Here is a 61,974-nt window from a genome sequence, read left to right on the forward strand (position 1 = left end):
CCAATATTGGTCAGGCTGTCTTATCAGCATGACCTCCTTTGTGTTTGAACCAAACAGACACACGCATGGAATAAACAGCAGTCGGCTGTCATGTTTTAGGATTGTACCTACAGCAGGTACACTAAGGCGCTGCCTGGACACAGCAGAAAGAAGGTCATCAACATCACAGACCGTTGCAGAGACGTGACTTACAATGTAATGTAAGCTCCTTTGTTTAATTGTTTGTCCAGCAGCTAAGCGGAGGTCTGAGCAGCTCGGCGGATGCACGACGAGCAGGTGTCCAACGCGGTGCGATTGCCTTGATATCAGCGCTCTCCACACACGGACCCCACATGCAGTTCTCCCAGCGAGGATGTGACAAGGTCCCCAAAGCTACGGCTTGTCGTGTTGTCAAAATGGCAGGTGCGGCTCCTCCCGAACCTTTGGCGAGCTGTAAGAGGAGACACCTCCTTAATGGAAGATAAGCCACTGATGTCAGGATCCTTGTATTTTGTTGCCTGGGCCATTATAGCAAGAGGCGCACGATGTGTGTGTGTGTGTGTGTGTGTGTGTGTGTGTGTGTGTGTGTGTGTGTGTGTGTGTGTGTGTGTGTGTGTGTGTGTGTGTGTGTGTGTGTGTGTGTGTGTGTGTGTGTGTGTGTGTGTGTGTGTGTGTTAAAGCCACCTGGTGACTGTGAGGAGAGCCATGTCTGGTTAGGAAGGAGGTTCTGGGGGGGGGGGGGGGGATGATCAGTGAGGTGAGGGATCAGACGCTCAGGGTCATGTTACGGAGTAGCCATTGCTGAGAGCGGCCGCCGCTGCAGTCTCTCAGGGTGGGGACCATCTTGTCCTCCTCAGACGGCATGTCCAGGCATTGGTTGCTGTTTGCGTGCAGCAGAGTGAGTCGCTGGAGAAAAGAGGAGGAAAACAATTATACAGATGGAGCAATAACGCGTTGACATTTGTCTGTCTCGTCGACTCTACTTCATCCGTCTGGACAGGGGGGGGGGGGGGGGGGGGGGGATCTACATGAAAATATCTGATGAAGCTTCACAGACACACTTTCAACCATCGATTGCCCACATTTTTATAAATTCACCCTTCAGCTCAGATAATAAGCTGGAGCTTGTTAGACTGCAGCCAGAGCAGGAAAAAAAAAGAACAATAGAAACATCAAGACAGCAGGTGTTCCACGCAATAAAAAAGTAAAATGCTGCCCCTGGTACAATAGACCATGCAGGCTGCTGTGAGAATTCAGGCTCTTGTTGATGGAGAGAATGAAACACTTGGTTTATTTCCCCCTGAGGCATAAACTAGGCATCATATATTTTTAAATATTACAGTCCTGGGCTTTCAGGGCTTTTCTGTGAGCAGTTAGTATGTTCTCCCTGTGCGTCTGCGAGGTTTTTTATTCCCCCCCCATTCACTCCGGTTTTACCCCACAGTCCAAAAAACACAGATGACTTTGTATCTCTCAGATGTGAATGTGTGTGATCTCATCATGTTTGCCCGGTGTATCCCACTTTCAACAATAATCAGCCAGGATTGGTTGCAGGGTCATGTGACCCTAAGTTAAAGCAGTATGATGGATGGGATAGTAAAACCATCGTCATTTTAATGTTAACTTTAAGTTGCTACTGACTATGTTAGTAATAATTCTCCCTCGACTCAACTCTAATCAGTTTTGACGTTTCCTAATAGCTTTTATGGTTCTTGCCCAAAATGAAAACAGTCCAGAAACACAGAACAAATGTTACAAGGTCAAACATCCAAGAATGAAATAACAGGTGTTCTGTGGTGAGAATAAAAAGAATCCTGCGAGCATATACAAAGGCCCAGAGAAATTGGCGTTTGAATAAAAAGTACAGGTCATTTTTCCTTCAAGAAATGTAAAGTTAGCAGCCATTATGTCATCCAATTGATATCTATAAAAGTTAAGAAGCTCACAGCATCCAGTCTCATCAGCCCAAGATGAAAAATTGCAGATTTAACAGTAAACACAACAGAGCCGCCAAAAAAAATGACTCCCTACTGCAGCATAAAAGCTACTTAATTTTATATGTTTATATTTTGGAAACTGTTACCCTTGGAAGTTAAAACTTGTCAGAAGTTCCACTTGTACCACCGAGCGACCCTGGTTGCAGATTCGGGTCCTTCACTATCGGAGAGTTTCAAAAAAGACTGTACGCGCACAATACAGCCCTCAATGAAGTCTCAATATTAAAAGCACTTGATCTAAAATGAAGAATATCTTTCACCGTGTTAAAGAGCTCAGTGCCATGTGTGATGATGAACTGCCCCACTTTGAAGACACAGACCAAAAATCCTACAGTGGGTATTTGACAAACTTTGAGTAGAGACTTCCACAAACAGTCAGAACTTCGTCTCACACAGGTTTGGTAAAACTAACGTCTCAAAACATGAGAAAATTGCATCATTGACTTGAGATGGCACTTTCCATGGCCTTAAGATAGCAACAACCATCCGACTACACAACATTTTAAGAAAAAAAAAAAAAGCCCTTGGGGCCAGCAGCTACATTTGCTATTTATAAACGATGTGAGCAGCGGATGGGAAAACGCACACTGCTTAAGTGTGTAACGCACTATATTTTGCACGGCTTCGTGTCGATAGTAAATGCGGGCTCAAAATCACCTTCAGTGACAATCTAGGAAGTCAAGTTGGATGTGAACAGCTGTTTACTCATGCAGCAGTTTCCCTGAGTCATTTGATGTGTTGCACACCTGATGAAAGTCAATTCGATATTCATTGCTGTGCGCTTTAATCATGACATCACAGGGTTATCTTCAAAGTTTTGAAATGTGGTGACCGCAATAATATTTACTGTTGGCTAGGAAGGGCAGACAGTTGAACATCAAGTTGGAAACTAGGAAGCAATAATACTATGAATTATTGGATAGATAAATAAAGGTAACCAGGCCACATCTTTACTGTGTATTGGGATTTTATATACACAAACACATACCATAATATGACCACACACAGACAAATATTATATATATATATATATATATATATATATAGTCTTCTTTAAAGAACAAACTATGGCTGGGCTGAATTCCATATAGCTGCTTCATTTCCAAGACTCTGCTATAGTGACTGTTGTCATACTCACAACACCTTAGTGAGACACTTCAACAGAAAAGGACCATTGTTACTGCAATTATTGCATTTCTCCTCTGCTGCACCCCACAGTCAGTCCTCTCTCCTCTCACTCTCTGTGCTGCTCTGTCACACGGACCTGAAAAGTCAGGAGACAAAACAGCCTGGGCCAAAGTGGAAAAACACACCTGTTGTGAAGAGCTGAGCTCCTCCAGTACCACGTGAGCTTGTACCACAGGAGAGACTCTGTGGCTATCTGCCATGCAGGCTCCAGAGATAACACCCCCCACTAACAAATGGAAGAGAGCCTCTCAATGGCCTTGATTAACCATTTATGTTCATTCCCTCAGAAGTAACACACTTCCGCAATTTTGCTCATCTCTTGAGTTGCTTTTCTTGTCCTAATGATCCCATGCAGAGGGATAGAGGATTTGGGAGCTGGTTTGGAAGGAAAAGTAGAGTCACTGCTGGGGAAAACAATGCTGTGAGAGAAATTGGGAAAATCGCGTTAGGTGCCACTAAAACAGCGTGCAGTGCGGTAATGCGTCAAAATGTACGGCTGTATAAAAGAAAATCTGCATCAAAAATAAAGAGAGCCCAAAGTTTTAATGGTCTGCATCTTAATAAAGGATCATCTTGGGGGTTATTCTGAGACCATGCTTATGCAAATTGAAGTCCACGTGATCCAGTCAAAACCATAGTCTGTGCATGGCATGAAAACAAGCACCTATGAGTTTTATAATCCTGTGGTTGACGTACAATTCTTCATTAAAACAAGACTGTGCACTGACTATTGACAGAGGATATTCAGACTAATGAGCTCACACAGACGCTCAGGCCATGTTTGATCTGGAGCTATAAAACACAAGGGCCTGACATTCTCTGCCTGGATACAAAGGAGTGCACACACACATGTACACGCCGCACACACACCTATTTCTTGAAGTACAGATTGCGGACCGCCCTACGGGGCAGATTTGTTCAAACAAAGCCAGAACAAAGAGAGCAGGTGGCATATGACCTTACACACCTGCCAAAAATCTAAAGAAAAGAACAATAAGGTTTTTCTGTCCACTTCCGATTTTTTTTTTTTAACTTTTCCCGCTTTTCTCGTTGCGTAACTGCATCTCGACGGCAACGTTCTCCCCACATCTAAAGATGAACGTGGAATTAAATATACTCCTTTTTCCTGAATGGAAGTTTTTTTTGTAGCCTGTGCATAAAGTAAACAGCCTAGTCAACAAATCCCTTCCTCTGAAAGCTTTTTCTCAACTATTCATACTCAAGCTTGCTTCTTGAATCTTAAGGTAGATCTAATCTATAAATCATAAGGGAGGCAACACTGAAAACAGACCTTTCTTCTTTCATTCAATGACCCAAACTTGCTCTAACGGCAGGGACGACAGAGGAGAAATATAATGACAGTTAAAAAAAAAAAAAGTTCTGCATTTTATGAAATTACTCGAAAATTGGATGTCCTATCCTTTACTTATAATTATTTTATGACTGCTTGAGGGCAAAAAAACTCATTTTTCAGCTACACACAGCAAAACCAGGCAGTGTCTCCAGAGCAAGTGACTGAGTGTATGCACAGCTGAGACCAGCTAATTAAAAGAGGGAGATTTCTAACCCCGAGCCCCGGTTGCGAAAGAGGATCGTCTTTGTCACCAGGAAGCGCACTGGACTCGCTGAAAGGCGCCGGGGTTTTTTCTTTTTTTGTTTGACGTGACGCCGACTGTGAAGGAGATCTAGAGGGCTGAGTTGCTTTTTGTGGGAAATACAAAAACAGCAGAATCCTTTTATCTCACCACACTCAGCAACAGTCTCATTTGGTTTAATGGTGTCCTGTATGCGCTCTCGTCTTGTGCCGGCTATGCCAGGAGGACCTCGGAGTGTGAACAGCAAATCAGGCCATCTAACAGCGGGTCACTTTACTGCCGCAGCTCTGACACACACCAGCAGTCCTGGGAGCTCCTTCCTCGATTCACCCTGCTTGGACACAAGAACCGTACCACGCAAGAGTGGAATAGGAGACACAGCTGTACACACCTCTGAAGACTCCAGATAACTGAAGAGAAAGGGCCACAGGGAAAATGGCTGACCGTGCAGACTGGAGATGGCCGGAAAATAGCCACAGCGAAACGGAGAGACACGTAGAGCCAAAGAACATTTCTTACAAAAGTATGGAAATAGGCAGGCTGGTTGGTGAAAGGCGCGGATGATTGAGATTCATTGGTTTTACAATGTGTTCGTGGCGAGCAGTGTACACAGCTGCTGTCAGCCAATAAGAGAGTGGCATGAGCGGCCAGGGCCATGAAAGGTAGCTTCACAATGAAGGATCACTTCAAAAGAACTTGTAAACAATGGCAAGCCCATTTCAATCAGCCCTGGACGTCAGCTAAAAATAAACATGTTCTCCTTCACCTCAGGCATCATTCACCGAGTGGAGGCTGTCCAGTGGGATGGCCAGTAAATTCTCACTTCAAAATCAATGTCAGAAAATAAACATCACATGAGATCTAATGGTAAACTGGCAAATGGATTTCACTTATATGGTGCTTTTCCACCGCTTCGGCAGTCCCCAATCGCTTTACGTTTGCTTAAGAGGACTCGCTCTACCAACCGATCCACAGCCGCCCCTAATTGAGCATGAAGATTGGCCGACGGTCTTGGATATCATCCTATACAGAGACGCATCGCTGCACAGTTAAAAAGTCACAGGTGAAAGACAATTAAGGCTTCCTGGCATGATTTGAATTCATAAGACACAATGTTATTGGTTCTGACTAACAAAACTGAAAGTAATCAGCCACAGAGGCGACTTTAACACCCAAACAGCTCAAAGTAATTCACAGCAACTTCTAACAAAGCTAAACTACATTGCTACGGGGCGGTTACAATGACTACCCTCTATTCTAAGCCTAACATACACACCTGCTCACCTCAGGACCCTCATAGCCCCCACACGTGAGCTTAGAGAAAATAATCTGTGGGACTGAAGTAGAGGTGTCTGGCAACCTCCAGACGAGTGTAGTTGTGGAGGATCCACGACTGCACCGGACTGTCGTTACAGTACTCCACGGTGGGGCCGTACGAGCCGTCCTCCAGACGACTGAGGGTCAGACATGACTGGGTGATGATGTGGAGGAAGGTATGTTTCTGCATGCAGTGAACAGGGAAAAGGGACACACAGTTGTGGAGGTAAGTTACAGAATTATGAAGTGATTAATGAAGATGGAAAACGTCTCCTATGTTGCATTGGCATTTATTCAAAGAGGATTCCTTGTTGCATTTATCGTATTCATTCAAAACATGACCTGTAAATATAAATGATTCACCACATACTGACTAGTATAGTTATGTACTGCTATTATAGACTGGTCATTTTGGCAATGGATCTCAGTCATGCGTGAAATGTATGATGTGAAATCATATTGCCTAAAAGAAGCAGTCACGAATGATAAAAACTCCATATGAACACAGCATATAGCTAAAGGAAAGGAAATGGGACACCAAAATACCTCAGGACACCGTTGAGGAGACAACGGTCACGTCAATAACACTTCAAATGTGAGGCATAGCATTGATCAAAATACAATCAGCCACAGAGACACAAGTGACTTGTACCAATGAAACATATATACAATTTAATTGCAGAGGTGGAACCTGAGGTAATAACAGCAGCCATTATTGCTGATCTGACCCTTTATAGCAGCGGCTCCCAGCATTGTGGCCCTGGACCTTATGGGGTGACACAGGAAGTCACAGGAGGACCCGAGAGGCTTCGACCGCTCCGAGTTCTCAAAGACACATAGCGAAATTCAACACAATCGAGAGCTGACTTTGAAAACTGCGAGGGAGCGGCCCGTCCCTGTTTGCCTTCGCTGAAACGTTTCTGCAAATTAGAGTTTGTAGAAAAAAAGTTTGAAAGCACTTGAATAATAAAATGTTATATATTTTGAACACATTTATTTCATTTTTTGAAATGTCTTTGTTTTATTTTGAAGACGTTTTATTAAATATCTAAGAAACATTTACCGTGGTTAAATTTAGTTTCTCATTTATTTAGTTCATTTCTGTCAAATGTTTTCTTAATGTCACAAAGTGCAAAACTAAATAAATAAAAATGAGACTGAGGAAAATTGAATAAAAGCCAATGAAAGAGTATTTATGTTCTTCAAATCCCATTTTGCAACAGCTGTGCATCACGAGATTACTAAAAGCATGTCATTTCACATTATGCATTTGTTGCCTGACTCACTTTCTTAAATGATCTCATTAAGAGCATTTTCCTGAAAACCAATCTCCCAACAGTGATGTATACAATATTCTGATTGTATAAAAATGGAAGAAAACTGACACCAATATAAAACTTCGTATGTGCCGCAAAGCAAAAAGCCGACTCGCAGATGTAAATTCAGAGAGGTATGATTTTAATGGCTGCAGTGTTTCCACTAGTTGTTTTTTTTTCCTTTTTGACGGATTGTGAAGAAAACACTAAACAGCAGAGCAGGTGGAAAAGAAGCAGGGCTGATGGTCACTGCTGTGAATGAACACATGGGGAATATGGAAAAGTCAGGTATTGCTGTGACCGTGAAACTGATGACCAGATGAAATGTTAATGGCAGTGTAGTCACCGAGGATTCAGTCTCTGTCACTCACACCTGAGCTAAAAATAACCTTGATCACTGACAGCGGTGAAACCCCAATGCTGTTTACAACAGAGACCAGACCTCTCCGTTTATGAATTATTCAGCTTTTTCATTCCAAGAATGCGGCCCAGAGAACAAAGTGTAATGAAAGGATTTCTCTTCGGGTTTGTTCTGTGCTTGATGGAAAGGTCTCTGGGCTGCCTCGCCATGTCATATCAACATGTCAGCTATAGGACATCTCAATCTCTCTCAGATAACGCTGCATCCTCTGCTGTCTCCGCTAACCATCTCCTGGTGCCTTAAAAGCATAAATAGTTCATATAAAAATGCTTTTGGGGTTGTATAATCCGTAATGTGTTTTGAATCCTGTGGCAGCGAGGCTCAGGGAGAATATTACAGTACTCCTAGGAGATTCAAATATCTTTGTCATTGTGCTCTCTTTCTATATTTGGCTCATATCTTAATTGTAATTATTGTTTTGTTTTTCTCAAAGTTTAATCACTGCTAGAATAACCAAAAATACTGAGTAAACTGAACCCTCCTCGTAAAGATGCTGGATTTTTCTTCTTTTTTTTCATGTCTTTTTTGTTTTCATTCTTCTGCTGCAGCACCACAGCTGAGTAAACTGTGACAGAGAGTTTGAATATTTTATGAGTTCCGTAGTATCTTTTACAAGTAAATCCCAATTAGATTGCGGCCCAAAAAAACTAGACAACATAAAAATGTCACTGAGTTTTTGTTTTTAGGTGGGGGGGATTCTTCTTAATATAGACAATACTATATATACTACTATATTTTTTGTTCATTCTGTATCATTTGTTTCTTTTATTTTCAAGTTTAGATTTGTTTTTTTTAACTCGTGAAACTGACTCTCATAATAATATCTATTATCTTCTATCGCTTCCCTGTGTTGCACTGGATTCATCTACATGCGTTAGTTTTCTTTGGGTATTTCAGTTTTCTACTGGAGGATAATAACTTGCATATTACGCATAAATTAAACATGTTGTTTACGGACTGTCTGTTTCTCGGTGTTTGACCTGTGATGGCCTGGTGACCTGTCTAGGCTGTACACTACCTTCGTCACTTGTCAGCAGGGCCTTTATCCACCCTAAGTTGGATAAAGTTGCATAGAAGATAGTGTGGTGGATTACTGAAAAGTGTTGATTATTCAGAAACTTTCCATTGTGGATTACAAAATTAAAAGTACTGTCTGAACACACATTTCATATTTCTCTTGGGAAAATGATTCACTCCACACAAAGCTGTATCTACATCTACCTACAACCACAAACTGGACCATATATATACACATTGTACAATACTGGAAACACAAGATGTAGAATTATGGGGCGATATTCATAAGGGGGTAACTTTAAGCAGCTTACCTTAAAATCATATTCCCACTTGCCAACATACTATTCAAAATGAGAGAAGATGAAAGGAAAGACACAGCTGCTGGGTGGGAATAGCAACTCAATATCTGTGCAGCTTCCAAAGGAAAAGAAAAAAAGAAAAGAAAAACAACAACAAAAAAACTACAGTGCCATCTGGTGGCGGGGGAAAAGCACTCCACTGCCTTCATGACTGAAATCTTCAAAGTACACCACTGCCCATGCAATTTCTCCTTGACTGACGGAGATAGTCGCTCAGATTTTCAGTGACTTTTGTGCATCAGCAGACTGGAATGGTCACTTCATGTTGAATAAAGTGATTTGCAGGAGAAAACGTCAATCTTACCTCTGCATCGTACTCAAACATCTGATTGCCCTTCATGTGGTGACACTTGAGCATGATGACAGGTCCATTGAGGCGGGAGACGTCCAGACAGAGGTCATCGGTCCTGATTTCTTTATCCGCAGTGTAGGAGAACACCTGGAGAAGGACATCTCATTCATTCCTCTTATTCAGTTGCACTAGTAACATTATTTTACCACCTCCAATCTAAAACGGCTGAATTTAAAATGTCAATTAAAGCAGGATCCAATGACATTAAAAGCCTACAAATCTAGAATTTATTCACAGTCAAGCATAATAAAAATAGTTAAATGTGTCACTTGCAACACGTTAAGATGTGCCGCTGCTATTAAATTAAAATGGTCCAATAATTTATATAAAATGAAAACATCTGCTATGTTGTCTATGTTCAACTGATGAATAAAATGTGAGTTTATAAGATTTGCAAATGATGAGAGCCTACTTTATTTACAATTTATGAATCACTGTAACTTCTGGAAACAAAGCAGTTGATTTCAATACTACATTTAAACTGTGAAATACATCATTTAATGCATTTCACATAAACAACATTTTTAAAAGTTGTTTTACCATTTCAATAATTTCTGAAAAACTGTCAGAAAAATACAGAATACAGTATCTCAAATTCATATAATAATTCATACTCATTTATAACAAGCACAATAAATTATTTTAAAAAGCAATAAACTTTTAGTTTAAATGTTACTTAAGAAAGGTCTTAAAAATCAATTCAATTCTAGAGATGTATACACTATGGGTGCGTTTGAACATAATTATGAAGACATTTGACTGAATTCAAAAACCACACATCATAAAAAAGAAACACATTCATGTCTGTGGATAAATTTAGGTTTTATAAATCTGTGTTGTCATCATAATGATAAACTCTCAAAAACATTCTTTCTTTTTGTTGGAAAGGCTCAAAGGTTAAGATTCACAATAATTCAATCAACAGAGTATTCAATTCTTGACTAAAACCTTTGTACTAATCGATAGTAATACAACATTCAAAAGGGAGATGGCTTTAATATTTTTGATTAAATAAACTAAGCTTTGGACATCTTAATGTTCCAATATGGCGTGATGATTCTAATTTTCTCCTCACCTGGTTTCCGCCCATGCCATGACAGTTGAAGAAGCCCACCTTCTCATTCTCCTTCCTTCCCATGTTGTCCAGGCACTGGTTCGTCTCAACATTTCTGATCTACAGGCAAACATTTAAAAATTAAAGATAATCTGAAGGACTTAGATTCTGTTATTAGCTATGTAGTCATGAAATGTCTTGTTGAAATTGTACCTCGGATATGATAATTGGGTGCAAACGATTCAAAGTATTCCATGGATAATGTTACATTCAGTCACAATACATTTAAATATATGACAACAACAAAAATAACAGTAAATGTTATTCTAAACCTAAACAAAAGGTACAGCCTCTTTGAGTCTGACTATTATTATAATATTAATGTACTGCAAAGTGATGAGACGTGTGATCAAAAACCCTTCAGTTCTAGAAAGGTTTGAGTGTTTTCACTGTTTTTAGGCAGGTAAATGTAGAGATGAACAATTCAAGGAATGCTTTTCAAAAACGTAAGTGCAAAGAGTTTAAATGTTCTGACAAAATGCAATTTGAACGAGTGGAAAACACCATTCTTTTCTCAATAGTCAGAGTGACTCTAGTGTAATGGTTCGCACTCCCGTTTCATAGGAACCTTGTTTCAGGTCTTCATCTCAATCTACTGGCCAACAGTTGTTCCTCACACCTCTGAGAAGTAACCACACGTCTCCTGTGGATGTAAGCGTCGATCTGTGTGCGTCATCCCACACAGGCTGGAAGCTGCTCAGACAAAGGCTCTGTGGAGGTCAAACCATCACTACCCTGACTCATTCTTGAAATGGCTTTTAATAAGGGGACGCTGTTAATGGTTGCACAAGACATTTTTATCAGGCGCCTTTGTCATGGCGATGCATGGATAGCGTTCTTTTCACTTTCTTTTGCCCATCATTCTTGCACAGCTGTTGACTACGTGACAGAGTTAAAGATGATGTGGCCAGAGAAGTCGAGTGTGATCAGACTGACAGTCACTGTAGCCACTACAGCCAATTTACAGAGCACGGTCTGAATCCAGGAGATTCTCAACTTCAAGGTGCGATTTAACATATGCGTCATAAAGTCAAACTTCTACTAATTATATGCACTTTTAAAAGGTGAAATGAGAAAAACACTTCCCTCCACAGTTTTAAGTAACCCCTGTTATCACGGTTCTGACTGACTATCTTACAGTCCACTCAGCAATTTAATGAACTCATACGTTCCCAAAGATAAAGCTGAGCTGACCACATAGGTTGCCTTGGCTGTTATGCCGATCATGCAGGAACAGAATAGCATTCCTAATTAAGTGATATAACAACCTAATGGTTCCAGCTGTTAAGGAAAGGCTGACTGTGTGTTATGAAGGATGAGAATAAGTCGGAGGAACTGTGGTTTTTGGAGGAAGATGGGAGGGAGAGGTGCTGCAGTGGCTAAACGGAGAGAATCGGCTTTTACTGCAGTGTAGCGGCGCACAGAGAGGAAAAAAAAATCCCCTCATCCTCAGCTGTATGACTGGTTGGAGGATTACAAGCTCATTTCACCACGAGTTCCTCGACTGACATTACTTTTCAATGGCCCCCGCCTATCATTCCGACAGCATACTTGATGTCAGCGCCAGCTTTACCCCCTGCTGCACTGCTGTGGAAATGCTGCCACGTGTTTCAGGAGGCAAATCCGGGTCACTCCAGGAAATAGTTTGACTGAGGGGAAATAAAATTCTGCTTATTTTAAACAATCAACAAATTAAAAATATGCATGTCATTAAGGTATATAATCTATGAACCACTTGTGCAACCATCCTTTGCTTTATACACCATTAATTAATACTATAGGAATGTTACATATTCTATATTTTGTTTTTCAAAAGTGATAAACAAAAAAAAGTTTTAAAGTGTCAATATCTCTTGGAAATCATTTTCCCACATTGCGTTAAACCCAAACTGGACAAAGAGACTGTGTCAAATGCAAGCATGAGCCTTATCTCACCTCCACAGTGTGCATAATATAACCGTGTAAACATGCGAGCAGGATCAATACAGACTATATGAACATCCCTGTATTTGTTTACCATGCACGTTCCCCACAAACAGCTGGGGATGTTTCCTTTTATCTTGTTTTGTCAAGCCTTTGCTGGATGCTGAGATTTTCAGATTTATCTGGCAGTGTACATCAGCCCTCTGAAAACACAGCCCACAAGCCACAAGGACAAACCTGACTGAATGCAGAAGCAGCCAGTGTATCAGCTGCATCATAGAAGATCAGAGTACGAGAGCACTCATACTTCACCAAGTGAGTAGTATCTCCTCGGGATCTGGGAGTCTGGGTAGATGTTCTCTAGATACCAGGAGAACGGTTTGCACTTCAAGGCGTCGCGGAGGGCTCTACGGGAAGAGACATCTCCATAGTCCACCCGCATTACGCCTGCAGAGGAAAACATGAAGACGGCAAATCAGCAATGTGTCCCAGTGACCATGATCAATTAGCGCTTACATCTTTTGCTTTGAAATTTAAAGGATAGTAATGTTGCAATACCATGACTGAACACCAGGGGGAACCATAAAAAACCACTTTCCAGTACTATAGGCAGTGTTTTAACTAAAGTTGAAGTAACTGTGGAGTACTGAGTGTCATGATCTATTTTACTTCAACTAAATGGAAACTGCCTGATGCCTCAACCTTGATAACCTGAAGACAGACTCAACAGCAATAAGGTGCACACATTTACAAACAAATTAAGTATATGGTTTTTCTTTAGAGTATTTCTTGAAGACTTGTATGTGGCGAGATCCAGGGTGGCAATTTAACATCAGAGAGAATTATTGCCATGAGGAAACAGTACAACCACTCAACAACCAGGACCTAAAACAAGGTACGTTATCAATCAAACATGAAGAAAACGACGCGAAGAGGTTCTGCGGTGACACCTATAATGTTTTAGACGTGATTCTATGAAATAGAAATTTCTACTTGGCAGATAAAAGGAATAAGCTAAAGGGCACTTCTTCTCCACTGCCTCAATTTCTCCTTTTCTCGCTCACGATCTGCAGGGCCTGAGCATCACATGTTGCAGATGATGAATAGCCTCTTTGATCTTGAAATCGCCACTGTTGAGGAGAGAGATACACTTTTAAAAAGGATCACTCGATGCCACTCCCAAATTCAGCCTGAGCAACATACTGTGTTCCTCTGTGCCAATAAGTGAGGTCTGGCAGCAGTGCAGCCCAGATCATTCTCTCTAATGTCCTGGAGGAAAAGACAGTCATTGCAGGGCTACAATGCGCAGAAAAACTCATCCATCACAGCCTGGGCTCTGTCTGCACACCTGCCCATGGAGAATCCCGCCTGCCTCAGTGGAAGAAGGTCACAATTTGTGCTGTAAGATTGGTGGATTACAGATGATCCTTTATATGTCGCCTGGCATCTAAAACACTTACCCAAAGATTTCTGGGAAACCGCTCTCTGCTAAATGGTAATGACATTACTAAGGTGACAGATGGCGGGGTACTCGTCTCAATCTGCACAGTTGCATTGTTTTAGCTTTTCCCTATATGTTTGAGTTCTGTCGGTCAAAAAGACCATTTCTGACTTATTTGTCAATTCCAATTCAAAAAGCACAATAAATGTTTCTCAGAGCAGAAATGAATTGATCTTACTTGTGAGTATGAAAAAAAAAAAAAAAGAGTAGACAAGTCTCCCTCTTTACTAAAAAAAATCCACAAGGACATAAGTAGGACACTGATGATGTGCCAATGAGGGGTATTTATATCTGCTTTTGGAGAATGTACACACATAAATAATTAAATTCGTGATTTACCAACGCATTCCTTGAAACTTATAAAACACTCATTATTTTACATCTTGTCTTCATTGTGTCTCGCTACAGTTTAGGTTTCACAAAGGTAATGACTCAGGCAGGCTTGTTGCTTCATGTACCTGGTGATATGATATAGAAGAAGTCTTTGAAATCATCCATCCACACTTCAGCCAGCCGCCTGTTGTTCTTGTTGATGACTTGGCCCGTTCCTCCAGGGAAGCTGTACGGGGTGGCTTTCCGGAAAACATGGCCCACATGTGAGCACGTGACGATTTCCAAAGAGCCACCACATTGCCAGATCTGTAGGCAAACCAATAGAATGGAGAGAGGCATTCTGATTAAAGAAAGCATCATAACTTTAGATCAAACATTAGTGAAGGTGACAGCTGGAGCTCAGCAGCTCTTTCATACACATTTTTTTTTTTACATATATTCTTTACTGTCACTGTATTAAACAATGAATCTCTTTGCAGAGGCACACATAGAGTCTGCAGCAGGTACAGTATATAATTAACCTTGAGAAAATAATCCTTGAAACAGCAATCACAACTTCAGCTCCTCCAGACTCGCCCTATCTATGTGCACACAGTGCTCTAAGCCCTTAGAATAACAAGAAGAAAAAAAAACTGTGTGATAGAGTTAAAACGTGTTTGGTCGATAGCGCAATTGCTTTCTGTTGCCTCAAGGTAGCAATGTGCCACCAATGTGCCTGACCTCACCTCATTTTAAGACAAGCACACCCATGGGTGCACAGATGTGCAGAAGTACACTTGCTACTTAAGCAGCGCAGGCACTCGACGGGAAAACAACTGCATTGGCCTGAAATTAGCGAGCATGTGCGCTGCAGTGCGTGCCGCTTTGAGCCAAGTGTAAGACAGTTCCCCGAGGCTATTAGGCCGAGTGTAGGAAGAAAGAATAGGAAAAAAGAAACGAATGTCCTATCTCACACCTGTTTACTGCAAGTCCGTTTGATTGACTGCGGCAGATTGCTTTGAAACGGCGTCTCGTGTGATTTCTGAATTAACCCAGTTTTAACATCAGAGTTGCAAGACAGAAACAAAACAAAAAACATACCCATTAGTTGTTTCCATTTGTCTATCTTTTTATGATCCTCTCTAATGGCATCTCATATTGAGTAGACTAAGCCCATTTTCTCCCAGATATTCAAGTTTTCCCACTTGTCTTTCAGCAGAATTTCATTCCAGCGGCACAGTTTCTGGGTTAACTTGTATATGCACTAAACTAAGCTCATGATTTTTTACACAGGTTAGAGTGGCTATCCCTCTATTATGTGGCTCAAACAATGCAGATGTTTGTCAGTTCAGTGGGATCCCATTATGAGGATATGGTTGAGCCTATTCGCTGCCGTTTAAACTCAGAAGGACATAACATCACATCGGTAAACATCCACCGAGGTTGACATAATAGTTCAATTAATAGGTGCCTAATCCATCTGTTCCATTGTCATCTCCGTAAATGAGAAGAAATGAGGAAATTGGCTTGTGCTCGCGGCCATCCACCGAGCGTGGTAAAGTGATGTCGAAGCAAAGCGTTACTCACTCTGAAAGACATCTCCAGGTTCTCTCCACCCCAGATATCCATTCCTGGATCGTAGCTTCCAATTTCTTCAAAATATGTTTTGTCGATAGAAAACAAACCTCCTGCCATAGTTGGAGTCCTGCGAGAGACACAACAGATTAAGAGGCAAAAATCACAGAAAGCCTTTTGCAGAACTCCGTCCCCTCACGCAGCTCGCGTTAGTATCTCGCTGGATATAATAAAAGGCCAATTTGTTTGATGATTTGAAACAAAGCCTTGGAGGGGTAATTACTTTTATCTTTGAATCCATGCTATGTTGAAGTCAGCCCTAAATTAGAGACATTGTTTGTGGCTGAAAGTGATTTGCATACAGATGAAAAATTGTTCCTCATTCTGTGACGCCGACAGAAAAAAACGTCACTGTAAGCAGTTTCTATTCAGGTTTTTTTTTTTCTCTTTTTTCAAATATATAAACCCTTATACCATACTACAAAAGAGAAGCATAACATCTCTGCTGATGCTTTTCAGGCATTCGCTTGAATCAGTGGGATGTACATAGGGAAATGAGCTATTTCTAGCTGTGCATAAAAATGGCACTTTTCATGGAAATGATCGAAAAAAAATCGAATCAGTGTTTTTTTTTCTGTGGTGAGCTGCCACCACGTGACAGAAGCAGGATTTACCTCACAAACCAACAGACACAAATAGCCGTAGATATTGCTCTGAAAAATAATGAAAATGTCGTTTAAAACCAGGAGTAAGTACCTGACAGGAAGTGTCCTGTCCCCTTTGCGCCGATCCATCTCCCGCTGGGGAACAGGGTACCAGCGGAAGTTCAGCTTCCAGTTGAATCCACCGTAAGTCATGTCTGAACCGGCCATGTATTCAAATGTCTCATCACTGATAACATCTATGATGGGGCACACCACTGCAGTCCTGAAAGATACGAAGATGCAACGTTCAGATTAAATGTGAATAAAGGTGTGGATTGTACGATCACCACACCACAAAATGCTAAAAGGAAAGTGAAAATATCACACAAACATGAGTTAAATGACAAATTTGACAATATAACAAGTTTTAATAAAGTATATCATGCAAGATTGAGAAAATACACCAAACCAATTACACAAAAATGCATTTTCTCAAAAACTAGTATACATGTATGACATGAGCAGGTTTAAATCAAAAGGACTGAAGGTTTACATTTAAATTTGGAAATGCACCAATTTAAAATGAAATGAACTTTTACTCATCACAAGACCCGAGACGAGGGTTTGGTATCACATAAAGTTAGACAGATGTTAGAATATTACTCATTTTCTAACAGTGTGTATTATATTGCATGTTTTTATTTGACTAACTATTTGAAACAAAAATCAATAAATAAAATAAATGACAATAATACAGCCGTTACTAAATATAGGTGAAGTGAGGAACTAATTAATGAAAACAGCTTAAAATGACCACAACTCACTTCATGCTCGGTTAATCAACTGTACTGGTATTACTATTGTCTTGGTGTAGGAGCCATTTTTAGTCATTTCTTTTTTTGTTTTGTTGTTGCATGATTTGGACACTTGGAGGCAGTAGTTGGGCACAGGTTGCATAATTAAAGGGCATAGGTCACAGGATTGAGGAGGGCACAGGTAGGGCAAGAGCAACCAGTTCAAAACTAGGAAAAATAAACCGCTATGGTCATCATTTCACGAATAAACCATCAAGTCAACCACAAGACGACTGACTGGAAATTCTGTTGTTGGGGTCTGTGTTGGTTCACTCCGTACCACCTGTGCAGTAATGACAATAATTGGACGCTGGAACTTTGGAAAAATGTTGTTACAATTAGTAATAATGGTGCGTAAGGACCGTTTTAGTTGAGAAGTCAGATGAAGACTTTGGACTATAAATTAGGATGGACTAAAATATATTATGTGACGCAACCTGTCTAAAATAAATAAAACCGATGCAATATAGAATTTTTACCCTGATCAATTTCATTATTGAACATGTGCAGTTACAGCCGCACGTTTGTCCACAGGTACACTTAAACTCACTGAGAAGATGAGTATTAAAGTGCAGGCTTAAGTGTTTATGTGTTGTTTATTGAGTACCAGATTTATTACTTTAATCATGGTCATTTCCTTGTGAGGTAAACGCTTTTTTTCCTTTTCAGACACTTTTTATTTTTTGGGGTGTGCAAAGTAATTTTTGCTCCACTTGGTTTGTTGCTTTTGTTTGTTCATAGTGTTTACTCCATTCCTAAAGATGATGACCATTTCTATTTGTCCTTTTTTTGTCTTTCCTTCCATCCTAGTTTGATTTTAACTGTTTTAGTTCTCACTTTAAATCACTCCTGTAAAGGTCAGTGGGCGGTCGCAGCACTGTACTATAACACAAATGAGATTTTAACCATATCCTGAAGCTTCATTTGGAATCCGATTGCTCAAGCCTGTGTCATCAATCATGTGAATGTGCAGTTGACACGCGGTTTCTGTTCTGCGCCAGACTTAAAGACATCGACACATGTGCAATGTGTGATGGCTCCACAATATAATATTCTGAGTCATAATACTAATTGCTTCTCGGGGGGAAAATGAATGAGGCTGATCTCAGATAAGATATGAATCACAGTGGGGTCATTATCAGTCCATTCATCCTTTCATGTCACCCTCACCCCGTTAAAACAGCACAGTGTTTTCTGAAGAGGCCAAGTAAGGAATCAAAAGAATTTTAATATACACATAACAAACTCACCAGTTTCATTTTATTTTCTAAATCAAACTGTCAACACATCCATCTGGAGAGAAAGCGGCAAACAATGAAAATGCTGAAACTATTCAAATCCGACGCTCAGTTTGGAGTCATCGTTTGTGTGTCCTTGACCGTGTTAATCTCTATTCTGCTCCCTCGTACATCCATTGGTGGTTGCAGGGTGAACACAATGACAGTGCAACACAAACTGACGCCTGGTATTCCTCTGAGGCGGCGGCAGAGGCAGAGTGATTATCGCCTCCTATCAGCAGCATCAGGCTCACATCGAGTTTTCATAACAGACAGTTTGCTGTCCCATCAATATTCAGCCAGAGCTTTGGCTCAAGCGCACCGTGATGCAACTTAGGTGAAATGTGATAAGAAGGATATTAATAAAGCATGCTTTAGGAAGCTCCAGGCAGAAGATTATATTGGCTGTCCATTGACAAGTTTCACAGCAGTGCGATGTACAACACAGCTCCTACGATGTAGAATTTGTTCTCTAAGCACTGTCGAGGATTTGGTCTCCTACCTGTCTTCTTTGATGCGAGCCATCAGAGGCTCCAGCCAGCCAACAGTACACTCGCAGTGCGCGTCCAGGAAGGTGATGACCTGACCTGTTGTGGCCGCAGCCCCCCTTAACCTGGCTCTGATCAGGCCTGAACGCTGCTCCATCCTCAGGACCTTCACCGGCACCTCCAGAGTCCTCACGTAGTTCTCCAGTTTCTTTTTCAGGAAGTCTGACACAAGAAAGCAATAGAACCAATCGACATTCAATAAAACATTTGGCAGTAGACAGTTTGATCACTGGTGAAACTATTTTTCTTTATGAAAATAATCTTTTTTTTTGTCCAAACTGAAAGCCTGAATGTTTACATTTGTAACTCAACCAACAGATTCATGGAAGTTTCATGCAAAATAATGTATTAGTTTAAACTAATACATTATTGGTCCAAATATACAACAACCAATACAGTAAAAATCTAAGTGAAATGTGGTCATTCTCTTAATTGGAAGGTTCAATCCCCCATTTGTGCATATGTTGAAGTGTCCTTGAGCAAGACACTAAATCCCCAAACCGCTCCTAGTGAATGGACTGTTGTGAATGTGATTAACCCCTTAGCATTAGTCATTTTAAACTGTGAAAAAACCTGCTATATGAGTGAACTGCATTTACCATAAAGGGAAGAAGGAGCATTGCAACCAAGTCACAAAAGGAACTTACACAAACGGTACTTCGGGTCCCAATTGGTTAGAGAGCAGATGAAAAATAATTACATATAGAAACTAATTTGCAGCAATTAATTAAATCATTAAACAAAATGGGAGAAGATTTCATTTCTGTGACCCACAGACATTCATTATCATTTGGTGGGGATCTTTAAATGAGATAAAAAGCAAAGCAACTTGCAGAAAATGATATCTTTTTTAAATATCTTAAGATTATGTGAGAGTCAAATTTTGTAGTGTGTGTGCTTGGTGTTTTCTCTGTGTCCTCCAGGGACCTCCCACTCATTAGAAATGCGTTTAAGGCTCTAAATTCAGGTGTGTGAGGTTCTCATCTATCCGTCTGTTCGTCCTGTGACGGACGGTTGGACCAGGTATTATCCAATGTCCTCAGAGATCTCGGGTTGGATGAAGCAGGTATAAAGGGTGGATAGAAATAGCCCACTATATTTTATGTGACGCCAGTGTGCACACCAGCTGTCAAAGGCAGAAATGCTTCAGTGGGCTCTGGATGGCTCGTCTACAATTACTCCCAACATGGAGAAAAATGCTTCGCTGTAGAAAACCAGTGACAGATATAACTTAAAAGGTCTCACCTCATTCCAAGAGGTCCATTAGTTTGACTCTTGATTCTCCTACATTCCACTGAGCCTTTGTTTCATCAGGTTTTAGTTGGGATGTCAGAACTTGTACATGACACAATTAATGTTCAAGCTTTGTAAAGGAGATAACTTCCTAAATCGATTAGTTTCATAAAGCCCTCGTTATTTCTAACTGCTCATAAGTTCATGTTTTCAATGAACTTCCTGGTTTTTTTGTGCGTTTTGATATTTGACTAAAATGTTTTATGTATTGACATGCGACTAATGAGGCCTTAGAATTCTGCCATAAGAATCTTTTGTAGGTTATTTCATACGTTTTCCTTCTTATCGTCAGTTTGTGCTGGTTTAGTTTCAGCCAGTTTAATTCTACGGACTCCGCCCCATGTTAATTTGTGCCACTGGAAATTCCTAACAAGACAATGTATTGATCATTTTTCAGCTTTGCGTTGTTTAGGGAATTTTGAACAAATAATAATAATGCATTGGTTTTATATAGCGCTTTACATTGCATTATTCATTCACTCCATGGTGGTAAACTACGTATGTAGCCACAGCTGCCCGGGGGAAGACTGACGGAAGCAAGGCAGCCATTTTGCGCCATCGGCCCTTCAACCACCACCACCCACTCACTCTCACACTGCATACAAACAGGCAGTCAGGGGGGCAGTGTCTTGCCCAAGGACACTTCAGCATGCAGGCAGGCAGAGGGAGGAATTGAACCTGCAACCTTCTGATTGGAAGACGACCGCTCTACCAACTGAGTCGTGCCGCATTAACGTCAAGTCAAACAGCAACACTGCTACAAACCTCTCTAAGGCAGGCAATAAGATCATCAGTGTCCTTTGCACGCTGTAACGTAGACAGTCTATGAGTAATTTGTTTTTCTGGAATTAAATAACCCACAAAGTATCTAAGTCCCTGTCCAATAAAGGTTTACTCCCCCATCAACTAAATGGAAACTTTCACTGTTTTGTTTATTTTCGATAGTTATCCATCTTCTTTGTCAACGTCTCAATTTATAAACAGTTTACTACTATCGTTTGTTTTTATCTGGTCTGAATAGAGAAATATTGCAGCCTGTCAAATATGCCAGAGCCCCTTCTGTTGAAAAATACCAGAAAATGACAAACTGCTTGTCAAGGAAATAAATTACTTTCAATATAACTGATGTGCCTTAAGAATGAGCGAAGATTTATGTTTTATTGAACTTAAGATATTTACTGCAATTTTAAGCTGGTCGGTTATTGAGAGCCTGACAGTGGTATCATTGCAGAAAGCTGTGACTTTTTATTATCACACTCTGCTTTATGATGCTGTAATGACACCAATTTTTATAATGACACCAATCGGAAAACCTTATACTAAGCTTTGTGCACCATGTTTTTCATCATCATCATCATCATCATCATCATCATCATCATCATCATCATCATCATCACGCCACTTTAGCTTAAATCGTACACACTGTATGCTCAATTACAGAGTTAAATCAACGATTGTCAGTTAGTTATCGGATGACTTGTTGGCTAGACAGAGGAGACAACCCACCTCGCTCGCTGGCGTCATCGACGAGCACAACCTCCACTAATAAGTGTCTGGGAGAGCGGGTGATGACACTGTGAACGGTCCGCAGCAGGGTACTCCATGCTTCGTTGTGAAACACAATGACGATGCTGGTGTTGGGCAGGTCGTCTGGGTACACCTTGGTTTTACAGCTGCCAGAACAATAAAAGGAGCAATTATCTGTAGATTCTGAGTTACAGGTCCATGGAGAGCTACGCTCACCCTTCTAAAGCCAAGAGTCGGAGCCTTTTTTCCAGTCCCTTAATTTACAGCTATGTGTATTGACGCATGTGAACAGCTCAACTGGAGAACAACTTTCACATCTAAAACGAGCAAATCTGAATCTGGGGGATGTTTTATGAGATTGAAATCATGAAGGGAAACGGTGCTTAGCATTGTAACCTCACAGCGAAAATGTTCCGAGTTTAACCCCGCTGCCTCCAGCTTCCGCTCACAATCTGAACACGTGCTTTGTGGACCAACTGGTGACTGTAATGTGTGTCTTTCTGTGACCGGAGACGTGTGCAGGGGGCACTCTGCCATTTGCAGTGTTGCCGGGGATACACTTCAACCCTTTATAACACTTGTCTGGATGAAGCAAGAAGCAATGAGAGTCATACCAAATGATTACATGATTTTCTATTTGTAATTTTCTGTATATTAAATGTTCGTTGATGCCAGACTTTCAAATAAATTTCACATCAAAAAAATTGGTGTTGAATAGCTTATAGAATCAATAAAAAGCATCAATGAGTCATGCTGGTTAAAGGCTTTTACTTGGAAAATGGAAGTCGATTTGTGGCATGTTGGATTAAGCATTGATCTTGAATGTGTGGGACCCAGCTTCAAATCCCAGTTGTGAAAACTAAAAAAAATCTGTGGCATAAACTGGGATGGCATACTGTAATGAGCCCTGGAGAAAAGAACAGCTGGACAGGCTAATACAGCATTAAATACTAAAAACATGTGTTTCTATAAAGTCTTTCTAAATTTCAAGTGTGAGTTCTTTTCAAACAAATATCAAATGAAGCAATATAGAAATGCTGGAAATAGACAGTGACATAAACTAGCAACTACTTTTAATGTGATGAAAAATCGGATCACAAGAAGGATTTATATATCCGCAAAAAAAAGATAAATACATTTTGACAGCTATGCTCTTGTCTTAATGTGAAGTCTGTCAAACCCAAAGGGTGGGAAAGAGGTGATCTGGGATTGACACCGTAGCACAAAGTACTGACTATATTGTAGAGGACGAGATAGATGGTGAAAGCAGCCTGTACGACAGGGGGCGTGGAAGCGGGAGGTGACACATTGAAAAAAAAACGCCACCTGAGCAGTCAGCAATAATCGTTCAGTCCGTCGATTCAATGTGACAGCAGTGACTGACACAACTAGGCCAGGAGGCTGCCTCTAAAACTAAATGTTATTGCTTTTTCAGAGGTAACAACTGGCAATTCTGCCACTTCTAGATCATTTTCACTGCACAGCTGGTGAAATTTTGCCGGGCTAAGCTGAGTTCCATCATGCAGCTGCTGTATTATTTATATTGCAAGAATGATGGAGCCATAATGGACAGAAGAAGAAAAGAATTTTTGAAATCAGCTGAATGTGGACTTTTCTACCATAATGGGGGTCGTTTTTGAGCTATGCAGTGAACTGGTGCTCAGATTTGCACATTTTCCTCATTGGAGAAAAACGTGGTTCTTCTTGGTAATGCAAAAAGAAATATTGATTTATCTCAGTTCAAAACGAAATGTGATGGCTCATTTCTCACATGACAGTTCGTCTTTGGTATCCACTTAATTAAAGTGACGAGGAAATGAAATCAGTAGACGAAAACCATGGAAAGCAAACATTTTTACATAGAAGCATTTCAAGTAATGCACTCCTGTTTCATACCAAAAAAATATCCTAAATAACTAATAGTTTAGTTTTACGGTCCAAATGTCAGGCTTAATGTACATAACTGGAGTGATATACAGTTTAACATGTCAGGTAATATATATATATATATATATATATATACAACATGTAATGAACTCAAAAGTTGGAAGTTCTATTTATCTATCAGAATGATTTAAGGTGATTTAACCCCTTGGATCACTGTCTGAAAGTCCACTGAGACTCATTTCCCAGCACTTAATTGAGCCATATAACACTTTGGTCTCAATACTGGATGAACGTCGAGCAAACCCAGCATGAGTCGGCACATATTCCAAAATGCGTCTCAGTCAAAATGTGCAAAAAGAACTAAAAGGAGAAGTGGACCAGCTGAATATATCTGCTGCTTGAAAAATGAGCACAGTGCCCTGAAATGTGTGATTTCTATCAGAGACAGCAGAGTCTGCTGGCAGCACAGGAGCAGAGTGACAAACGTAAAGCTGGCATGTCTTTGTCTGTGTACATGTTGGTATCTGCTGGTGAGAAGAGGTCAGTGCAGCAGTGTGATTCATGACTCTCCTCTGACAGACACCACGGCGTACTCACCCGTCTAACCTCACATCTGGCAGACTCCTGTTGAGCGCAATCATGTCGCTGGCCAGCAGGTTGAACTGGTTAATCTTAAAAAGCTCCTTCATTTTCTCCTGGTCATCCTTGGGGATGTTTACTGCCTTGCCCATCTCGCCAGGACCCTCATGGCTCCGAGATATCACCGCTGTAACATAGTGGACCAAAACAGAGACACTGTCACTTTGTTAAATGCATAATGTATTATACCAGATCATATTTTAGCTTTTATTGGTAAGTCCCAGCTTAGGGAAGTTCTATTTCACCATATTATTTATTGATTCGTTATTTACGAGCGGGAAATGGAGACAAAAAAGTAAATACATATGTGATGAACACAGAATATACTTGTTATGTTTATAGGATCACTTTCTCTAATGGTATAAAGAGAATAAAACAATTATCCACATCATTGTACGTATACCAGACCAGCTTTACTGCTATCAGAAAGTTTGGCAATACTAACATGTAAGCAGAGTGTGCCCATACAGAAATTGTGATGGTTCTCGATTCATTAAGAGGTCACACCATTAAAATCTGGGAGAATATGTTTGCATAAAAACCTTTAACACAGACAGTGCAGGCACTCTGCCTAAGCTCCCTTCTGGTTGCTTTGGCTTATACTGTCTGGATATTAAGTGCTCTACAGCCTGCCAACTATATTTAATTTCATTCAATGTATTAGGAAGGTTCAAAACGCAGCAACTACAGAAAATGTATAAATAGATGAACAGTAATATGAGATCACAATGATTCCTGCAATTGCTGTAGCCTTTTTTTTTTTTGTTCCACGCTCCTGCAGGCAGATGCATGCAAAGCATCAGCATTATCAGGATTGCTGCTGCAGCTGCACAGAGCTAGCTCCTTTCACCAAAGGTTATTTACCTATGGTGGATTTATGACTGTTCCCTCTCACTCTCTCTATTAATCTCTTAGAACAGGAGCAGTGATTTCCATGAAAAGGGGGGACACACAGTTCACATGAGCTGCGCAGCCCCTGGGTTAAGAGGATTCCCTACGATCCTTTGTGGAGACCAGCCGGATTGTTAACCTCAGCTAATCCGGCTCTTTTCTTTGCGGCGCTGCCGACACTCTCCGGTTCCACCGTGGATCGCATCTGATGGACGAGGCTCAAGAGTTGAGCTGGATGATTGAGCCAAGTGTCCATCAAAACCCATTCTCAGCCGGGCTGCAGTCCATCATTGTAGGAGTGGATAAACACAGCTCGACAAACATCTCACACGAAGAGGCCGTCAAAGCAAACCATCAATACCAGTTTGGGCTTCTGCCGGGATTGCAGTGGAACTGTCCAACACTAAGCTGTAATGTTTGATAGATGGAGCGCGAGTAAATTGTATTGATTTGATGGCTTGAAGATGGACTGTACCGGCCTGGGATCAACTGCACTTAACTGCTAACTTAACTTAATCCCGAGGAAATATTCAAGTTAAACGGAATAAAATGAGAAAAATTAAGTATTAAAGATTCAAATAATCTGTAGAGATTTCAGTTGAATTTGAAATGTGTTGTACTTGAAATACCAGGACTATTATTGAGGTATTGAAAATTAAAGTAAACCACCAGCTGTAAGCACTGCTGCACTCAAAAGAATTGAACTTTGTGTGAGGCAGTTTGAAGTACCGGTAGAAAGGACAATATTGTCAGGACAATTTTAGAAAGTTTTTTTGAAGCCAACAGTGAAATCCTCTGATGACTGAATTATTTGATAGGTGTACATGGCCATGGAGAGAATTAGGTGAAGGTGAGCGTGAGTTCACAATGGTTGGGATGGATTAAAGTGAAACTGATGTACCCAGGAAAACATTGTGAGTTTATTCACAAACAGAGAAAGGCAGGAGTTTGCATGCACAACTTAGAGAAACCTGTCACTTAACATTAAATGTTATGTGAAAACCTTCTAAATTTAGTTCCCCATTTAAAAATCTATGACTTCTTTTGTAAGTGCTGTCTGTGTGTCACATCAGTTAAAACTCTGCAATGAACTCCTGACTTGCGGAAGAGAGACCGAGGGACCAATACTACCACATGACTGAAGGTTTAAATTACATTTAACAGGAATACTTTTTGTTGAAAAATAAAACAAATTTGAAGATGAGAAATGTTAAATTTCCATTATCCGGGCGACAGAGATTTGGTAGGCCATCACTCATCAGTGCATCTGAATCAGGAACTTTTAAATGATGTTTGGTGTCTTTGTGAAATAAATGAAACATCACAGCTGATTGATAAATGAAGGTCTGTACAAACTCAACCATAAGAACAGGGGATTGGTTTCTTGCTGCAGGTGACAGCAGTCACTTCTCTAGAGTTCTATGTTTCACAAAGCATTGCAAAATCCCTCACTCACCACTCTATTCTATGTGCTCTGGTTATTATTAGAATTATTAGTTTAATTATTATTACATAATGTTTTCAAATAGCAGAATATTGCACAACCTATCAAGTGTTGGTGATGTTATCCGAAACGTCATTAGGTGCCAATTAAGGGCCGTTTACAGCAAAAACTCCAATCAACAAAAGGCATATGATGTTTGGAATTACACTGAAGCTATCTCAGGTATTGGCTTTACCTCTTAACTTCGCCCGTCCAGTATAAAGAAAAGGGAATTTCAAATCTGGGATGCCTTGAATAACATACATTTAGGGGGATTCATGCTCCATCCTCCTGACATATGATTACTGATTGTTCTGACTTGTAATTTCAGAACCACAATGACCTCAAGGTTTTTGAGTAAAAGTGTCTCAGGGATTTTGTGGCCTTATCTCAGCATATACTTGCCAATTCTTGATTCATATATGTGCAACAGTGGGAAGTACAGAAATGGCCTGATGAAGCATCATTTCAGAGGGTCAGGTGACAGAGCACATGCAGCTCATCCAATCCACCCTGCTGGGTTCCTAATAGCAGGCAATTGAGTAAGCAGAGGGCCATTCTACCATCCCCGTCAATGATTTTCCAGCTACTGTAACCATGACACATTTAATCTCCCTGCTAGAGAGTCAAAGTCTTAGTGCAAGTGGCTTTCAGGATCAGGAAACCGGATCCCCAATAGGGCATAGTCACAGGTCGGATCCGTCACTTGCACAAACAGGGTGGCTCCTCCGGTCCCGATCGTAACAGGTACCTCTTAGTTAAGGTCTGGCAATTGGCACATCGGTCAAGAGGCAACAAGACGAAAAGCTTGGATCTGCTCACATACGAGAGGCACAACTCGTATTCAGAGCTGATTGTTCAGTGAACTAAGGAATGTTGCTGATTAATTTTACACCGGGCTACACCAGGAAGCTAAAATCCTATAAAAGGAAATGCAATCAATGTAAAAGGATCTTAAGATGATGGAATTAATCCAATGTTTTAGCCTGTTGAGTCACTGATATACTGACACAGCTGTCCTAATGACATGAGCATATTGATCAAATAAGCTCAAAAGTATGTTGACGCGAAAACACTTAATGTTTTGCTGACACATACGAAATTAACTGTGTGTGTGTGTGTGTGTGTGTGTGTGTGTGTGTATGTATGGTTGGGGGGGGGGGGATATCTGACTGCATATCCTATTTCTGTGTTTCAGATGCAAGAGACTCAATCTCAGTAATGACAGTTTAGAGGGTAAGAAATTGTAGATCAGAGTGCAGGTCATCCATCTGGCTTCTTGTTTCAATTACAGCAAATGGGTTTTGATTGTACTTTGTCGTTCCTTGTTCAAATAAACTCAATACCATTGGTCCATCACTAGAGATGGGTACCAAACTCGGTACTTTTATAGGTACCGACCCAACATCTGGAAACCGATACCGGGTAGCAGTACCGTATCGGTTCAAATGTGAAAGGTACCCATCCCTATCCGTCACACGACCCAGAACATAACCAGCATCCGCTGTACTAGCGAAATCTTCCAGCAGCTCCATCGCAGCCGTGTGGGAGTTTTGTTTTGTCTTTCTGTCACATAACATTGCAATTTTATCTGAAGGGTTTCTTCTTCTGTCAGACGTTGTCTGGCATTTGCAGACTCCCTCAACTGTTATTTTGTCTTCTCAAATCTGACAGTAGAAATGGCAAACGAGAAGTCAAGTGTTTTAATAGCGTTTCTCCACTTTGTCGGCATCAATTATTTCATTTCAGATCCTTAGCTGGAGAAGTCGGTCTGATGGGTCCCTAATGACAGTTCCCGACCTCATTTACAAGTTCAGATGATGCAATTTAGGTCCAAAAAGAGAAAGAAATTAAACTCCTTCATGCAAAAGTTCAACCTTTCGCAGAAGTCAGTCGTTATCACATATTGATGCATTCATTCGCATTTAAAAAGAAAAGTGTCCAATAATACCAGCATGGAGAGTACCTGAAGAACTCCGCATGTGATTCATTTTTAATTTAAGTGTTAAACACATTAAGTGCTCCATGTTTCACTGACTTTCTTCCTATTTTGTGAAAAATAACACAAAAATTATTAGTCGTGTCATTTTGATATGATATTAACTGGAGAGCTCAGGATGTTGGTCACATTTGCCGCTCACAAGGCATCTTGCACTTTATACTATTGGTTGTAAAAGAGTTCCCTGACTGCCGAAGCTGAATTATTATTAGGTTGAAGATTCGTCTTCTCAAAAATGCGCACGTATCTCCTGGCAGATTTTACATTGTGCTCTTCGTCACATGGCTTCCAACGTCCTCCGGCTATTTTTATTCACATTTTACTTAGAAAAAGCTTGCCGAGAAGTGCTGCACAGCTGGAGGCTCCTGTTCGGGTTCAAACCACTCTCACGCCTCCATACATTACCTCTATTTCTTCCTTCTGCTGCTTTGCCTCCTGCCTGCAACCCGAGCACAGCTGGCATCACATTATAGATCAGAGAGGCTCGTCTTTGAACCGTCAACACGCAGAGTGCTGTGACACTGCTCTGATGTGCACTTTAATGCTCACAGCAACATATTATCATTGTACGCAACATAGCAGTAAGCACCTCTCCTAAATGCAACCGGGATCAAATTCTATGTTTTAATATATCTGAGAAGGTACAAGTTCCCAGGGAGTAATGGCATTTCTCTAGCGAGTATAGAAAAGAAAATATTTATCCCACAAAAGCATTAAGCCAAACAACTTGTGAAGCCATAATTAAGCCGTTCTCACCTCGGTGTCTCGTCATTACAGTGATGCACTGTACATGGTAATAGGTTTCAATCATTGCCATTAAATTACAGCCATCTGCTCAGAAAACAGATGGAGATACAACATGACAGAATGATTACTTCCTAGGTATAATTAGGAAAATGATGGAAGCCATTAATCTTTCTTCTCTCATTGTTATCAATGATTTGTCCTTGTCGATTAAGGTTGAAGAGGAAGGTCTCCAGTAAGTCGTGTGGTTCAGAGAGGGAGGCACTGATGGAAAGACTGGACGCCGACCTGAGGATGAGGAGGTTTTCAGAGGGAGTGAGCAGAGTGGACCGGATTGAGAATGAGAACCTTAGAGGGACAGCTCGGGATGGGCAGTTTAGTGGGAAAGCGAGAGATACGAGGTTGATGTGGCTTTGTCATAAGAGATGATAGCTGTGTTTGGAAAAGGATGCTGAGGGTGAAGCTGCCAGGCAAGAGAAGAGTCAAGCGAGGAGTTTCATGGACGCAGTGAGGGAGGAAGGAGGACACAGAACACAGAAACTGTCTGGTGCAACCCCGGACAAGAATATGGCAAAAAGAAGAATTATTTTAAAGCAAAAGGTTGTGACAGCTGTTGATAACTCAGATCAATTGATACTGTGATGAATCCCAATTTCCTTTTTTTTTTGTTTTTGCAAACAAAGAAAAAACGAGTGTACTTTTTAATGATCTAAAAATATCCCGGGATGATTCCTTTTGATTGTGAACCTCTCTGTGTGGCTGATTGCAAATACAAAAATAATATAATAATGTTGTATTTGGTCTTCTGCGTGAGGCAGAAAGCAGCTTTGAACACATGTTAAAAGCATATTTAGATTTTTTTTGAAAAAGGAGAAATTAAAGGGCAAATGAATATTTGAGCCTTGAACTGCCCAAATTATCAAATGAGAGTTATGTAACGTTTTCGACTATGGAAGAACTGGCTGTGGGGGAAAATCTAAATCTTCTTAACAATTCATCAGTAAATGCATACGAATTCCACAAAAGCCCTCTTACTCAAATAATTACACACTGTTAGATTGGATTAACTTCAGGGATTTAGTTGGTTTATCTAGACATGAATAGCCTTTACAACAAGTGAATTTTAGTATCAAAAACTATTCAGCTGTTCTTTTCACTTCATGAAGAGAGAGAGAAAAAAAAAAAAAAAGGTCCCACTGAATTATTAAATGTGAAAGTCCCATAATGTGGACACGAGCCGAAGTGTAGCCGTCTTTCCACAAACGAGACATCACTGATTTTACAGATATTGTCCACTAATCGAGGAAGATACAATTCAGCCAAACGATGCACCGCAACTTCTGCCCCTCTATAACGACTAAAAGTGATATATTATAATCAGAATGATCTTAGATTGGGATAAATACATGTATAACAAAAAGAGATGCAGCAGGAGTTTTAAACTGAGGCACAGATTAGAACTTAATGGGCTGGGTTATGTTAAAGGGCTCGTAAAGTGACTCAGAGAGCTGAGTGATTTTCAATATCTGTAAAACTGAATTCAGCAGGTTTTTTTTGTACAGTTTAATGAGTGCATTACTTACTACACTGTACAATGTATATAAATGAAGCCGACCAAGAATCGAGCGACTGTTGCAACAGCATTTACGCTCAGGGAAACGCTTTGCTATAAAAGTTGAGCGGAAAATGTTGACGTCATCCAGCCTTTCACGTCCTTGTGAATCTGACAACTATTGTTTTGGCGTTGCGTTGGATTTCAAGCCAAGTTTTTTTTTTCAGCCACATTTGTATTTGTTAGCAGCTGCAGCCGATGCAAGACTACAGATTTAAGCCACAATTGGAGATATTGCCATGAATGCCCAACTTTTATTTTTCCCTGAGATGGTCGAAATCGCAGAGTACAGCCGTTATTAAACTGCATAATGATTTCTTTTGGATGTGCATTTTTTTGAACGTAGGATGAGTGATATTACATTGAACACAGCGAGAGACAAGGAGACGATTTGTTGTGAAAAATATTGAAAATCTATTTTCTTTAATTGTTTGATATGGATTCGGAGATTTTATTCAATTGCATGGGGATGTTTGAGGAGAGTTTGCCCAAACCGCAGAGGAGAGATTCGATAATCAAAGCAAGTGTTATTCTTTTAAAGCATCTCTCTCTGATGAAGCGCAATGAGGCACAGAGAGAAACAAATGCATTAATTCACATTGCAGATATACCCTGTGTCTACGTGACTGAGCACAGCATCCTTTCTTTTAATTCTTTCCAGCATGTCTTCAAACAACCATCAGGTAAGCATACAATCTCGCATTAACATGATGGCCAGGTGCCACTCGCAATAAACTTTATTATTGTGAAAGGAAAATCACTGATTTGAAGCTAATCAGGAATTTAAGGCTGACATTCTTAAAAAGGTTATTATACACCTGGTAACCAGACACTTTGCATCACTCAACCATTATCCCCTGTGGGGAAAACAATCCTCGTTATGTTGCAACAAAACCTCAGTCAGATATTACATAATGAAAGTAATGATATTGTTATTGATGTTTATTCATTTGATTATTAGATGTTAAGTGATTTGGACAAAATGGTAATTCTTCATATTTGATCCTTCGGTTTTAAATGAATAGTAGTTGCACTATTATTTTGTAAGTCAGTGAAAGAAAACTTGGTGAAAGCTTATCAGGATTTGAATAAAGAACCAGAAATGAACTTCCAAATATGTGTCAGATTAAAAATTACATTTTCAGCTGTGGGCTAAATAATGCATGAGATTATACTGAATAAAGATTAAATGTTAAACACGTGCCATTGGGGGGGACTGTCTGAAATCATTCTTACAGATAGTTGATATATTCATAAAATGTGTAATATTTAACATTAATCTCATGAGCAAAGTAACTCCAAAGTCCGAGGAGCTCTCAGCTCTCCCTCATTCGAACCTTAAAAGCAGATTAGTAAGCCTCTTAGAAACCTGGCTCCTGAGGGCATGTAAGGAAATGAACCCGGCTAAAGAGACGGTGTGCTCGGTTGATCTCAGGAACTGGCTTCGAACCACGCAAACACTGCTTTAAACTTACAACACGAAAATAATGGAAACGCCATCAGCCCTGTGTGGCAATCTAATCACAACTGAAGACCAAGGAGCATTAAAAATAGTGTGTCACCTTCAACGTCGTCCGTGCCGCCGTGAGTGGGAGATGTCGGGACTCACCTCGGAGGGCAGGCAGCAGCGAGCGGTCCTTTCTGTCGTCACATTTGTTGCACTCGCTGAAGTACAGCAGCAGAAACACATCCACCAGCACCCACACTAAGGAGGTGGTCAGCACCACCTTGCAGTAGACGAACCGCCGCATCACCTCGCCGGGAGGTCAGCCAAACGGGGATGTTGGCGGCGAGCGCTCGGGAGCCCTCCAGCTGCTAATGAGGTGTGTGAACTCTGGACACGGGGTGAGGAAATGGGGGCAAGACTTTGCAGCTTCGACCAGGTGGTGTCATCCTTCAGGAGGGAGGAAACAAAAAAAAGAATAAGTCAATGAGACATAATAGTACATCTAACAGCAGAGGGAAGATTACTGGAGCTTACGGCTTAGGATTCTGCCTGAAAATGATATCATTCCATTTGTTTTATGACGTCTGTTGTATTGTTTCTGTGTGCATGGTGTGAAATAGCAGCATCTGAAATGTTGCAAGGGCCTTGATGGTACTTGGATCAAAAATGTCTCGCATGTTTTTTGCAGCCAAAGTCGTCCTGTGTGATTTGTGACGTTGGATTTTCACAAGAACATTGTTTTTCCAAGACCAATGTTGACTGATAGGGTCTTTATTTAAAAGGGTTACAATTCAGAAAGACTCCATAAAAAAGTAAATTAATGTATTCAATACGATTAGGTTAATTTGTTACCAGCCCAAAGACAACAACCAGCCCTTGTTTGTACAGAAACTCCATCATTTATTGTTTAATTCAGAGTGAGTGATCACTAGAGGGTTGAGGGGTTTTTGTTTGAGGAATAGAGTGAATTTAAATCATGGTTTTATTATGGATTTTTAATGTTGTTGTTTGGTCAGTTATTTTCAAGCATTTTTCTAGAACTTCATTGTGATAATTTAGAAAAAAGAAACAAAAGGAAAATGCCAAGTATTATATTTTGGGATATGGTATTTTTGTGATTTAATAAAGTTATGAGAAACAATACAACGAAGGCTTGAAATAGTATATTTATTACATTTTAATCACATTTTGATTTATATGAAACATTTTTTTCTCTTTTCTATTGCATGTACCTGTATCTGGACTGTCATCACATTAGTTTTCAAGCTTGTTTTATTTTTTTTCAGTTTCACTTCAAACATTTTTACTTTTGTCTTCATTACAGACATTTCTTTCTAGCTTTACTCCATTTAGTCTCTGGATTCATTTGTAAAAGTATTCTTATTAGGGGAACTGGTAATTCTAGTGAGTGATGTTAAGCATCGCTGTTATCATGTTAGTCATTTTAATAAATATGTATGTCAGTAGTTTAAAAGGGGGATGACAGTGACACCTGTAAAGTAGTACAAATACAGTACATCTCGGCACCTGTTGTAAGAGAGATCAGTCATCCCCTTTCTCAAGGGGTCAGTTTCATCTTATTTAAAAATGCGATTGTAAAAGTACCCGGCGGGACACATTTCTTTTCGACAGTTCCTGCGAAGGCCAACATATTTACTGTACAGCCAGTACAGTAAATAAGATCTACTAATATTACTGCTGAGAGTATCCGACTTTACCGTAAATCATTCAAGGACCGAAATATAAAATCTCCACTTTCTTATCTTCACTGGTTTTATATGTGTGTTTACTGCCTCCCAGCCGCATGCAGACTTTTACGAGAAGGACGGTCCATTGGAGGTCACACCCAACTTCCTGCATTAGACTGACCACAGACCCTTTACATTCTTCCATTTGGAAGGATGAGTGAGTGCTCATTTCCCCCTTTACAGGCTTCTCCCACTTCATCCGTGGTGCAGCTAGAACCATCTGGGAGAACCTTAAGACCAGACTCAAATTGAGGAGTTTGAATTTCTCATCGGCATGGGATGTATGCCTCACAACATTTCAGATGAAAAACAACATAATTTCCTGTCAAACAGGATTTCTACTCCAATGAAATGATTGTTGTTGTTTTTCGTTGCTGTTGAAAGGCTTGTCCAAAGTATGATCAGAATAGAAATAGTAGGAAGGGAAGGAAAAAAAAAAGGCTTTCAGCGAATCAAATGCACAGAATCAAACACATGAATAGCCAGGAGTCTTTAAGCATGCAGAACAGGAATACAGGCTTTGATACACACTTTGCTGTGGAGCACATATATTTTTCATTACACAGTGGAGCAAAACAACAGAGCCTCTCCATATTCCTAAAAACTGAACACACACTGAACATGATTGTCTTTTGAATCATAAATTTACATGGGCATCATTTACATTACTAGTTACTTTTATAAATAGTGGAAAATGCCTCCGGCATCTCCCGCGGGGAATCTGACCGTTTCCCTTATCTTCCACTTGCAGCATGGTAATGACCGTGCGCCCCACACACACACACACACACACACATACAGTCACAGACACACACACACACACACACGCACACATACAGACACACACACACACACACGTACTCTGTCTTAAATGTCCATCACAGAGGCTGACACGGCTGTCCTGGGCTAACTCCTATCTCATTCAAAAACAAGGCAAAGTCTGTCCAGCCGCACCGGGACTGGCATCCCAGTGCAGTGGATGATTTCAGACAGAATTCATGCACCTTTCAGTGCATCTTAACCCCAGCAGACATCTGTACATCAAGATTGCATCTAATAAGTGTAATCAAATAAATGGATAAATCTCTGCTGAAACCCAAGTATGTGTAGGATATCACCTTCACACACGCACACACACACACACACACACACACACACACACACACACACACACACACACACACACACACACACACACACACACACACACACACACACACACACACACACACACACACACACACACACACACACACACACACACACACACAAACAGAGCAACGATGATTCTGCCTAATGTTGTCTGTTTGCATCTCAAACCATCTGCTTTGGTTCATCTATGGCAAACATGTTTGGCTACGACACCACCAAACACACTACCAACAGCTTGATGAAGTCCTGTCCGGAGATATCTGACTCAATCAGTCGAACCATCTGCACAGAGGAATAGTTCCTGTCTGCTATGCACCGCTCTAAAAATACCTCACTTTTTTTTTTTTTTTTTTTTAAATGACACTGTTCCAGTCTTGTCAAGACGAGTTTCACTCATTAGGTATCAACTGCTTTCACAAGTGACAGATAATTGTTTTGTTGGATGCACTCTTTATTGTGAAATGCCTGGTGAAACGCTACAAGTTAAATTAAGCACTGCCTAATTATTCAACGGGATAATGAATTCTCTGATGTGAAATGAAAGGTTATTTAACAACTTGTGTTCCACAGTAATGCAACAAGACACACCTCACATTAGCATGGAGCCGTGACGGAAGCTGGACAAGAAAAATGATCAAGGTGGTTGTGTTTGCACCTTTGTTTCTCTCCACAAACAATAGCCATGACCTTCGTCAATGAGTTGCCATCCTGTCTGTGTGGCGTAACGCATCAACGCTTTCTCTCTGGGGTTAATAAAGTATTTCTACACTGATTAACCAATCGTCAAGTACGTAGCTTATAGGTACTTCAATATTTAGTGGAGAAAAAAAAAAACACTTTAAAGTTCTTACCCCAGTCAAACACAGGCCAAGAAATATAAATCCTCCTTGGATCCAGCCCATGAACTTGTGCACTTCGCTTTCTAGTGGCTCCCAATTCTGGGTGCCGACTCCCATTGGCAAGGTAGTGAATGTTGGGTAATGGGGCCCAGATATCATGAGATTGGCTGTAGGTTTTACCTGCTCTGGGGTTGTTGGAAATAGATCCACGCATGAACTTTGTGAATTTGTTCCAATAGAAACCAGGATATGAATTTAGTTCTGGGGTCATTTACCTCTAAAGATAAGACCCTGAACACAGTGTTAAAAGGGTTCTGTGGCGCTGAACATATCTGACTGGATGACTAGTCATATGTTTTACCAGCCACATTATGAAATATTGTGCACTCTTCCTTCATTCATCACCACTTTGCAAGCATTTCTGGCACTTTTATTTCATGTTGCCACCACGGGTCGTATCATCTCCAGCACTGTCTCAACCAACCCATTTACTATACAATGAAGAATCTAAATACAAAACAAGCTGTACCTCCTCACTGTTTACAGTCATCAAATACACATGCAGATCTTTCCATTGATTTTATGGTGTCATTGCTACATGACTTTCCTCTCATGGCAATCCCCCTGGATTGGAGGTGTTGTGCATTTATGTTAATTGCTGTTTCTTATATCATCAGCCAGGATGAATCTCTGTTCCACATTGGAAATGCAGGCAGTCAAAATGTGGCGTTTCTTTACCGGATATGAGGGAACTGCTGCAAAGAAAAGTTAGAAATCACTGCTGTGATGGACATTTTGTTCATCTATCCTTGGTCCTTGGAGCTACTCTACTTAATGAAGCAGTATTTTCAAAAGGAATCCTGGGCTTTCCTTTAATGTGTTACAGCAGCATGCTGGACCCAAAATGAGATGAAATTCACAAAAAGTATTTGAACTACCCAGTTTGTAAAACAGTGACGTGCACAAGTGCTGAGCATACTGGCCCTGTTGTACCTCACGTTTAAAACGGTCACGCCAAACGCAAAAGGCGAGACAGTACATATCAAACAATGAACACTTAAGTTTGAATCATAGGTAACCCACCGGCATTTGATACCAGTGCCAAAAACTCACCATCTCAAGTGGAGAAAATTGCCCAGCCATCACATGAACAGTAGGTGATTAGAGGGCTCATCTCAGTAAGCTCATTAGGCCAATGACTGTAGCTTATTTTATAGGATAAACAACACAAAACATTAGGGTTTGTAAGGCACTAAACATAGGGTCATGCTGATAATTCAAAATGATATGTGGTGGTGTCATCTATGCAAACATGAGGGATCAGTCCACCTTCATGTCAATGCATATTAGGCCTATATTGCCCCCCCCCCCCCCCCCTTCAAAAGGAAAATCACAATTTATGGAAGGATGGGGCATAAATAAGACGAACAAACACTGTCACAACCAACAGCAATGGAGCAATAGACGCTCCTTTCCCCTGAGGACACACAGATAATATACACGGGGTTTTAAGCTCAGCCGTCACATCAGCAGCATGGTCACCATTTCATGCTGAGATTATTTTTTTTTTTTTTTTGGAGCGATGAGTCCATGGCACTATTTTTGCAGCGTAAGGTGGCACGCGTCAACAGAAAAAGGAGGACACTCGTTGCTTACCTAGATTATAGCTGGAGTGAACTGGTGACCCGCCGCAGCCTCGCGCTCAGGCAACGTGTTGAACGTGGCCAACATGACCGAGCGCGCAGTAACGAACCACCAAATCCAAAGTGTGCAAACTGAGCCTGCAGCACGTCTGGAGAGCGACACCTAAGTTAGAGTCCATCTCTGGAGCGGAGTGCAGTCCACAGTCCGTCCAGCAAAGCCTCTCATGGCTCCTGTCTGGACTACGTCTTCTTGGTTCGTTTCTGGTCGACTCGCAGAAATAGCATGAGCCGATGCGCGTTTTGGTTTGTTGTTGTTGTTTTATTTTTTTTGCCTCCTGCCTCCTGCGCGCTGCGCACGTCTTTCCCCGCACCTGTTCTCCCAGTGAGTATAACGGTAAAGAGGACAGGCGAGATAATTCTCAGCGCAATCTAACCTCAGCTCAGACCGACCTGCGAATGCCCTGCGCCTCCTCTCTGATTGGCTGACAGCCACGTCGCTCACGAGGGGAGCGTCCGGGCCGTCTGGTAAATGTAGGCGCTTCGCACGCCGCGCCAGACGCAACACACCAGAATTTCTGTCAAGCTGCAAGTACAGATTGAGTGACTGACTGAGCATCTCTGCACTCAATGTACAGTATTGATGGGGATTGAAAGAACACCGTGTTACTTTTATACACTTGCCCGGGAAATTTGCTGTGTTTGGACTTGAACTGGCACTCAAATCTTGTGACCTTATTTAAGTTCTTTCCTACCAATGTGCTGCAATATAATATAATATAATATAATATAATATAATATAATATAATATAATATAGTTATATGATATAACATAACATAACATAACATAACATACTATACTATACTGTACTGTACTATACTATAACATAACATAGCATAACATAACATAACATAACATAACATAACATAACATAACATAACATACTATACTATACTATACTATACTATACTATAATATAATATAAAATAATATAATATAATATAGTGTATCTCCAAAGTTAACAGGGGTTGGCTTCGGAATACTATGAATCTGAACTAGTCTTGGGGAGTCTTGTAATATGGTACAGAGAGTAGATGCGGGTTACTTCAGATAATCTGGCTCTTCCCACTGGGCAAAAACATGTATTAGTAGAAATCAATGACTCTCAATTGCCAGTTGATGTGAATGTCTCTCTTCATTTGCCCGGTGATGGACTGCCAGTGTGTTTAGGGTGTACGATTCCTTTACCCAGAGCCAGCTGTGATCACCTGGACAATGTCAAATTAGTGGTGAAAAGGATGAAGAAAATAATAATAATTAATTTATCACACTATGATCAGTCTACAGTAATTGAGACAGAGAGATAGACACTCGAAAGTGAAGAGGGAAGTTTTTTTTTCTTTCTATTTTACATTTCCTATTTTTGGATCTGTTTAATTATCTAAATATTATTTTTCACACACAAATCCTGAAAGGCACCAAGACGATCATTAGAAGCCACATTAGAAATGGCAATATCTGCTCTCTGCTTAAGTGTAATTTAGCACTCATTACTGCATCTGGTTTGACTGATGAGATAATGCAAATAGATGCTCTGAAGCAATATTATGGAAAAGTATGAGAGGATAAGCCCCCACCTCATAGACCATATTATGTCACCCAACTTGTCTAATTCTCATGTAGCACTTGCTTCTTCTCAGGCCAAGTAGTAATCTTTGGTTAAATGGTACGTTTATTCATATTTTCCATGTAGGATATTATTGTCAATGGTTGTTTGGATCTAAATGTATGGTTTCACACTAAGCTACATTACATTATTTCAATTAGAATCTATTTCAAATACAGTTCTAAAATGTGTATTCTAATGAGGAAATTGTATAATAGTTTTACCCTCCAGTGAATCTTTGTGTCACAATTGTTTCTCTATAAATGTAAAGGAAAAACTAAAGAAGCATCTCTCTAACCCCTTCAGTTTTCCTGCTGCTGCAAACCCCTGAAGCTCTCTGGAACCCCATCTTAAACTTTGAAAACCATCCATCCGTCCATATTTCACGTTGATTAACCCTGTTGAGGGTTGTGCGATGCTGGAGCCGATCCCACCTTACAAAGGGTAATCGTATCACAGGGCAAACATGCAAACTCCACACAGACAGGCCCAGCCAGTGTTTGAACCAATGACCTTCTCGCTGTGAGAGGAGAGTCCTAGAAGTATAACACTAATACGAGTGAACTAATGTTGTCTTTTAATCCATATAAGCTACAGAAGTGTCACAGAAACAGTATTCAATTGAAAATTACTACAAACGTTTTCTGTTTATTAAGTTCAAAAATTGTTGCAGATCATAAACATGCAGAGTAAAAATATTGCATTGATGGAAAAATATCTCGTAATTTTCTCTCAATTTGCATTAAATTGCATTCAAGTTACTCTCAAGGAATCTTTAAGTTAATGTTTGCTTTTTCATTATGCACTTGCTCTAAAAACAATAGTAAGACCACTAAAGCAATTGACAGCCAGGAAGGGGTATAAAAACATGGAAATTGTCGGCATAAATTGCATACAACTTGTGTGTGCACAGCTATAATTCATTCTATTTTCACAAAGACAGCGTGTTTTTTTACCCCACAGTGTTTTCAGGGCAGGCTTTTGCTGGGTCGTTCCTGAACAATGCTGCCATCTGCTGCTACAGATCGCAGTGAAACATTATTCTGGGTGATGTGGTAAAATAAATCTGATCTGGGCGTTTAATTTACACCCAAATAACAATGATAAGCCTGTCAATAATGTAAAAAGCGCAGACTCTCAAATGAACACGTGAAACTTGTTCTGCAGTTTGACTGGACTCAAGCAGTCTGCAGTCTGTGCACAGAGATGTTGGTATCTCCTCCATTCATTACTGGATACACATAATCCAAGCGGAGTGCTCGTACCAAATTCAAAATGTCCACCAGATGTCAGTGCCCGCTCAGGTGCTGCTTAAGTAATGGAACAGTAGAAAATGGCTTTGCAATTGCTTATAATAGAAAATGACAAAAAGAAAAATATTTGGTGATTAGGAGACATCTGTATTTTACATGATAAGGATAAATCCATGTCCTATAATTAATGATATAACAAATATGACTTTAAAGTAACAGTTATAAAGTGATACACGTTAGGAAAGGGAACACTTGCATTAGATTCATAAGCCCAACCAAGTTTTCTTGTTTTTTCTTGTATATTATTTCAACTGAAAGGCTTTATCCAGGTGCACCGGTTGGGAGGAACTTATGTTTCAACACACAGGCAAAGCATAACAGCTGATTATTACCTCAAAGTTAAACAGAATTGCCTCATCGTGTTTTCTATATGTATTTACAAATATTAAGTTGGAAAGTACTCATTTGACAGTTTACAGTACTCATACTGTGAATGTTGGTGCACTTAAATGAGACTCATTTATAGTGCACAGGCATATCTAATGACAGTAGTTTCACTTCCTGCCACAGCAAATAAAAATGTTGCTGTGAAAAAAAAAATGATGAAAGGATAAATTGATTATTGATTGAAGCCTGTGGGATTTTACAAACCACCCCCTCAGACAAGAAACTTTGTGACCTAATTTCATAAATGATCTACCATTGCTTTAGCACAACACAAATCCCTTAAAACATTATGATCTCTGCAGAAGAGCTATCATGTCATCAAATACAGCTTTGAACGTGACCAGTGTTGTTGAATGGTCTGGAGCAGGCGATCCAGAGAAATGTTTCTGTGGAGACACATGGGGTAAAGTTAAACTCAGAAAGACACCAAATGTAATAAAGAAATCTATACCTCGATTGGTTCTCTGACATTTTCAAAGAATTGGAAATATTTTAATAGCATTCAGTGAATGACTCCAGCTAGTTTTCTGGTTTCGGCATTAATTATTTCTCTGAGTGAATGACGTTGTCATTATCCACTGTCAACATACTATTTGCAGCATCAAAATGCTGCTTGGATTACATACGTGTCCATATCCATTCATCTTTTGTTCAGCTTGAGGCAGGGTACACCCTGGACATGTCACTCAGGACAAACACTTTATCACATTGACATTTCCACCAACAAGCAGTGTAGAGTCGTCAGTTAACCTCAGATGCAAGTTTTTGTACTTTGGGAGAAAAAATTTAAAAATAACCAACATGTGTATAAAGTAAGAACTTACAAACTTCACACAGAAAGCACACACGTCTTGTCTCAACATAGGAGATTGTCACTATGCAGCAGGAGTACTAGCCACTACACCACTATCACTTACATTTATCTCTCTTCAAATTACTTTCAGGGGCAACGAGTATTTCTTTTTGCTGCGATGGGTAGCGAGTTTACGTAATGATTGACATCAATTAGTGTGGGAGTAAGTGACCTTTCAGATTTCAGGGGGCGGAGCCACCAAGAAAGCTGAGATGAGGTGAATAACTTCTAAATAATGTGTTGTATTGAGTTCAGTTCATCACATCATTAGAAGATTCCAATAGACCCAACATGTACATATCATTAATACATATCAAAAGTAATACAGCAGGACATGCAAAACAATCAAATGTGCACAAAACGCAACAGACTTACAAGTCGCTCGTGTTTAACATAAATGTCTATATCTCAAGAACTCTGGGGGGGGGAAATCAGTTGTTACAGATAAACATGAGTATCGAAGGCAGTTCCACATGATGTAGGGCATCAAAAGAGCAGCTATTTACAGAGGTATGCATATGTATGTGTGCAGAGAACATTAAATAAGAGATAAGCTTCCATATATTTTCAAATACAAAAAAAACAATGGAGGTTTTTGAATCAGTGAGAATTTGAAGCATATGATGCAACAGAATCATGTTTTTTTTTTTTGTCCTCACAAATAAGATATTACTGAGATTTCTATTTCTTTTTTTTTTTCCATATTTTTGTTTGCGATGAGAAAGAGCTTTATGTATTGAGGCAACTAGGCTTACAGTTTTTTTTTATTTCCATTTGTCCTACTTGTGGGTTTTGTGAAAGTATTTGTGTTGCATGCCTGGAAGAAAAATCAGGGTTAAGGTAAGTGATAAAGATGCCAATAATAAACCATAACCATAAACATAACCCATAAACACGTTGGCTTGCCTCTGACATGGGGGCAATTGAAACCGACTAATGGAGTATCTAATGAACCACGAACTCATTTTGCATTAATGCATGCATGTAAACCCACAAACTGACACGCGGCAGGTCACAGACGCACAAACATACATAACAGACGTGGTACAAAATGTCCTACATAACCTACACGCACTTTGGGGCCGAGCGCGCTCGCAGTGTGGCCGCGTGGCGGCGCTCTTGTCGTGTCGTCCCGTTCCTGTCTGAGCCAGGTACAGTCTGGCTATTTAACCGCGGGCTTGGCGGATTCATTCCGCTTTGAAACTGCCAACGCGCCACCACAGCAAACCCTCCCCGGCGACGCGATGCCGACGCGGCGTGTTGAACTCCAGAAGAGCTGCGCGTTATGATCTGACGGAACTTCTCCAACTCGCCTCCTCCTCATCCTCACTTCTCACCGGATCGCCGTTCCCCTCTCTCTGAGGGATTGTTCCGGGGCGCGCCTTTCTTCATCCACCTCTCGCACTCTCTCTCTCATCTCTGGCGCTGAAAGTTTCACAGTGGAGAAAAAAAACTAAGTCCGAATAAAAGTAGAGATGAATAACACCGGGTTTAACCAGACTGAGAGCGGACTATTCAACAAGACCGGGGAGTTTTTCTGCTGCAACTTTTCCTCGGTGGTGACCGATAACGGCTTCGTGGCGGCCGCTCCCGACGAGAGGAGCCTCTTCATCATGAGGGTCGTCCAGATAGCCGTCATGTGCGTCCTGTCCCTCACCGTGGTGTTTGGCATCTTCTTCTTGGGCTGTAACCTTCTCATTAAGTCCGAGGGGATGATTAACTTTTTGGTGGCCGACAGAAGACCGTCAAAAGAAACGGAGGCGGTGATTGTGGGAGCTTACTGACTGACACTCTGATCACATTGGAGACACGAGAGGTGGTCCGACTCTGTGAACGTGGCCCTGTTTTTATATTGGTCATTAAAAAAAGAAAAAGAAAGAAAAACTTCTAAGGAACGGTCACCATATAGAGGAGGTACCTGAACCTTGCAGGTGACTGACGCTCACAGATGGTCACCGTCTCGTGATGCCTTTTTAATGCCAATAAAGACTTGTTCATCTTCGAGAGGTATAGTGCGCTGCAAGCCTCTGTCAAGTATTCAGGCATGCACTGTTGTGATTTCAGTAGATTTGTCCAGCAGCGATCTTTGTCCTGTTGGTGGCAAAGTCTTTGTATTTGCTGCTTAACGATAAACATCTAACATTGCAAACGCAATGGGAAACTTAATGTGCACATGTTGTATATTTTGCATACAATATGCAACAATTATTCTCTGGATCTCCTAGTGATAACTGTATGAGTGTATGTGCGTGGGCGGTGGAGAAAGCCCTGCATCCCGTGTATGTTGTTCATTTGAATAAATTGATCCTGTAATTAAAGCTTTTCTTTATAATTAAGGTTTATTTTAATAGCATGAATATTTTCCCACCACAACCTCTGTCAAGCATAATTGAAGATTCAACAGCAAAAAATGGCAAGCTCTTAAATTTCTAGTGCTTTTAAATTCAGAAACGCATTCAGAAATTACATTTTTATGTTACCAAGACACACCGAGGGTAATTTATTAATTTCCTGAGGAAAAAGCGGCTTAAATTTACATAGATACATGTTAATGGCAGACAGAAGTCTGGTTCACCAAAAGACCATATCCTTCCAATTCAAAGATGAATTCAAATCACTTTATTGAATGTTCTGTCGCTCACTGAAAAGGTTTAGTCCAAATGGCATCAATATTTTGTAAGAGTCCTTGTCATTATTGGAGCTGTCTGGGTCCAGTTTTGATTTTTATGCACAGTTCCACATCTTTCCTCCTTCTGTCAAAACACCTGCCATCCTCTGCCCCTGACTCACCTGGACACCCGCTCCCCAGGAGCTTCGAGAATGGCTTGTCTTGTCAACCCGGGGAGGAAGAAGCCATCAGGCAATATGCTGCTGTCTGATTGCCCACCTGTGCTCCGGACACAGTTAAAAAAAAAAGAATCTCAATTCATTTTCTCTGAAAATGTCCTTCACCAAAGTAACAACCTCCTACAGTTTTGATTTTGTGATCTGTCTGTTTGATAAAGTCCTATTCTGTGTTCTGATGGAGGCCCACATGCTGGTGGTGGCTGAAAAGCTGCTCGACGCGCAATCAATTCACTGTGAACTTCATTTTAAGCATAGTATGATAAAGAAAATGTCATTTGTTTTAAGTCAAAGTTAGTCTTATCAAGTGCTTTTTTTTCTGGATGAAAATTAGTAACCGCTGCCATGTGACACCAAGTTGTGACAATGTGGGAATCTCTCTGTGCTGAAACCACAGATTTTCAATTCTAAACAACAATAGATACATCATGCAAAATGGACTAAATACCAAACTATCAAAAAAAGCCACATGAGGATCAACAGGTCTGTGAGCCGTGATTCTTGAGGATGGAGAAACGGTCTTGGGATCTGACATTCACTGGTTAGATTCCCACAGCCAACAGGTTACCACTGTGCGCTCTTTGAGCAGTTCTCCTCGACTCACACGCTCCCCGGGCGCTGTAATGGCTTCCCACTGCTCCTAGTGATGTGTCAGACGCAGAGAATCAGGAGCGAAGGCTTAGAGGCGAGAGAAGCACTTGGGATCAGGAGTTTGCAGGATCAGTTTCCCATAGCGGACAGGTCACAATTGTGGGCCCCTGAGCAAGACCCTTAACCCCCACCGGCTCCCTGGTGCCCACCACATCCTAGAAACAGGATGGGCAAATGCAGAAAAAGGAGTAACCCCAAACGGATTAAAAAAGTAAGATTGATTTAGATTAGTTTAGCCTTCATCCAAAATCTAAGCGTTGCCCTAACAGACAATGAATAGCAACGTTTATCATGTTCATCCCCTTGGATCCCCCGGACATGACAGAAATCTATTTTCCATATCAGGAGTCTGTTTAGTTATATTGGTTCTCCAACCAGTTATTTAAGAATTTAGGACTTTTTGTGATCAAAGTATACACTGTCTCGCAGTTTAAATTTTAATTTCCCTCAATAAATAATACCTTTACTCTTGTTGCCAGGCGTGTATGACAAAGTAGAATCACTTTCTTCGTGTCACATGAAGTTTTTCACCTGGCTTTGTGTGATTGCTTTCATTAGGAAGAGCTGCGAATAGCTCAGAGGGAACGTATTGAGGTTGTTAAATGTCCTGCAGAGAGCAATCTTCTGTCTGCAGGTTAACCATTGTTAGGTTATCCTGCTGCGTGTCCCACTCTTTTATTCAGATTGGAATCTGATTGATTGTGGAGATTAAAAAAAACAAGTAATTTATCAGTGGTAAGATACTGCAGCCCCACAGTGAGAGGGATTTTTTGATAGACAGTTGATGCTATTATCACAAAGCTTCAGAGATACTAGCAACAAACTGTTATCCACACTCCTGACAGTCCTGCTGCCAATAAACAGTTTGTCCTCTGCCACGCAAAGCGCAGGACTAATTCATCAGGTCAATCTATAGGCAAGATAGTTCAACTCACACATTTGAGCAAACTAATTGCCTTTAACTTTTCAAGTTCGTTAAATCAAATAAAATGGAATTGAAAACTATCCACTGGAGACTAGATTGGTTAGATTTGCCCACTATTCAGAGTAACTTGGGCAAAAGTAGGGGGTCAAACTGCAACTCAGAAATTGAAAGACAAGAAGGTAGGAACTCAGCCACAGCCACAGCCACTCACCGCGTTTATAGTACAGTATTATAGTAATAGTTTATTCCATCTACCAAATACGAAATGCAACAACAAAGAAAAGGGTTGAGGCTGAAGTGTAACTTAATTTGCCTAACCCTGTAAATAAGATACATAAACCTTCTGCAATTGCAACAGAACTGAAAACAACAACAAAAACTTGCATTTTCTTTGAAAATCTCTGAAAAACCAAAACATAAACGGTCCTCTAAGTGAACACAGTTACTTTTAATCTCATCCTTCCTAAACTCGATATTTTTCAAAAGTGGCCATCTTTAACCGCCTTTTAATTGTTTTCAGCGTATTTGATTTTATTCAAGTTATCGTCCAAGTTGTTCCAAAGACTAGCCCCTCTTACAGGAAACGCATCTACTTTTTTTATTTGTTCTTGCCATATTTTTAACAGAAAACCCAGTACCCCTGAGGCTATATTGACTCTCTCTATGTTTTATCTTATGTCATGTGTTTTAATCAATGAGCAGTTCAAAGTTTAGGCACTTGAAACAAATATTGCCGAGTTGTAGTTACAATAGCTGATGTAACTCTGCTGCTGAACAGTGGACGCTTCAAATTCCATTCAATTCATAATTATAATGTTTTGTGTATGCCTCGCTATGCCGAATGCCCTTCTTGACCCAAGCTGAGCAGTTGTGGGTTTAATGCCTTGCTCTGAGACACAAAGTAGTGGCCCGTTGGCAGTGGGATTGAACCAGTACTCCAGTTTGATATGAACTAGCAATCAACCAGTCCATCACCAGGCCTCTCATCTAATGTCAGCTGGGATTGCTTCAAACTCTCCTGAGTTGGATGAAAATTGATAGATACCCATTTGCATTTACCTACGAGCATTGGTTTTAGTTATCCGTCTCAGAATGGGATTTATTTGCACATGAATTACTGCCTGAAGAACGGTATCTGTTCACGATAAAAACATACATTCAGTATTTTGCCACACCATACTCTGAGAAAAAACATTTCATTGAATGTTTATTCCCAAAAACAATTTATCGATTTACATCAACATACATAATAAGAGTAAAAATCCTCGTCTAACCGGAGGATGTTCAGTAATATTTAGATCCCATTTGGTGACACTACATAATACATTAATAATAGAAGCAACCTAATGCTTCAAAGCCAAGTGATTTAAGTGTTGAGTTAAAACTATTATTCAGCATCTCTGGGCCCAATAATGTTTATTAAAACAGAAGACACTACTACAATTATTGGAAAGTAATTGAGGTACTATACCTTTTCTTGCATTAAGATATGCTGATTGGTTTTGGAGTTTATGCGAAGGAAAGTTTTACACTTTAAAAACCAATTGCTCAAATCCGATTCCTTAGCAACAAAACTGTGGCTTTAAACCTTTGCAGTTGCTGAGTGACACGGTATGTTCACATATGCCCTCTGACATATAGTGCTGTCGATGTAAAAAGTAAAAACAAAAACAAACAAAAAAAAGACTGCTTACATTTCCATTGTGCACCTGTGCTTTGTTTGGAGCAACTTACAGTATATCACCAGTATAGCTCAGGTCAAAACAGCATCCGGTCACTTTATCCCATGTGAACTGTATGTGGGCTGTGCCCAACTGTGACAGCATCTGCAGGGTGTTGATTGTGGGCTAAAAGAGGCTTCGAGTCCGGGCTTTCTGTCTTCTGATTGGCTGGTGAACTGAGGTCCAGTCGATGAACTGGATAGTGACTAAATGCTCCAAATAGCAGCAAAGCAGCCGCAGTCGTTCCCCTCTTGTTCACTGTTCAGCTCATCTCCCATCTTTTCTTGAATTGTTTCTCTGTGGAGTGCCACTGTCAACCCACTGTTATTGTACACTATCTAAACTGCTGTGTTTTTCTCCACCAAATGGAGAACTTAAAAATAGTCTTCATCTATCTCTATGGATCCTTCAAAAATAAAAGGAGAAAAAAAACAAGACTTTAAAATGATCATCCATCAGCAGTAAGACGCATTCTGCCTAAACCAGATGTTGCCAACGTCATGTGGCATCAGGATCCTGCGACAATGGCAGTAATTATGGAATTCAAGCTGTGAAAAATCCACGCAGACTGTTGTTGGAGCGTGATTACATTACGTCACATCTCCGATTGTAGTTATGGGATGAGTCATGGCTCTGTTGCACCGCTGATTGTTTCACACCGAAATAACCTCCAAACAATCCTGCAAACCAACGCTATACTGTTATCGTGTGTGTGTGTGTGTGTGTGTGTGTGTGTGTGTGTGTGTGTGTGTGTGTGTGTGTGTGTGTGTGTGTGTGTGTGTGTGTGTGTGTGTGTGTGTGTGTGTGTGTGTGTGTGTGTGTGTGTGCGTGTGTGTGTGCCCATATTTTCAATTACTGGCATAAAGTCATTTCACTCACTGGCATATTCTTTACGTCTACATAAATAGGAAGGCTTTAACAATGAGAATGTTTTCTTTAAAAAGAACATATTCCTTTTGAAAAGGCATCTCTTGCAGTGAGCAAAACATCAGTGGGTTGTTATTTCCCCGTTAAAAGTTGGCAAACACACCACACATTTGCTCATGAATCCAAAGAACGCCGGAGACGACTCAGTGCAACAAGCAATCCATTGCAAAGAAAATAAATAACTCATGTTATAGATTAATTAGTGGGAATTCACAAATCAACAGTTGTGTTGATCGGACAAATCAAACCACTAAATGCAATTAAGCTCTCAGAAAAGGCCACCAAGAACTCATTAGCTGCAGTCATGTGGATGCTTAAAGACTGTTCATTATTTTAAAAATAATAGACGACGCAATATTGACCCTGTGATCCATTTCACTTTTTACCAGAGCATGTTTCAGGCTTTATTGACCTTCTAATCCTGCCCCTCTCTGGCAGCTACATAAACTTCTGAGCAGCCTTGTCTCTGCAAGGGAACCGTTACTTCACTTTCAGAGGAAAGGTTCTCCTATTACCACCGGGTAATAACCTTTTCAAGAGAGTACTTATATCACAAATGGAGAATCAGGGGTTGCTTTTTTTTTCCCTGCGATCAAAAAATATTTGAAGTGGACTTCAAACTCATATTTGACAGAAGTGGAGACTTCGCTTACTCATAGAAATACATTTAGAAAAAACACAGTGCCATTTACTGATTGTGTAAGCGTTATAATCTTTACCATCAACACTCAAAGGGATCCTCGAACACGCTGCCTAAAGCGCTTAAGCCAACTCACAGCACATCTGTATAGAACACTTTCTACGTATGCTCTGCCACTATTTGGCTTAATTCCGTCGAGATCCACTAAAGACACCATTAGATGTATGTTTTAATCCACTCAGACTTTGCAAACCGCATTTTTTTATGCAAAGCCGCCTGCTCGCTTGAGGACTGTTGTCAATAATGTATGGAAGTTGTGAAAAGTAAAAGCTGCTAATGGGCATGATGTTTAATAGAAATTTGCCTTATTTGGTCAGCTCCCTGTCTAAGTACATTGTTGTTTATGTGTTCGTTCATGCATGTTTGGTTACTATTGTTCTCACGTTTGAAGCATATATGCACTTTGACCTTATCCAACTTGCTTGTTTTGGTTACATACAAAGTGCTAGAAGGGGAACTTTACAACTACTCGTGTACTGAACAGTGTGTCACAAGAGATTCATAAGAAAACCCTGTAAAGCCTGAAGTCACCTTATTCAGTATGCATCTGTGTGCTTATAACCTTTGAACATTTCCTGCTGTAGTATTCCTATTTCTAAGATGGATTCAACAGAACACCAAAGTCCCTCTGGTCTTTTTCTTCCTCTTGTATTGTTCTATTCTTCCGATAATGAGAAGTAAAGAATTTGGTTTGATACCAGGCATCCCAGACTGGTGTGGCCTCATCAACACTTTTCATCCTGAGCTCCGCATGACAGAGAAGAGTTGTTACTCAGTCAGATATCTTGTAATTGACCAGAAGATTAAGATTTTTCAATCAGAGTTTGTTCACAAAGGCACACAAATGTGCACACTCAATCATTACGATGTCACCAATAAGCATGCGCTCCTTTGAGATAAGTGGACCTCTTGATTGAGCAAAGATGCACTGATGAGAAGCGTTCTCTTCAGTCCTGACTGTAGATATGAGCTGTGACAGTTTGGACCTGCCTGCCAAGCAGCGGTGTCCTGCCTGCCTGTGTGGCACTCTCCCCTGCCCCAGCTGTCAGCTGCACTCAGTCACTGTACCGATAATGAACTACCTTTGGCCAAGCCATCCTTTACTACAACATAGAGTATTTCCTCATGTGATCATCCTGACTGAAACCATATATTTTCTATGCAATGTTTACAGATAAATGTGAATATGTAGATGCTGTTTGTTGCTGAAAATACATCTACAGTCTACACATACATCAAACACAATACATATTGGATATCAATGTATACATATTTTCACGAGACTGTAAAAGATCTTGCAATGTTTCATCTAAATGCTGGTGGAGTGATTTTACACTCCATACTGTATGTATGCAGCACGAATCGTGGGTCAAATCTGATTTGCCCGATGAGCGAAGTGTTCCTTGTTTCAGGTCTGATGCTGTACCATGGGAATTCATGCCTAATGGTGCACCTCCTGGTCCTGTCACAGCACATGAAAGTAAGCCTGAGTGCTGTATGATAAAACCTCTACAGGGTCATGACTTATTGAGCTTCTTCAAATTGCTTCTCACGGTGCTGCATGCTCATCCTCCCTCAGGCCTGGCTCCATTATCGCCTGCTTCTGTCTGCAGGTGCTTTACGGTCACGTCACTGATTTCCTCTATTTAAGCCACGAGTTGAACTCCGACAGAAAGATGCCACACTCCATGAGAGAATGAGAATGATCTTGATTAGAGATTAAGCAGCACTGAAAGGTCACCAAACATACTAATTAAAAAACAAACAAACACAATAATGAAACCGTCCACCCACTTTTTATACCACTTTATTCAACTTAACGGGATACACGGTGGAGCAGATCCAAGCGGGTGAAGGCAGGACACACCCTGGGCAGGTCAAACACGGAGGAACAGACCAAATATTCACATTCTAGTTAAGTTTTACATGTAATCAAAATAACAAACAAAAAGTTGCTTTTTTAATTGAAGGATAATGACTCTTTTATATGACCTTTTTCATCAAAAAGAATCCATTTTATAAATGTCAGATTTGTTCAAGGAGACACTTTTCCTGGGCAAAGATAGGACCCATTGAGAGAAAAGATTTATCTGGATAGAGAGAGAGAGAGAGAGAGAGCGAGAGAGAGAGAGAGAGAGAGAGAGAGCGGGAGAGAGAGAGATGAGAAATAGGAAGTTAGAGCAAATGATTCAGAAAAGTAGATGACTTGAAATGGTATTTCTGTGCAAGTGATGCTATCTGAGCACAAAGAAGGAGTGTCAATCAATCAAAGTCAGAGGTATTCACTTCACTTCACAAGCCATGCGTGACTTCATAGTTAATATATGGGGTGACCTTCGAAAATGTCACTGGTAAAAGTCTGTGGCTCTTCCTTAAAGTCGCTTATGTATGGGGACTGATGCAAATCTACTATGTTCTTTCGAGAGAAGTAAATGACTTAGGAAATTGATTTTGACCACACACAGGCCACCTTGATAACATCTTGCTTTCAAGTTTATTTTGTTTGAATTTAGCTTCAATGTGTGACTACCTCCGCCATGTGTTGTGTGTCTTCATTGTGAGTCTGTTGCACTCTAAGGACCTTCAGCCCAGGTGCAGCGGTGGCCATGAAGCGCTGCAGCAGTGCGTGTGAAATGCCATTCCAAGTTAACAGACACACACCTTTACAACACAACAGCTGCCACAAAAGATCAGCATCCAGCCTGCCACACTCCAGGAGCTGCTTTCTAAAAGACCTCTGCTGTTCTGTTCTCCTCACTGCCTATTCCTACAAATGAAAGGTCAGCCTCATCTTATGACCAATAAACTCCAGCCTGTTTGACTGTGTCATCTTGCATCAGCTCAGGTTTACAAACAGCCCTACACTGAGGACTGTCGCTTAATAGAAGGATTCATTTTGAAATAAACATATTTTTCATTTGTTTCTCGTCCACAAAACAATACTCTTTCTCTCATGGATTCCCCAAATGGCTACAGTTTCTCTTTGATGGACATTTTATCAAAAGCAATAAACACATTATTTGTCTTTCTAGTAGCACATTAGTGGTTTCAAATAATATAAACTGCACGTGCAGCTCATCTAAAGCAGTGGTTATCCAATCAAGCATTCACTGTTCATGACTATTAGGTGATGTGATTGCCGTTTCGCGAGGACTGATAGTTAAAACAACTCATTAAAAGAGGAAGCCTGGCCATAATATAGTGAATTATCTACAATGCTGCTTAAACTGTCACATTAAAAAAGGGTTTGATCCCAGAGCTTGGCACCTGGCTCATATTAGAGAAGCTTTGATCCATTCTTCCCCTTGTTTTCCATCCTTTGTAACTATTAATTAGCTGTCTGGTTCCTTTGAAGGGAAATTTATTAGAAATTTAAAAAGCGAATAGAGGGAGGAGTGTTTTTGTATCCAACCAGATATCAAGTTGTGTGGGTGGCTTTTGCAGTGTAGCTGTAGTTGTGACAGGGTATTAGAATGATAGGAAATTCTGATATCCTGCCTGTTTATATAAAGATTTCTGTTTGCAGCCACTGTTCTTTTTAACGCAATTTAGCAGTGATGACTTGTACGCAGGTTCTGAGACACATTTTAATCGAGGGGCTGCATACAGCACAATGGGACTTGTAGCTGATGAAGTATAACAACCTGTAAAGAAAGACAACTCCAAATGTTTCTCTTAATTCTAAAACATAGCCACTCGAGCAGATTTTGAAAGCATTCGTGATGAGATAAAATTTTTAACCTGAATTAAAGAACTTGAATTTCTTTGAGGAAATGTTGAATCTGATGTCCGATACTACTGTGTTTCTTTTCAGACTAATTCTTTATGCTGTATTAGCTGCAATTTCTCTGCCTTTCAACATGTTCTGATAGGCTCGCCTTTATATCATGGCTTTCATACTAATGCTATTTCACAAGCAGTTCTACGATGTTAATGTTGTCTTATTCCCCATAGCAGTTGGTTTATTGAAAGAATTGCAAAAAATGTCTTATTTGTCATTTTCATTCTGTACAAGGTAATCCTCCAGGCCAGGCAGGACTCTCTGGTGAGCTGGCTTTGGTCATGTATATTTGACACCTCTGGAGAAAGACAGCTGAAATTGAATGGAAATCAATTACTAATCTCAAAAGAATATTGAAGAGATACTGAATACTGAAGGTTCACCCTGTTACAGAAGGAACATTGTGATCTGCGATCTTCAGGTTTCTCATCAGGAGTAACTTGTGGTTAATAGTTGTTGTTTTTTTGTTGCTGGTTTATTTTTACAGTCAATCAGTGGTTAGGCCTGAGTTGCACTGGCATCATATTTCAAAATTGAATCCCTCTCGTCTCCATTTATCCAACCTGGAACAGGTTAAGCAAAAGGGACAATCTTGCAATTGGTAGGATACGCCTGTTCCACAGGTTTATCCTATGTTCCTTAGTCACTGTCACCAAGAGACACCTGCATATCATGATGTTGCCATCGCCATGTGTCACAGCAGGGATGACGCCATCAAAATAAAACTTGGAGTCCTACCCAGAGAAATTAGTCTTTATGAGCAGGTGTTCACCTTTCGAAAATATATAAAATGAATTCAGTGTGTTTGAGTGTCCAGAAAAGCGCTATATAAAAGCTATGCATTATCATTATTATACACTTAGATCAACTTCTCAACTTTTCAGTGCCAGTTAAGGGCCAAGATGTACCTCATCAGAGATGACAAAATGATTTATTAAGGCCATCAACTCACATTATCCAGTATGTGTGTGGATTAATGAGTGAATCAATATGCTGAGAGTGTGTGAGGCTGTATCTAAGCAAACATATTAGTAAAGTCGATGGGCAAAATAATCTTAAGTTCGCCAAAATATTAAATCACATGAGCATAATCTAGAATGGAACTAACAAAAAAAAAAAAAGCTCACATGAATGTGGGATGTTGACAGTGAAGGTTGACCATGTCAAATGCACATTAAATTTGTTAAATTGTGCTGCTCTGTCCATCTCTTGAGAGTCTCTCTGCTTGGCTCGGGTTGTTCTAGGATACAAAATGATTAAATTAGATATTGCCAAGTGTCTTTACACAGTAACAATGCTGCCTGTCAGTGTCTCTTGTAGCATATGCCATCTTTTGTCAAATCTGTATTCCCTTTCTTTAGTTAATAGGGGCGTCTGTGAGGATAGGAGCCAGTTTGTAATGGTAAGAAGTCAAAAATTGGAAGGGAAAACCCAAATTAGATGATGTGCCTTATCTCAGACTGGTATAAACATGTCACATCGATGAATGTGAGGGTGTCGTACTGTGGAAAAAATCATAAAGTGTGGAAATGGAAATGCTGAGAGTGTGATCAGCCTGGCCAGCCGCTGCAGCTGTTAGAGAGGCACAAGATCATCATGGCCATCATTAATCTGCGCCTTGCACTTCGAGCCGATTTCGGAAACTGCAGCTGGTGTCCCTGACTCAGACTCTGACCTCGACCCCTTCATCCTCACAGAAGTGATCATGTCTCTTAACAATGCCTGTGGGCTTCACCTGACCGATGGTGCTTTTCGCCACACCTCTCTTCTCACATTTACCTGTCAATAGCACTTGCTCTGGTACTTTACATGAAGAATATGTCCTGCCTTTGTACTTTTCAAACCTGTTAAAGTACCGGCTCAAAAACTTTCATTTTGCTTGTGGTCAGTTTAGCCTGGAAAATGTCCACAAAAACTTGATTGTTCCAATGGTCTTGTTGCAAAAACGTATGACGTCAACGTCGCCCCAATAAAAATTCTGATAAATACAAATTAAATCACAAAAAAATACATTGCTGAAGAAACAAATTTTAAAAAAAAAGTTTCTTCCGAATAAAAGATTTAGTTCACATGTACCACAGAGCCATGTCCTCCCTCGTTTTCATTCCAGTTGCTTTGATTTATGAGACAGGTTCACAATCGATTTTTATGAATCCATAGGATTTTCCACAGCATGTCATGTGTGCTGCGCAACTCCGCACATGCAGAAAAACTATCACAGTTTCACCAATATTCATGATTAACAACATCAGCAAAGAGTCTTTCTTCTAAACTGGAAAAAAAACCCAACTCCTGACATTCATAGACTTGTAGCCACCAGAATAAGCTCATGAGGTAAGGCAGTTCAACTGGAAACTCCTCAGCTGACAGCCAGTGAAGCCTGAACAGGTCTCTGTTGGAGTGACCCAGGGGTTTGGGGGGGGGGGGGGGGGGGGGTAGGCTGTAGCGCTCTCCTACACCTTCCTACTCCCAACACACCATCCACATCTAACCTCCAAGGGGGTCCATGTTTTCATATGTCAGATTTTGGTACTTGGGCATTGGTAATTGGTTTTTTTAAAGGTCTAAAGGTTTAAAGATTTTTATTTTTATTTCTAAAAACAGCTCACTCTATGTGGTGTCATACCATGTTCAGTTATTTTTAGAGACCTGGCGGGAGAGCAGAGAGCATCATGGCATGAAATAGGTGGAAGTGGCTGGGAAAGAAGAGAAAATATTTCCATCTTCTTTCATGGTAAAAAATCTGACAAGATAACGCAGTGGCTCTGAGGGACTGTGAGATGTGCACTTTTCATTCTCAGGCATGATGTTGTGTGTGGATTTTTAGTATTAATGCCCTTTGACAGCTAAGTGACAGCAATCATTCCTGAGGCCCACCAGCAATGGGCATACAGGGGTTATTGAACTCGAAGAACTCACAATGCAACCAAGACACATGCGCATGCACGCACACACATATGGCACCGAAGGTTGTGCACACATACATGAATAAATTGTCTGAAGAGGTTATGGCTCTGGCAGACCCCTGGGAGTGTATGACAAGCTGTCTCTGTTACATAGTCTATTTTCGCTGGTCAGCTGCTGATGTATGAAAGCTCTGAAAAACAGTCGGTGACATTTAGAAAAACTGTTTATTTTATAATTGAAATAATAGTAGGACGTGTCAGCTGCCAGATTTCTCCAGTAGACTGGGTTTGTTTATGTAGACTTTGTGGTGAATAAACTCATATGTGTCTGTTCTCCGCATTCATATTTGTGTGTTTGTACCTGCGGTTTACAATATTATTCAATCCTCTCTCCTCTACCTATTCCCTCTCAGTCTGTGGCACTCTCTCTTGGGTCCTCAGTGTCCCTCTGCTTGCTTTCAGACTGCATTTTGGTGACAGCAATGTCAAAACACGTCAGCTGTACTCAGAGGAGAGCAGGTTTTAGTGGCACCAGGCTCCACCACCATCTCTCACACTGACTATAGTCAACCTCATCCCTCCCTTGAATGACAACATTAGAGGTGATCCCACACCCACCAAAATAAACACAGTGTTTTTGTAATCAGTTCCTTATAGACTGCTCCAAGCTGAATAGAGCATAAACTGAGCTCTAATAATACCTATAAATGAGATAATGTGTATACTGAAGATGATAATACGGCAGATAGAACATAGCAGTAAGTACGGTACATAGCAACAAGATACATAGAAACAAAGGGGGGGGGGGGACAGAGACAGGTACAGCAATTAACTGTAGTCAACTCACGTTTTGTGTCTCATCAAGTGTTATTTTTAGCTCTCATTTCTGTAGGCTTTTTTTTTTTTTTTTTTCAAACAAACATGTTGCAATCAAACACTCATTTTCATTCTATGTCACTGCTCTGGCATCTGGTCAAAACAGAGAAAACGAGACAAGTGCCCACTGCTTGTCCAGGGTGTCAAACCTGGTTAACCTCATAATAATCTCCTAATTCTGTGGCTTCCAATTTCAGAGGCTCTACTTGAAATACTCTGCGGGTACAGCCGCAGGGGATCTGTGAAAGGACGCAACTGTAGCCTTAAAAATGTACATCGTGGGGATAAATATAGAAAGGATCATTTGCACCTTGGTCTATAAGAACACACTGGGACACAATTAGAAAAACACAAGCTTTATTACTGGCAGTTCCTGGGGTGTAGATGTTTGGATTATTAGGTTTAAAAACAAATAAAAATCAAATTCAAAAGTATCAGCATAACTTACTATAAATGTCATACCCAAACAAGATTTTCATATGTTGAGATTCTGTTATAATGAATAGTTATAATGAATTATCAATATGTAAACTATCCAAAGTAAAATGTGAATGAAAGCACTTTGGTTAACATTATTGGCAGAATTTGACCAATGATAGTAATACATGAAGCTTCAGTCATATGGACACCTTCTGCATCAAAGCGTATTTAAAAAACAACAACAACGGGACAACCAGATTAAAAATACAACTCATTTATTGAAATACACATATTCTCATGATTTGCAATACTTGACGTACTCACGTGATGCACAATTTAATTTCACCTAATATTTACTGGCAGAACAACCTGAGCCTCCCCCTGACTCGATATGTAAGGTTGTAACTGTAAAAGTGAAAACAAACAAGCTACTAGTGCAAGATGGCATTTAACTCTTGTTTGATGTTTTGTCCACAAAGGACTCAAGTACAAATCATGACAATGAATGGAGGAAGAACTATAAACCTAATCAGCGGCTGCTTGCTGGACAATTGCATGAGTCACTAAACACATGTTTATCAGCCTCAACGTCCCCAATCAAGAAAGGCCCCACCCTTTGAACATAACCTCAAAGATTGAATGGTTAAAAACTCAGATTGTATGCACACATCCTGTAGAATTACATATTTTCCAATCCTTACTTTATAAACTTTACTAGGCAGACTGATTTCCTTCTTCGGCATATTAAAAACACCCGATCAGATCCATACGAAAACTCAGTTTAATCCAGAAAGGAACGCTGCACAGATGGACAACCTTCCTATTCTTTAACAGGAATACCGGAGATAGCTTCCAGCAATATAGTGCACTTTCCTAGATAGATGTGGAGATGACACGCTGCATGGGTTTGACAACTGTCACGTTACATCAGCCTTTGAACGCGGGCTGAGATGACTGGCAGGTCGGACAGATTTGACAGAAGGCAACTGACATGCTGAGATTCAGTAGCCGGGACACGGTGAGAGCAGTCTGGGAGCAGAGAGATGGTTGATACATATTCAGCCGTGGCCAGTGTGAGTCCTCGACTTTGTTTGTGGTTAAAGCATCACATGCATTCCACAGACAACAAATTGCTATTCAGGGGGCCGTTCTTCCCTTTCGAGTCGTCCGGAAATAAAGTAATGTCTCTCGCTCCGGCCCTTTGCTTCCATGTTCAGGTCAAAAGATAATAGGCATCACACCCCTCAAAGATTATTATGGAAATGAGCATGTGAGTGGGCTTGCAGATCTAATAAGAGACTCGAACAAGGAGCAGCTGCCAGTCAAACAATAACGCCACAATCACTGGTAAATTCCTGTTCACACTCACGCTGAATGACTGCATTGTTCTTGATCACCTTTTATTTGGTGTTGAGTGGGAAAAATTGACTCGTCACATGCACTCCTATCAAGAATATTGTTCATTGGAGAGTGTGCATTTTATAGACTTCTTTCTTTTCTCCTGATATGAACACTCAAAGATGAATGAATGTGTAAATGAGTGCCAAAATGAAACAGTTGCTTCCATCCATGTCAGTGCATGACAAAGGTACACAGTTCAAACACACTTCCAATTAGAATTTGGGGGAAAAGCAAGGTTTTCATTCACAAGTGGTCAACCAGAGAGTTTTGACAAAAACACGAAGACCAAATGTTTATATTGATTAGAAAATATTGTTTTTTTATAACTGACTGATTTGACTCCCTAGAAGAAGGTCACTGTTAATCAATAACAATAAAATATAATTAATAAGCCTCTTTTTGTTATTTACATAACATCTTTTTATCCAATTTATTCAGATTAATTAATCATGGCCAAACAAAACACGAGCCACAGGTGAGAAGTCGGTTAAAAAGTCTTTATGCCTTTGTTCGGTCTCTACCTGCTTCACACAACTGCTGCCACGTGTTGATTGATTTCTTCACCTTCTCCTATAATAGTTTCTCATTACAATATTTATAGAAAGTGTCTGCCACTTTGATCACATGTCTAAAATTTCAGTGACATCTGTGAGCTGGATTTCTGCAAAGTAAAGTTGCCACTGCTGAATCAAACCGAACAGTATTTTTCAACAAACATCAAACACGTGTGGCACAAGTAAATTATATAATAGTTTGACTTTGACTTTTAACATTTTAATGGGAAGATTCATAGTAGTTTGTTTGCACTGAGCTCAGTGTCCCTGATTTATAAACATTGTGTATTTTGAAATAAGTAGTATTCTATGTGTATTGCAGCACGAGCTCAGCCACAAATGTATGTAACAGCAGATCCTTATGTAGACACAATTATGAGGCTAAACACAGTAGCTGTCATTTCAGGTGCAAGTAATTGAACACCGTGGAAAATGGCACAACGGGGAACATTTTGTTGAAACTCTAAGCTGCCTGTTTGCGCTTTTCTATAAAATAGTCATCTGCGCTGCATTTTCTGGCATCCTCGTTTCATTCCCTTTGTTTTGAAAATACTTTAAAAGTTGACATGAATCATGTTGTGCGTCTATATCTTAATTCATATCAGCGATGACGAGGGCCTTCAGAGAGAGCTGCGGGGCGTTTATTTGTGCTCGGTGATGGGGGTGCATCATTACAGCGACGTTTGGGCATCTGTTATCCAAACAATTAAACATTACCATGCTGATTAATATCACACATTTGTCACAGTCTGCAGAAGATAGGGGGCAGTAGTTAATGATGCTGATGAACTCTATTTAAATGTGACCAAAATATTACAAGAAAAAAAAATTCATAGACGTCATTGATCAAATGGAAACTGCATTTAAAAAGAAGACGTACCAACAGTATGTGCCTTTAAAACCACTTGACCTTTGAAGTGAGAGAGTGATATAGCTCGAGGCTAGATAGTGGAAAACACCCGACAACAGTCTTTTAATTAAACGACCGTCTCAAGTCTGACGGGACAGACCTGGACTATCAGAGTCTCTGAAAAAGAAGCACAAAGGGACTGCTCCATGTGTGAAGTCAACAAAACTGTCGCAGCCTAAATGAGAGCTGGTGGGGAGATGGCTCGAGCCCAACTGTTTCCTGGAGATAAGGGGGAACAGAGCATTTGGAAAGGAGCAAATTAAATAAGTCAGGCAAACAGTGAATGACAGTTCAACATGATGTCTAATTAACAATCCGGGATTGTCAGACGCAGACACATTCAGACGTGGCCAATTTGGATGAAATGTAGCTGGGAGAAATTGTAAAATTCCACACTTCGTTAACAACTTTTGTTCTTTCCACATTAAAAAATAAATAAAATAAAATTCCTTAAAGCCTGGGAGTTATAGATGTTCAAGAAAATATGATTCGTGATATAACTTTGTATGTTTACGTATATTATTGGTTCCCAAGCATGACTGAGATTGACTAAACTCAGTTTGCACATGTCAACAACAACAACAACAACAACAACAACAACAACAACAACAACAACAACAACAACAACAACAACAACAACAGACATCTTCCTTTAATATTTCATTATTTTTTAAATCTCTTTCATTGTTTAGTGAGTGTGTTTATTCCTCCCTCGAACTTCAGTTGGCTGAGTTAATTAATTCTCCTTGTGAAGAGGCTGCGTGTGACTCATGCTCTCTTCAACATCTGCCATTACGTTGCTCTTTCACAGAATCCTAAGTAGCTTAAGAAGTGCAACACTATTTTAGTATTGTCAATTATTACACAGTGTTACATTTATTACATTTTTCTTCACGGCGAAAAACACATTTAGATATCCTCAAAATAAAGTCAAGGACACATTTAATT

General features: G+C 40.3%; 2 protein-coding genes across 2 annotated transcripts; one reads left to right on the forward strand and one right to left on the reverse strand.

Annotated features, from left to right (window-relative positions):
* Positions 1 to 4,823: 4,823 nt before the first annotated feature.
* On the reverse strand, positions 4,824 to 38,595 carry galnt13 (polypeptide N-acetylgalactosaminyltransferase 13). The gene is made up of 13 exons (XM_080478387.1): positions 38,207 to 38,595; positions 32,974 to 33,258; positions 24,594 to 24,762; positions 22,089 to 22,255; positions 19,244 to 19,451; positions 16,723 to 16,893; positions 15,979 to 16,096; positions 14,538 to 14,718; positions 12,886 to 13,025; positions 10,617 to 10,715; positions 9,494 to 9,628; positions 9,142 to 9,171; positions 4,824 to 6,260 (listed from the first exon to the last, which is right to left on the reverse strand). Exons 2-13 carry the CDS (start codon positions 33,113 to 33,115, stop codon positions 6,075 to 6,077), a joined length of 1,746 nt encoding a protein of 581 aa, XP_080334513.1. The 5' UTR covers positions 33,116 to 33,258; positions 38,207 to 38,595; the 3' UTR covers positions 4,824 to 6,074.
* A 5,290-nt stretch (positions 38,596 to 43,885) lies between these two features.
* rprma (reprimo, TP53 dependent G2 arrest mediator candidate a) lies at positions 43,886 to 44,194 on the forward strand (the record flags this gene model as incomplete). Its single annotated transcript, XM_080478187.1, has 1 exon — positions 43,886 to 44,194. One exon carries the CDS (start codon positions 43,886 to 43,888, stop codon positions 44,192 to 44,194), a length of 309 nt encoding a protein of 102 aa, XP_080334313.1.
* Positions 44,195 to 61,974: the final 17,780 nt, after the last annotated feature.

The sequence above is a fragment of the Lipophrys pholis genome (assembly GCF_963383615.2).
Source record: "Lipophrys pholis genome assembly, chromosome: 13".
NCBI lineage: Eukaryota > Metazoa > Chordata > Actinopteri > Blenniiformes > Blenniidae > Lipophrys > Lipophrys pholis.

What these genes read in the sequence shown, in the direction of transcription:
- galnt13 (XM_080478387.1), bottom strand. Translation starts at nt 33,115, where the DNA reads ATGCGGCGGTTCGTCTACTGCAAGGTGGTGCTGACCACCTCCTTAGTG. An exon ending in CGATGACGCCAGCGAGCGAG is followed by an intron (nt 19,452 to 22,088) that starts GTGGGTTGTCTC and finishes TTCTTGTGTCAG; the next exon opens with ACTTCCTGAAAAAGAAACTG. An exon ending in GATACTACTCACTTGGTGAA is followed by an intron (nt 10,716 to 12,885) that starts GTATGAGTGCTC and finishes GTTTGCCTGTAG; the next exon opens with ATCAGAAATGTTGAGACGAA.